General features: G+C 51.0%; 3 protein-coding genes across 3 annotated transcripts; 1 reads left to right on the top strand and 2 right to left on the bottom strand.

The window, feature by feature from the left end:
- Positions 1-1774: 1774 nt before the first annotated feature.
- Positions 1775-5698, bottom strand: LOC310923583 (uncharacterized protein; the record flags this gene model as incomplete). Its single annotated transcript, XM_083885532.1, has 2 exons — positions 1775-1788; positions 4375-5698. One exon carries the CDS (start codon positions 5696-5698, stop codon positions 4559-4561), a length of 1140 nt encoding a protein of 379 aa, XP_083741658.1. The 3' UTR covers positions 1775-1788; positions 4375-4558.
- Positions 5699-10831: 5133 nt separating this feature from the next.
- On the top strand, positions 10832-14553 carry LOC310923582 (class II histocompatibility antigen, B-L beta chain-like; the record flags this gene model as incomplete). Its single annotated transcript, XM_083885531.1, has 4 exons — positions 10832-10934; positions 11257-11526; positions 12152-12491; positions 14541-14553. Exons 1-4 carry the CDS (start codon positions 10850-10852, stop codon positions 14551-14553), a joined length of 708 nt encoding a protein of 235 aa, XP_083741657.1. The 5' UTR covers positions 10832-10849.
- LOC310923585 (uncharacterized protein) lies at positions 13784-24785 on the bottom strand. The gene is made up of 2 exons (XM_083885534.1): positions 24712-24785; positions 13784-15710 (listed from the first exon to the last, which is right to left on the bottom strand). Exon 2 carries the CDS (start codon positions 15681-15683, stop codon positions 14763-14765), a length of 921 nt encoding a protein of 306 aa, XP_083741660.1. The 5' UTR covers positions 15684-15710; positions 24712-24785; the 3' UTR covers positions 13784-14762.
- Between the last annotated feature and the right edge of the window lie 32159 nt (positions 24786-56944).

The following is a 56944-nucleotide window of genomic DNA, read 5'->3' as shown; positions in this document are numbered from 1 at the left end:
ATGATTTTGGGGGGGTCGTGTGTCCCCCCAGCCCCGCTGTCCCTGTGTCCCCGCCCGGCTGCTCCCAGTGTTCCCAATAAAGCTTCCCAGTTCACACCAGGTTCGTTTATTGGGGGGCTCTGGGGAGGGACTTGGGGGGACCCTGCAGGGGGACTGTGATTGGGGGAAGAGAGCAGAACAGGCCCCCAGATGGATCAACAGTGGGGACCCCCGTGTGTCCCCCCTGTGTCACCCCATTCAGGGGACTCCTTGGGAGACACCTGAACCCCAACACGACACCCAGTGAACCCCAAAAGGCACCAGGACTCCTCTAAGCCATCAGGGAAATTTGAGGACAGGGTGCATGGGGGGCACTGCCCCAGCCCAACCTTCCCTGCCTCTGAGGACTAGAAAGGAGGAGTGGGACCCCTCCCAATGAAATCTGGAGGTCCCAGCCCCCTCCCTCACTCTTTTGGGGTCCCACACCCCTCTCTTACCCTGCTCTTCCACCCCTTTCACACTGCCCCTCAATCCCCATCCCTCTCCCCCATACTGGGTTTTAGGTGTCCCAGGCTCCTCCTGCTCAGTCTGGGGGTCCTATCTCCCCTTTCCCTTAATTCAGGCACCTCCTGGCAGCATTTTCCTGAGAGGAATTCCTGACTTTGGGGAATTTTGGGGTGAAGTTGTTAGGGGAGACAGCTCTGTCTGGCTTTCCCCTCCCTGTTGTGGCCTCTCAGCTGCCCACGACACCCTGGGGCTGCTGGGATGTCCCTCCTGGGGACAAGGACGTTCATTCCTTTCCAGGAGCCCAATGCCCAGATGGGGGTCCAGGTCAGGAGCTCCTTGAGCAGCTGCCCCAGAACCTCCCCCAGGGTCTCCCAGCACAGCCAGAGCCGCTGGGCCTGGGGTCCCCAAAGCCCTCAGCAAGCCCCAAGGCCCTCCCAGGAACCCTCAACTCCCTCAAACCCAGCATCTCCCACAGCCCCTGCAAGTTCCCCTCATGGCACCGGCCATGGCCATGTCCCCACATGTCACTGGCCACGTCCCACCCTGTCCTCACCCATGGCTGTCTCCCCACCACATTCCCATCCCTGTCATTGTCCCCATATCTCCGTCCATGCCCCTGTCCTCCCACATCCCCATGAATGGCCACGTCCTCATCCACGTCCACGTGTCCCCATGTCTATGTCCCCCCATATCCCCACCCATGTCTTAGTTCAACGCCTTTATTTTTACCCCAGTTTCAGGTGTTCTGAAAGGATGAAAAGAAATGAAAAGCAAATCAAGGCCAAAAGAAAAGGATTCCTATGTCTGTGCTGGCTGAGGATCCACGTGCTTGAGTGGGAGGGAAGAAGCTTTTTCAGAGGGGTTTCCACCCCACTGTCTCCAAAATCTTGGTCTTTCCCCAGTCCATCACAATTTGGCTGCAGAAGAAGTCCTTGGGCCAGAGAAAATCAGAATGGAATTAGTGAGTTTGGAAAAGACCTCAAGACCATCCAGTGTTGCTTGATGCCATCAGAAGATGTGACTGAACTCAGAAGAATTTTTTGGGGTTGAAAGACAACAAATCCACTCTCCCCAATGAATTCCTGATGTCAGTTTACATCCCCATGGATATTGCTGCCCCTGCATTCATCCAGGTGCCCACAGGGAGACAGGAACCAGTGCAGCCCCCCCAGCCAGGTGTCTTCCCAACACGGATCACCAGGACCACGGATCACCAGGGCTCTGCCCAACGGGGTCACTGGGGACCATCCAACGCCGATCCTCCCATGGGGGATGGAGCTGGAGCAGCACACGACGCTCTTCCTGCACTCGGGGCACTCGCAGGGCTTCCATTATGGTGCCTCTGTTGATGTCTGGTCAAGTGAGAGCTCGTGGAGAAGCCCTTCCCACACTCAGGACACTCGTAGGGCCTCTCCCCGGTGTGGATGCGCCGGTGCACAGTGAGGTTGGAGTTGCGCTTGAAGCCCTTCCCACAGTCGGGGCAGCGGAAGGGCCTCTCCTCTGTGTGAATCCGCTGATGGATGAGGAGATGGGAGCTGACCCGAAACCTCTTCCCACACTCAGGACACTCGTAGGGCCTCTCCCCAGTGTGGACACGCTGGTGTTTTCTCAGCTGAGAGCTCCATCCAAAGCTCTTCCCACATTCCCCACACTCATAGGGCCGTTCCCCAGTATGGACTACCTGGTGGCGCATAAGGATGGTGCAGTTACTGAACCTTTTCCCACATTTCCCACACTCAAAGGGCCGTTCCCCAGTGTGGATCCTCTGGTGCTGGATCAGGTCAGAGCTGTACCTGAAGCCCTTCCCACATTCCAGGCACTTGTGGGGCTTCTCCCCTCCATGAGGCTTCTCCACCAGCTCTGAGCTCCGCCTGGATCTCCGGCCGCCCTCCTGGCACAGGGCGGCTCTTTCCTCCTCGCAGCGCCCTGGGCTGGGTTTGCAGCCCCTCCTCCTGCGGGATCTCTGGGACTTTTCCTCCTCCTTCTCCATCTGGCCAAGGCTTGGCAATGAAAAATCCTGGTTTGGGGAAAAAACAAATGGAAAGCACTTTAGGCTGGGGGTTCCTCCTTCCGCAAGTTCATCTCAGGAAGTCAGTGGGCACCTTGTGTCTGTGAAAACCTCCAAAACACCAAGATTCAGCCCAAAAGTCCTCCAAACATCGAGACACAGATAAAAAACTCCCCAAACATCAAGACTCAGGTAATTTAGGACATGGACACCCAGAGGGGCAAGAAGGGAAGTCCAGAAGGGATTTAGACAGCAGGGGATGGATGGTGTTGGTGTGCTGGGAAGGGTGAGGGGGAAGGGGAGGGTGCAGGATTACAGTTAAGGCAAGAGGCAGCAGGAGGAATCTCTGTGGTGAGAAAGAGGATGATGGAAAAGAGCAGGAAGAGAAAAATACTGAGGACTGGGACGTTTTCAAGCAGGGTGTAACGCTCAAACTCTGGGAGCTGATGCAGATGGTTTGTAGCCCCGGTTGGCAGGAGAGGCAAACAAGGAGGTCAGGATCCCAGGGGGTTTCTCTGTGCTGGGGAGCGGCAGGAGCGGGCGCAGAGGGGCGGCACCGGGAGCACGGGCTGGGGGCCTGTGGGGAGCTGCGGGGCCGGGCCGGGGCTGTGGGGCAGCCGGGGCTCAGCGCCGGGCGCTGCCTGACCCCACCACCCCCCGGGCAGGGCCGGCACTGGCCCCCGGCCCCCAGGAGGCTGCGGGACGCCCCGGCCGCTGCCCGGCCCCGTGGAGCTGCCGGCCCTGCCCGCCGGGGGAGCCGCCTTTGGACACTGCGGCACCACAGGCACCGGCTCTGGGATACGGGCTCTGCAGGGCACGGCCAGCACAAGCACCAGCGCCAAGGAAGGAAGGAAGGAAGGAAGGAAGGAAGAGCTGGGAAATGTGCATTATCCCTGCAAGGATCCAGATCATCTTTGAAGGATCTTGTTTGGGCCCTGCAGAAAGGAATGATTGTGCAGAAAGCTCAGCAGCTGTCAGAGGATGAGCACCCACAGGCACTCAGGGGGGCTGCACGAGGGGCACAAGAAGCCCCTGCAGCACTTGGGCACAAAGGCACAGCAGGTGAAGGCAAGAAGGGAGGAGGAAAAGGCCAAGCTGAAGGCAAAGGCCATGGCAGAGTTTCCACAGCCCCTGAGGGATGAAGCCCAGGGCCCAAGGGGGCCCCAGCACCGAGGGGACGGGCTCGGCCACAAGCACCTGGCACAGGCATTGCCCTCCTCGGCAGGGGAGAGAGATTTGCCACTTTGTGGAGCCACTGGAAAGATTTATTTGCAAGAAAGAACAGTGGGGGGAGAAAAATTACAATTAAACCTTTTTACCTAAAGTTCAAAGAAGGGTTTAAATCATGTCCAAAATTTATGAATATGCAATAACCTATGATATTGAAAGGAAAGATCCTTTGTTAGCCTGTGTGCCTTGGCGTGGGATGCCAGGTACCCAGACACCTGGAATCTCTTTTGCTTCATATGCCTCTTATTGTCCTATTTTTTATTATGAAACTTTTAAAATTCTAACAAAAGTGAGCAGTGTTTTTCACAATTTGGGGGCTCAGTTCAGGATGGAGATTGCAGGTTAAATACCATCAGGGGAAGGACGAGACAATAAAGCAAAAGGAAAAAAGGGAAGAAGAAACTCTGGAAGAAACCGTGGTATTTTTGCTCCATAAAAATCTTGTGCACAAAGACCTAAGAAAGAACAAAGGACTGTGAGTATTTCTTAGGGGAGCAGGTTAGGAGGGTGTGAGATGTGAGTTTGAGACGTGGACTGGGGTTCCCAGCTCTACAAAGCCAGTCTGGAGCTCCCTGAGCTGCGTGTCTGTCCTTTGGCCAGAGAGGAGCCAGGACGGAGGCGAAGCCAGAGATGAAAGGACTGAGAGAGACCCCAGGGTGGGGACGGGGCCCCAAAGAAAGGGGCTGGGCCCCTCTGAAGGAAGGGAGCTGGGGGTTTGCCAGTACAACCCACTGAGAAACAGGATAAAAAGGAGCGGGGGGGGGGGGGGCTAAATTTTTTTTTAGCCAGATTGAGGGTCTAAAAATAACCTCAAAAAACCCAAGAAATTTGAGCTTAGAAGCTGCTGAATTGGGGTTTGGGGAAAGAACCAAAATAAAACAACAAATTTGTGCTTAGAAGCTGCCAAATTGAGGGTTCGGGGAAAAAACAAAACAAAACAACAAATTTGGGCTTAAAACCTGCTGAACTGAGGGTCTGCGAAAAAAAAAAAAACAAAACCAAAACAACCAAAAAAACCAGGAAATTCGGGCTTAGAAGCTGCAGAATTAAGGGTTTGGGGGGGTAAAAAAAAAACAAAAACAAAACAAAACAAAACAAAACAAAAAAAAAACCAACAAACAACAAACAAAAAAACAAACAAAAAAAAAACAACAAAAAACAAAACAGGAACTTTGGGCCTAGAACCTGCCGAATTGAGGATTGGAGAAAAAACGTATTTAAAAAACCCAAGAAATTTGGGCTTAGAAGCCGCCCCGCCGTCCCCGGCCCCACCGCCCGCCCCAGCCCCGGTGCCGGCGGCCGCCCCGCCGTTTGTATCGGCCGCACCGGTGGCCGCTCCGCCCGGGGCTCCCCCTGCGCCGGCCCCAGCCCCGAGCGCGCAGTCTGCGATCGCTGCCCCGGACATGCCGGGGGATCTGCCCGCCCCAATCCCGGCCGCACGGCCCGCGGCAGCTCCACCACAAACCCCGCCCGGCCCGGCCCGGCCCGGCCCGTCCCGGCCGCTCGGGCCGCCCATCCCCTGACCGCTTGTCCCGGGGCTGCTCCGGCCGGCCCCGTCCCGGCCGCTCCGCCCGTGCCGGGAGCATGCGCAGAGACTCCGTGCTCAGGCTCGGCCGCCGCTCGTCCTCTCGGTGGTTCCGGCAGCAGCTCCCGCCTACGCCCCCCCACGCCTGGAGGACTCAGCTCCGGGCCAATCCCCGCCCCCGCCCCGCCCTCTCCGGCAATCCCAGCACCCCCCGCGCTGGGCACCGTTGCCTTGGGAACCGCCGCTCCCGCTGGGCGGGGCCGGTTTCCTTTGAAAGGCCAAATCCCGAGCCCGCGGAGCCACAGCTCGGCCACGGGAAGGGCCTGCGGGACGGGCAGCGCGGGCTTTGGGCAAACTTTCCCCGCTCCTCCCGGAATACAAGTTATACAATATGCGGGTGATCCCTCATTATCAGGGGAAGCTGAAGGTGAAGTTGGGGAGGCTGCCATGAAACTTCTGAATTTTCTGGGGGGAAAAGGATTCAGAGTATCAAAGGGGAAACTGCAATTTGTAGAATCTGAAGTGAAATATCTCGGGCACTTAATAAGCAAGGGCAGCCAAAAGCTGAACCCCGAGAGAACTGCAGGAATTTTATCTTTTCCCCCTCCCTCTTCAAAGAAGGAAATCAGAAATCTACTCGGATTATTGGGATATTGTAGATTATGGATTGAAGGCTATACACAGGCAGTCACATTTTTAGATGGAAAATTGACAGAGGGAGATAACATAAAGTGGAGCAAGGAAGATGATGATAAATTAGAAGGACTGAAGTCAAAACTGGCCTCAGTGCCAGCCTTGAGCTTTCCCTCATTAGAAAAACCCTTTCATCTGTTTGTGACTGTGGAAAGTGGAGCAGCTCATGGAGTTGTGGCTCAGGAGTGGGGAGGAGAGAAGAGACCAACAGCTCATTGATCAAAGGTGTTGGGCCCAGGGAGCCACGGCTGCCCAGAGTGTGTTCAAGCCACAGCAGCTGCTGCAGTTCTGGTAGAAGAGAGCCCCGAGCACTCCTGGGGGTGAACTAATTGTGTGTGCACCTCATGCAGCCCAAATGTGTTAAACCAGAGAGCTGAAAAACGGGTAACAGAGTCTGGGATGCTGAAATAGGAAGCAATCCTGATAGACAGTGAGGACTTGACATTAGAAGTAAACAAAAGTTTAAATCCAGCTCAATTTTTGTATGGAGAACCAAAAAGTAACCTAACACATAATTGTTTAGAAATTATCCAATGCCAAACCAAAATATGGGAAGATCTCAAAGAACAAACCCTCTTAGAAGGAGAAATAATATGTATGGATGGTTCTTCCAGGTGTTTTCAAGGAAAAAGGATGTCAGGGTCTGCTTTGGTGGATGGGAAAAACATGCAAACCCTGGAAAAAGGAAAATTACCTTCAAACTTGTCCACTCAAACTTGTAAACTAAAAGCTCTAAAAAGGTCACTGGAATATTTAGCCAGTGGGAAAGGAACCATATATACTGATTCAAGGTATGCTTTTGGGGTAGAACACACCTTTGGAAAAATTTGGTATGAAAGAGGATTACTTAATTCAAAGGGAAAGGGATTATTGATACATGAAGGACTCACTCTAGAGGTTTCAGAGGCATTAAAACTGCCTGAGGAGATTGCTGTAGTGCAAATTAATGGACATCAAAAGGGAATGACCTCGGAAATAAGGGGAAATAATTTGGCAGATCAAGGAGCTAAAGATGCAGCAGAGAATGGGATCCAAAGGGTTGTGTTAATTTTGACCTCAAATAAGGAAGAATTAGAAACTCCAAAGTTCAGTGAAATAGAAGAAAAGGAATTAAGTAAAACAGGAGGAAAGCCAGATGAATCTGAGAAATGGAAACTTCCTGAGAGGAGACAGTTACTTAACAAGCTGCTCAATAGGAAAATATTAGAAAACATGCATCAAAAACTCATTGGGGTATCCAAGCTTTGTGTAATCATTTTCTAAGGAATTATGGGTGTATTGGGATTTTTGGATTGGCAAAACAAGTAACTGAAAGATGTATGATCCGCCAAAAGGTAAATAAAAAGGTAACGAGGAAAACAACATTAGGAGGTGGGGAGTTAGCTCTCCGACCATTTCAAAGTGTCCAAATAGATTTTACTGACCTTCCCCAAGTACAGAGATGGAAGTTTTTATTAGTGAAAACAGACCACCTGACTCATTGGGTGGAGGCTGTTCCCACTGTCAGAGCCACAGCCTATGTGGGATGTAAAACCCTTTTGGAACAAATTATTCCCAGGGATGGAATGGTTAATAGGATAGACTCGGACAGAGGAACACATTTCATGTCAAAAATCTTACAGCAAATAACTCAAGCCTTGGGGATAAAATGGGAATTACACACCCCATGGCACCCACAGAGTTCAGGCTGGGTAGAGGCAATGAACCAAACTTTAAAGAGAACTTTAACTAAATTAATCATTGAAACCCAAATGTTGTGGGTAAAATGCCAACCTTTGGCTTTATTGAGGGTTCAGACCCAACCCAGGTCAGACCTGGGAGTGTCACCTCATGAGATGATGTTTGGGTTACCCTTTCTGACCACCCAACATAACACAGCCACCTCTGACCTCGGGGAAATGGGTGTTAAGAAATATGTCAACACAATTGCAAAAACCCCTGAAAATTTACAGTTAAAAGGGATAATCCCACAAACCACACCTTTAGACTTTAAAATTCCCAACATCCATCTAGGGGAGTGTGTACTGGTGAAAACATGGAAAGAACAATCTTTAACTCCAGGATGGGAAGGTCCTTTCCAGGCATTGCTGAGCCTGAGGCTGTGACCCGGAGCAGGGAACGAGGGGGGATCCAGCCAGCAGCACCAAAGGACCCCTGGAGGAACCAAAGGAATGGACTGTAACATCCAAACCAGGGGACACCAAATTGACTCTTCAATGGGGACTGGGGGGTGATGAACTGGGAGGACCCGAATGATCCAAGGGAGGTACAAAGAATCAAACCTAACTGGGAAATAAGGCCAAGCTTCTATCAGTGGTTTCAAGTGCAGCCTGGACAAGTTCTGAGACACCTCTGATACTCTCCTGTCAGGGTCCACAAACATATGCGGGGAACCTGATGGTTCGTTTTAAGGATCTCAGAGTGCAAAAGACACAGCAGGGGACAACTCAGTTTACTTACACAAAAATGCACCTTTATTTAGTGCCAACAAACGCAATAGTGGGGAGAGAAAATAAAGAATAGTGAGAAAGAGAGAGAAAGAGGGGAAGGGGATTATAGCTACCAACGTGGAGGGACGAGTCCTCGAGGCTCAGAGATGCCCATAGACGTGATCTTCTCTACTGGGGTGATCACAAAAGTGAGCGGGGGGTCGGCAGAGGTTTTATAGGCTGGTCAAGGTGGGGACCAAAGCGAGGGCACAGAGCTGTTGGGAAAGATGAATCAGGGAAACCTTATAAATATGATTGCTCAGCAGAAGATTCTGAAGATATGAAACCTGTAATCGAAATAGAAATGGAAGCTCACTTTGAGCTGTAGGATACCGAGCCTCAGTTACTACATCACCTGAAAACAACAGCCTGGGCAGCTGAAGGAGAATCCCTTTGGATTGAACAATCCCCTACTGCTGGCTGAGGGATCCAAAGGTCAATGTAGCAAAAGAGAAAAGTCTAAAGAGTAGTTTTAGAGTTTAAAATATAACACATGGTAATGTAGTAGTTCTCACAGGCTGTGTGTAGATTCTATAGGATTTTGTGTCTTGTATTGGTTGGTCACTGTAAATTAGAATATTCATCACAAAAGGAGATAGAATGGGTTGGAACCAGGACTTCGCTCTCTTTTCCCTGCTCTCTTCCCCCTGCACTCTGACCCTGCCCTGGCTCCCTCGCTCCCCTCTCCTCAGCCCACACCCTCTTGCTCTCTCTCCCCTCTCTCTTTGGGATTTCCCTCCAGCCCAGGCTGGTGGCTGAAGGCAAAGCCCTTTCTACCCACGACCCCTGCAATAAACCCACATAGAATTTGGGGATTTCTACTCAAAATCTCAGCAAAACTGAGGATGTCTACCCAAAATCCCAGGAAATTGGGGAATATCTACTCAAAATCCTGGGACGATTGAGGATTTCGTCTCAAAACCTGAAGAGACTGCAGATTTCTTGGTAAAATCCTGAGGAAATCAGGGATTTCTTGGCGGAATCCCGGGAAAATTGGAGATTTCTGCTCAAAATACCAGAAACTGGGGATTTCTACTTAAAAACCCAGGAAATTGGAGATTTTTACCGGACATCCTGGGAAAATCAGCGATCCTAGCTTAAAATTCTGGGAAATTGGGGATTTCTACTCAAAATCCCAGGAAACTGAGGATTTCTACTCAAAATCCTGGGGAAAATGAAGTTGGTAATACAGAGAGTCCCAAAATCCTGGGAAATTGGGATTTAGACACTCCCAGGCCACCAAAATCCCAGGATCAGGGGAGTTTGGGAGGAGCCAGAGCCCAAAATCGTGGGAAGAAAGAGGAAGTTTGAGGTCCCTGAGGTCCAAAAATTCTAGATAAAAAGGACGTAAGAATGCCCAGTTCCCCAAATTTTGGGTACAGGGGGGTTTGGGCAATGCCCAGACTCCAAAAATCCTGGAAAAATCGGGATTTAGGAACTTCCAGACTCCAAAAATCCTGGAAAATGGGAATTTGGGCACACCTGGAGCCCAAAAATCTCTTGGAAAAAAGAGCTTTGGAAATGGAGAGTTTCCCAAATTTTGGGTCCAGGGGGGGTGGGGACACGCCCCGCTTCCCAAAATCCCGGGAACAGGGTTTGGACAAGCCCCGGAAATCCTGGAATTGGAGCGTTTGGAAATTCCCAGAGCCCCAAAATTCTGGAAAAAGAGGAACTCGGCCCCACCCAACCCCCAAAATCTCGGAAAACGGGGAAAACCCCGGGATAAAAAAACAACTCAGGACAACGCCCTTCCCAAAAATACCCCTAAAATCCGCCCAAAAAAGGCAGGACGCCCTTAACCCCCTCCATCCCCACATTCCCAAAGCTCCAGGGAACCCCAAATCCCAACCCCGCGGCTCCAGGACCCCCCCAAACCCCACCTTGGACCCCCCAAATTCCGGGCAGGGTCAGGGCCAGCAGCAGCAGCAGCAGCCAGGGGAGGCTCCGCGCTCCATCCATGGCTCCTCGGGATCCCGGGAAATTGGGAAGGGCCGGTGCCGGTGCCAGAAAAGCGGCGGGAACTGGGGGGAGCGGGAGTGGGGGAGCAGCGCCCCAAAAAGCGCTCAGCCAATGGGAGCGCGGCGTCGCTGCGGGTCGGGACTTGCCGGCAAGAGCCCGAAAAAAACAGAGCCTGGAGAAATTCCAGCCAATCAGAGTGCGTAATGCTTGTGACTCATTAGTTGCTGGGTAGAGCTTCTGAAAAAGGGCCAAAAACTGAACCGGCCAATCTGAGCGCGCAATAAACACCTCCAGCCAATCGTGACTCACACAGAAACAAGCCCAGCCAATGAAACGGCGTCGAAAAACCACGCCCGACCAATCAGGGAGCGCGTGGCTGATGACCCCGCGCTGCTCCGCGTTATTACTCTCAGTTCAGCTCTGCTGCTTTGGGGCTGGCGGCCCCTCCCGGCGCTGGCCATGGGGCGAGGGGCGGCAGCCGGGGCCGTACTGGGGGCACTGGTGGTGCTGGGAGCGGCCCCGGCTGCGGGCGCGGAGCTCTCGGGTGAGCGGGGGGGGCGGGAGGCGGTGGGGCAGGGGGGCAGAAGGGGAACAAGGAGGAGGGTGGGACCCCAAAACTGAGGCGGATTGGGGAGATTGCGGGAAAAGGGTGAGAGCGGTGAAAAAGGGGGGAGTGGGACCCCAAAAGTGAATTTGGGTGCGGCTGGAGGTGGGAGGGGAGCGGATGTGTAAAGGGGAAATGGGGGGAAGGGTAAAAGAAGGAAGCGGCCGTGGGGCACAGGGGGTGCGGGGTGGGGATTCGGGGTGGCCCCGGAGCTCTGGGGGTGCTGGGGGGGCACCCCCTGACGTGTGTCCTGCACACCCAGGGATATTCCACTTTCTGGCTAAGTTCGAGTGTCACTTCATTAACGGCACGGAGAAGGTGAGGTTCGTGCTGAGGTACATCTACAACCGAGAGCTGTACGCGACGCTCGACAGTGACGTGGGGCACTACGTGGGGTACACGCCCTACGGGGAGAAACAGGCCCGGTACTGGAACAGCAAACCAGATATCATGGAGAGAAGGCGGACTGAGGTGGATTTGTTCTGCCGGCGCAACTACAAGGTTTTCACCCCGTTGCTCGTGGAGCGCCGAGGTGAGCGTGGGGCAGAGTGTGTCCCCTCGGGCCCTGCCTTGGGAATGACCCTGGAGCGCCTCAAAACCTCCCTGGGAATCACCGAAGACCCCTCAGCCCTCCTTGGGCCCATCCCCGGGGCCTCCTGTCCCTCCATGGACTCCTGTTCTCTCCCAGTCCATCCCAGTCTCTCCCGGCGTGTCCATCCCGGCCAAGCGTGGAGCTGACGCCTCACAGCCAATCAGAGCGCGCGTGTCTCTGATGACTCATCTGTTGCCAGGCAGACCCGCAGTGCCCAGTGCCCCGCGCTGGACTCGCCTCCCAGTGCCGCGCGCTTCATTCCCAGTTCATCCCAGTCCATTCCCAGTCCCTCCTAGTCCAACAGCAGTTCTTCCTAGTCCTTCCCAGTTTATTTCCTGTTAATTCCCAGTACACTGCCAGACGTTGACCCCCTCTCCCAGTGCCCCCCATCCCCTCCCATCTCTGTCATTGCCACCCCAGTGTCCCCCAGTCTCTCCCTGTCTATTCCCAATCCACTCCTTGTCCCTCCCAGTCCATTCCCAGCCCCTCCCAAGCCCACAGCGCCCCTCCCCTCTCTCTCCCAGCGGCCCCCAGCTGATCCCAGTGTGTCCTCGCTCTCTCCCAGTGCCCCCCAGCGTTTCCATCTCGCTGCTGCCCTCCAGCTCGCAGGGCGGCAGTGCCAGAGGCCTGCTGTGCTCCGTGATGGATTTCTACCCCGGCCACATCCAGGTGAGGTGGTTCGAGGGCCAGCAGGAGCTGTCGGGCCAGGTGGTGGCCACTGACGTGGTCCCCAACGGGGACTGGAGCCACCAGCTGCTGGTGCTGCTGGAAACGCCGCCCCGGCGCGGGCTCAGCTACACGTGCCAGGTGGAGCACGTCAGCCTGGAGCAGCCCCTGAGGCGCCACTGGGGTACGGGGGAGCCACTGGCCGGGCTGGCAGAGGCACTGGCGTGTGCTGGGAGCGAGTGGGAGGGAACTGGAGAGATCCTGGTTGAACCTGGGAGAGGGGCCGGGGGCTGTGGAAGGGCTGAGCAGGAGTCGGGAGGATGCTGGGGAGGGGGGTGTGGGGTCCCGGGGGTGCTGGTGGGCGGCGGGAGGGAGTTTGGGGGCGGCGGGTGGAAGTGGGAGGGATTGGAGTGAGGCCGGAGGGGCTGGGAGGAGCTGGGGGATGGGCAAGCGGGGCTGGGGCTGAGGTCGGTTGTGCTGGGAAGAGACTGGGAGGGGTGTGGGGGAGCGGTGGAGGGGCTGGGAAGGGACTGGGAGAGGGTTTGGGGGGGTCGTGGGGTGGTGCGGGGCGAGCGGTTTGGGGCTGTGGGCTGATGAGAGGGGCCAGAAGGGGCTTTGGTGGGCGGTGGGGAGGGCGGGCAGGGATTGGGAGGAGGTCGGAGGGGCCTGTGGGTGGTGTGGGGGAGAGCGGGAGGGAGGCTGGAGGGGCTCGGGGTGCGGGTGAGAGGTTTTGGGGGGTCCTGACCCCTCTGGACCCCCCAGAGATGCCGCCGGACGCCGCCCGCAGCAAGATGCTGACGGGGATCGGGGGCTTGGTGTTGGGCTCGGTGTTCCTGGCGCTGCGGCTGGGCCTCTGCCTGTGCAAGAAGGTGAGGGGGGGTCCCGGGGGTCGTGTCCCCCCTCCCCCAGAGCGTGTGTGCCCCCCCGGGGCCCCCAGCCCGGTGTCACCCCCTTTTCTCTGCCCACAGAGCTCCTGAGCCGCCGGCGGCCGCAGCCCCTCCCCATGGCCTCGGGCCCGGCCGGGACCCCCCGCTCCGTCCCCGAGATGATTTTGGGGGCCTCGTGTGTCCCCCCAGCCCCACTGTCACTCTGTCCCCGCCCGGCTGCTCCCAGTGTTCCCAATAAAGCTTTGAAGTTTGCCCTGGTCTCAGGGAGCAGCTGCCCCAGAACCTCCCCCAGGGTCTCCCAGCACAGCCAGAGCCGCTGGGCCTGGGGTCCCCAAAGCCCTCAGCAAGCCCCATGTCCTTCCCAGGAACCCTCAGCTCCCTCAAACCCAGCATCCCCCACAGCCCCTGCAAGTTCCCCCCATGGCACCGGCCATGGCCATGTCCCCACATGTCACTGGCCGTGTCCTACCCTGTCCTCACCCGTGGCTGTCTCCCCACAATGTTTCCATCCCTGTCATTGTCCCCCACGTCCTCATCTGTACCCGTGTTCCCCCTGTGTCCCCATGAATGACCATGTACCCCCCAAATATCCATGTGTCCCCATGTCACTCTCCATGTCTATGTCCCCTGTCATCCCAACCATGTCTTAGTTCGATGTCTTTATTTTTACCACAGTGCTGGATATTTTAAATGAAGAGAAATGAAAAGCAAATGAAGGCCAAAAGAAAAGGATTTCCCTGTCTGGGCCAGCTGAGGATCCACATGCTTAGATGGGAGGGAAATACCATTTTTGGAGGGGTTTCCACCACAATCTCCAAAATCTTGGTCTTTGCCCCAGATCATCACCATTTGGCTGTGGAAGACACTCTTGGGCAATAGGAAATCAAAATCATGGAATGCCTGAGGTTGGAAAACATCTCCAAGACTATCCAGTATTTATTGATGCCCCCATGTTGGAGTTGAGACGGCCATGAACTCAGAGTGCTCCAACAAAATTTCAGAGGCCTTCAAGTATCAGCACCTTGTTATCTAGAAGTTCTTCATACCTTTTCTATGTAGCAATCCTCCAGGCAGCTCCACACAGCTCAGGCTCTTTTTCTCCTTCTTCTCTCTTTCTTTGGCAGTTCCAGCTCACTGCTTCCTGTCCCTAGAAAAGCCACTGAACCCTGTCTGTCCCTCATGCAGTGGCTCACCTTATCTGTCCCTTGCCCAGCCTCCTGTCCCTTCCTCCTCACAGCACGGCCAGCAGATGCCAACTGACTCTCTACCAACTAACTCACTTTTGTATCACACCCACAGCTGTGAGGGCAAGGCTGTTCTCACTCTTCAGTAATTAACACAGCTGCAATATATAGGGGCAGGATTGCCCTTAGCACTACATCTGTCTCCCCATACCCCCAGAAGACAGAATTGAACACAAAAGACTTTCTGGGGTTGAAAGACAACAAGTCTGCTCCCCCCAAGGAATTCCCAATGTCCGTCTGTGTCCCAATGGATGTTCCTGCCCCCGTGTTCATCCAGGTGCCCACAGGGAGACAGGAACCAGTGGATCCCCCCCCAGCCAGGTGTCTTCCCAACACGGATCACCAGGACCACGGATCACCAGGGCTCTGCCCAACGGGGTCACTGGGGATCATCCAACGCCGATCCTCCCATGGGGGATGGAGCTGGAGCAGCGCACGAAGCTCTTCCCGCACTCGGGGCACTCGTGGGGCTTCCCTTATGGTGCCTCTGTTGGTGTTTGGTCAAGTTAGAGCTCCTGGAGAAGCCCTTCCCACACTCAGGACACTCGTAGGGCCTCTCCCCGGTGTGGATGTGCCAGTGCCTGATGAGGTTGGAGTTTTGCTTGAAGCCCTTCCCACAGTCGGGGCAGCGGAAGGGCCTCTCCTCTGTGTGAATCCGCTGGTGGATGAGGAGACTGGAGCTGACCCGAAACCTCTTCCCACACTCAGGACACTCGTAGGGCCTCTCCCCGGTGTGAATCCGCTGATGTTTGAGGAGATCAGAGCTGGTCTGAAACCTCTTCCCACACTCAGGACACTCGTAGGGCCTCTCCCCGGTGTGGACACGCTGGTGATTTCTCAGGTCGGAGCTCCATCCAAAGCTCTTCCCACATTCCCCACACTCATAGGGCCGTTCACCAGTATGGACTACCTGGTGGCGCATAAGGATGGTGCAGTCTCTGAACCTCTTCCCACATTTCCCACACTCATAGGGCCGTTCCCCAGTGTGGATCTTCTGGTGCCGGATCAGGTCAGAGCTGTAGCTGAAACCCTTCCCACATTCCCCACACTCAAAGGGCCGTTCCCCAGTGTGGATCACCTGGTGCCGGATCAGGAAGGAGCTCCGGGTGAAACCCTTCCCACATTCCAGGCACTTGTGGGGCTTCTCCCCTCCATGAGGCTTCTCCACCAGCTCTGAGCTCCGCCTGGATCTCCGGCCGCCCTCCTGGCACAGGGCGGCTCTTTCCTCCTCGCAGCTCCCTGGGCTGGGTTTGCAGCCCCTCCTCCTGCGGGATCTCTGGGGCTTTTCCTCCTTCTCCATGTGGGCACTCCTTGGCAATGAAAAATCCTGGTTTGGGGAAAAAACAAATGGAAAGCACTTTAGGCTGGGGGTTCCTCCTTCCCCAAGTTATTCTCAAGAAGTCAATGGGCACCTTGTGTCTGTGAAAACCTCCAAAACACCAGGATTCAGCCCAAAAGTCCCCCAAACACCAAGACACAGATAATAAACTCCCCAAACACCAAGACTCAGCCAAAACTGCTTCTAAAATATAAACATTCAGCCCCTTGCAAAAAACCAAAGCATCAACATTTAGCCCAATAATGCTGAGAAACATCAAGATTCACCCCCACGAAAATCGTGGATCCTCCTCCTGGTCACCTGCTGCATGTGGGGGGGCAACACTCCTGGGGCTGGGGGGAGGCTGCAGATACAGGGAGGGGTGGAACCTTCTGCTGCCTCCTCCTCCTGCTCCTCCTCCTCCTGTGTCCCTACTCCTTCTAACACTCCATTTCCTCCTACTATTCCTCTTTCTCCTGCACAATCCCACCTTCTCCTCCCATGAGCATCCTTTGAACATTTTGTTTTTCAACCCTGCTTCTCCTTCCCTTCCCCTCCTGCCCCAGGCCCAGCACCCACTGCCGGCTCCCTCTTCCCCCCAAACCCACAGCATCCCACCGGAGGGGCACGGATGGAGCTGGGGCAGCTCGGGCTGGGGCAGCGCTGGGCTCTCGGCCGCTCCCGCCCGCACTCGCTCCCCACTGCAGCCGCTCCCGCCACGACAGCACGGGGGGACTGAAGAGAGAAACAACAAGGATGACACCTCACCACCTGAGCCTGGGGCTGGACAACTGGGCTCCAACATGCAAATGGACCAAAACAGCAAAGTTTAGGACCTCGTGACCAGTCGTCCATGAGGAGACCATTTCAAGTCCACCTTGAGTGTAGCCCTGGTCAGGCTCCTGCCCTGCCCAAGGTCTGCCCTAAAGAGCTTTCAATAAATATCTGCTTTATTCTCTAGCTCTGTCCAGTCTCTGTTTCAGGCCAGCCTTCCCAAGGCATCATTCTCCCAGAGGTAATTAAGGACATGGACACCCAGAGGTGCAAGAAGGGAAGTCCAGAAGGGATTTAGACAGCAGGGGATGGATGGTGTTGGTGTGCTGGGAAGGGTGAGGGGGAAGGGGAGGGTGCAGGATTACAGTTAAGGCAAGAGGCAGCAGGAGGAATCTCTGTGGTGAGAAAGAGGATGATGGAAAAGAGCAGGAAGAGAAAAATACTGAGCAATGGGACGTTTTCAAGCAGGGTGTAATGCTCAAACTCTGGGAGCTGATGCAGACGGTTTGTAGCCCCGGTTGGCAGGAGAGGCAAACAAGGAGGTCAGGATCCCAGGGGGTTTCTCTGTGCTGGGGAGCGGCAGGAGCGGGCGCAGAGGGGCGGCACCGGGAGCACGGGCTGGGGGCCTGTGGGGAGCTGCGGGGCCGGGCCGGGGCTGTGGGGCAGCCGGGGCTCAGCGCCGGGCGCTGCCTGACCCCACCACCCCCCGGGCAGGGCCGGCACTGGCCCCCGGCCCCCAGGAGGCTGCGGGACGCCCCGGCCGCTGCCCGGCCCCGTGGAGCTGCCGGCCCTGCCCGCCGGGGGAGCCGCCTTTGGACACTGCGGCACCACAGGCACCGGCTCTGGGATACGGGCTCTGCAGGGCACGGCCAGCACAAGCACCAGCGCCAAGGAAGGAAGGAAGGAAGGAAGGAAGGAAGGAAGGAAGGAAGGAAGGAAGGAAGGAAGGAAGGAAGGAAGGAAGGAAGGAAGGAAGGAAGGAAGGAAGGAAGGAAGGAAGGAAGGAAGGAAGGAAGGAAGGAAGGAAGGAAGGAAGGAAGGAAGGAAGGAAGGAAGGAAGGAAGGAAGGAAGGAAGGAAGGAAGGAAGGAAGGAAGGAAGGAAGGAAGGAAGGAAGGAAGGAAGGAAGGAAGGAAGGAAGGAAGGAAGGAAGGAAGGAAGGAAGGAAGGAAGGAAGGAAGGAAGGAAGGAAGGAAGGAAGGAAGGAAGGAAGGAAGGAAGGAAGGAAGGAAGGAAGGAAGGAAGGAAGGAAGGAAGGAAGGAAGGAAGGAAGGAAGGAAGGAAGGAAGGAAGGAAGGAAGGAAGGAAGGAAGGAAGGAAGGAAGGAAGGAAGGAAGGAAGGAAGGAAGGAAGGAAGGAAGGAAGGAAGGAAGGAAGGAAGGAAGGAAGGAAGGAAGGAAGGAAGGAAGGAAGGAAGGAAGGAAGGAGCAGCTGGGAAATGTGCATTATCCCGGGAAGGATCCAGATCATCTTTGAAGGATCTTGTTTGGGCCCTGCAGAAAGGAATGATTGTGCAGAAAGCTCAGCAGCTGTCAGAGGATGAGCACCCACAGGCACTCAGGGGGGCTGCACGAGGGGCACAAGAAGCCCCTGCAGCACTTGGGCACAAAGGCACAGCAGGTGAAGGCAAGAAGGGAGCAGGAAAAGGCCAAGCTGAAGGCAAAGGCCATGGCAGAGTTTCCACAGCCCCTGAGGGATGAAGCCCAGGGCCCAAGGGGGCCCCAGCACCGAGGGGACGGGCTCGGCCACAAGCACCTGGCACAGGCATTGCCCTCCTCGGCAGGGGAGAGCCCACCCAAACAGCCCCTGCCAAGGAAGCAGGGATCCATCTGCAGCCCACAGGGACACTGCAAGCACACACAGCAGCACCCTCAGCAGGAGCAAGTCCAGCCCTGCACGGACATGGATTCCTAGGGCTGCCACAGCTCCCATTACACCAGGGACCCACCACACTGGAGCCCTTGACAACATTCAGCCTGGGGCTGCATCCACACGAGGCCTTTCCTCATACACACAGGGGCCTCTCCACCCACTCTCAATCTTACACCTAAGGGGGGAAAAGGCCAAAAATGTCTTTGATTATCCAGGGGACAAGTGGGAAAGATGAGGGGGGGTGTTTTATTCAACCACTATTAGCAGATGTGGGGAATGGGTTTGAAATGCAGGAAGTTTTATTTGCTCCTCATTGTCATTGTAATTTACTGGGAAGGCCTTTGATGGCTAAATTGGGAATGCAAATTAATATTGTAAAAGGTGATACAGAGGCCAGTTCTCTTGTACCTCTGTGTCAAAAGTCTGGCAAGGCCTGTGCTGAAGTGAACCCACAAGTGTGGGCAGCCCCAGGGAAAGGGGGAAAATTAGATTCCCAGCCTCTCCAAATTACTCTGAAGCAACCAGCACTGTTGGGAAAGATGGGACAGGAAGGACTTATGGATATGATTGTCTGGCAAGAAATACTGCAGATGAAAAACCTGTGAGTGCAATAGAAATGAAAGCCAGCTTTGACATGTAGGCATGGGAGGCAGGAAAACGGTGATTAGCTGGAGATGGGTTGAAGGGCAGAAACAAAAGGACTCAGGAATGCAGCCTTTCCACTTTGCAAGGGATCAGGGAAAAAGCAGATAAGAAAAGTAGTCTTTAGAGTTTAGAATATAAAATGACATGGTAATATAGTAGTTCTCATAGGCTGCATGCAAAGTTTGTAGGTTTTGGATCTTGCACCGGTTGGCCACTGTGAATTAGAATATTCAACACAAAAAGAGAGAGAATGGATTGTAACAAGGTGCCCTCTCTCTTGCTCTTGCTCTCTTGCTCTTTCCCCCCACGCTCTTGCCCCCTCTCTCTTATCCCTGCTGTCTTATCCCTTCCCCCACTCTTACCTCACTTCTACCCCTGAGCTCTCTTCTACCCTCTCTCTCCCCTCTCTCTCTCGGGGCTTCCCTCCAGCCCAGGCTGGTGGCTGAAGGCAAAGCCCTCTTTACCCACCACCCTTGTAAGAAAGCCACGTGTTTCTAGAATATCTCAGCTCTGCAGAGTTCCTTGTCCCTGCCGTCCACGGATGTCACTACACAGCACGAGTGGTGTCTAAAAGCAAAACCCTATTGCAAGGGAGGGAAGGAAGGGCTTTGTAATCTCAGAAATGTTATCCAAAACTAAAAAGCAGCTGTGATGATTCTGAGGATTAATAGGGAACTGCAGGACCTGGATTGAGGATTCTCTGTTCTAGCTAGAGCACTGGATGACTTTTTAACCCCACACAGCCTCAATGTTATGGTTTGGACATGAGAAAGAGAACAAAACTTGAAAAAATGAAAAAAACCAAAATTATTGATGCCCCAGCAATGGCTCCTCCAGACTCAGAAAATGAACTGGAATTGTATGTGAGTGTTAAACAGGGCCAGGCCAAAGGAATTGTTGTGCTAAAATGTTTAACCCAGTGGCCAGAGTGGCCCCACTGTCTGCAGAATTGTGCAGCCACAGCTTGAATGGGACCTAAGGCCTGAAAACTGACAGCACAAGGATCTCCTGTTGTCCAAGTCTGGCATCAAGTTCAGGCTTTGAGAACCAAAAGAGCAGGGCTGGGTTATTCCAGCAGGAAACTTGTTCAGTGGCACAGGAGGATTTAGAAGTGAGGACAGGGGAAGGGTTTAACCCAGCCTCCTGTTGGAACAGCCTGCACAGGGGCTGGGGAGAAACCCATGACTGCACTGAGGTGACAGAGCTCCAGAGCCAGGCTGGGAGAGATTGATGAGACATTCCCTGGCCTCAGGGAGAAAAGGTGTTTCTGGATGGGGCTCCAAGGGCAGCAGAAGGGAAAAGAGTTACAAGACACGCTGTTATTTAGGAAAGGGAATCAGACAAAGCACAGGTTACCCCCCACATGGTCAGCTCAACCGGCAGAGCTGTGTGTGCCTGTGAGAGCCTGGGACTGAAATGCCCTGAGCAGGAAGGCTGAAATATCTCCTGCTGACACCATGTCACCAACAAGGGGGGCCAAAAGCAATTCTGACTTCTGCAGTAATCACTGGATCACTTAGAAAGGTATTTCTGAAACAAATAATTCCAAGAGAAAGGATTGTGGAAGCAATAAACTACAATAAGGGAACTCATTTTACAGGAAAGATCCTTCAGGGGGTTCTGGCAGCTTTAGGAACACAATGGGACCTCCACAACCCCTGGCACCCCCAGAGCTCAGGTCAGGTAGAGAGAATGAATGGGGAAATAAAGAAACACCTTTGGAAGCTGCTGACAGAAACCAAGAGGCCACAGGTGGGGCTTTTGCCATTGGCTCTGGCAAGAATAAGAGCCAGATCCAGGGCAGATATTCAATTATCTCCCTTGGAATTGATCTTTGGAATTCCTTCCCCTGGCAATTCTCCACCTAGTGCAGGCTGGAGATAAGGGATGTGTATTTAAAGCAGCCTGTGGCCAGAATCCTGTCTCCTGTGAAATCTCTCCCACTGGAAGCTGGGCTGGCACAGACCCTGCCTTGGGACTTTGCTGTTCACACCATCCAACCAGGACATGGGGCCCTGCCTGAGGAGTGGGAAGAAGCACCACTGGGGGCCAAGTGGCCCATCCCAAGTGTCCCTGAGCACAGAAACAGCCCCAGCACAGCTCAGCACGGGGGGACCCCTCACCCTGGGCTCAAGGGCTCGCAAGGCCCAAAGGAGATTTGGACTTCCCGGCTGCAGGAGGAGGATGGGAGGCTGCTGATATGAGAAATGTACATGCACATGAAAATTCAGAATTTTGGCAACATAAAATGTGCTTCAACAGGTGAATGGGAGAACAGAAATAGTTACAGCTTATTTAGCAGTTTTGTACAAGTAGAGAAACAACTTGTGCCAGAACACACAGGAGTGTAACTTGTAAGGAAGGACCAATTAACAAAATACACAGGAATTTAGTTTCTAGGTTAAAGCCATGGAGATAAGATGTATATTGTTAAAACTCAGTAAAGAGGGACTTAGGTATTGTGAAGACCCAATAAAACAGAACAAGTTGATTAAGAAACCAGCAAGAACCAGGCTCCTGATTTTGGCCAGGACAAACTGTCCCGGGAATTAGCATTACCTGACAGGGCAATACATCCTCCAAACCGGGGGGTATCTCCTGCAAACCCTGTGCACCTGCTCAAGACAAGTCCAGGTTTAAATACACGTTGATCCCACAAATCCACACCTCACCTGCCCATTCCCTGCCTTCTCTCATTCGTGCTCTAATTAGAGCCCACCCGTCCTGGTGGTTGTGAGCTGGGGCCTTGGGAGGAAGGCTGAGTCTTCCTCAGGCTGATCTTTGCTTCAGGGCAGGTGCAGTGGAGGTTTGGCTGTTTGTCAGGTCACTTTGCTCTTGCCAAAGATTAGGAGCTAGATTTTGCTGGATTCAAGCCACAAACTCTGTTTTATCGATTTTTGACAAATACCTACTTGTGAGTTTCAATATTATACATCTTACCTGTAAGACTTCTACCTTTAACTACCTAACAAGCAAGTTTAATAGCTAATCTTCTCAGTACAAGCTGCTTCTCTACTTCCACAAAATTACCAAATGATAATTCGAAAATTCTGTATTTTTATATTCATAAACATTCTCCATACCAGTTAAAACAAAACAAAACAAAACAAAGCAGATTGTGGGGGGGCACATGTGAGTCATTCAGTGGCTGCTCTGGAAGAGAAGCTCCATTCCAGGCAGCCAGGAGAGGAGCTTTAGAAATGCAAATTAACACTGCTGGGGAAAAGTGGGGACAGTGCACCAGGCTCTTCTTGCCTGCGGGAGGAATTGGGCTGATTCCCTCTGCCCCTCAGCCCAAGCTCTGCCTGCTTGCACAGATGGAATTGGCACAGCCAAAGGCAGAGCCCACAGGGAGGAGATCTGACTCTGCAACACAAATTGCTTCAGCTGCAAAGGGAAACAGCCAGTGGAGAATGGTGTGAAAACTTCACTACAACAAGTGGGGGGAATCATCCCTCTCCCCACTCCAACATGTGCTGGCACTGTCTGTGTCACACAGGGAGCATCAGACCACTGGGCTGTTTGTGCTACCACAGGCTCAGAGAAATCACTTGGGAATCCAAGTCTGGGATGATTTAATTAGAGAAAAGAGATCAATTGATGCAGCCCTGGCTGGAGGGAGCGCCCAAAAATGGGAAAAAGATGAACGGCCACCACAACAAATCCTACAACACCCTGGACCAGCCCCTGGGAACCCAAACCAATTCACATCAGGAGCCAGAGAACACATTGATCATTCCAATGGCACAATTAGATTACAAGATGTCCACAAAATAATAACCAACCAGACAGATCCAGCTCCTCAGTCTGGCCCACCAATCCACTCAAACCAAGAACACAACATTTCACCACGGGCTGGGATCAGATTATCTGTGAGCAGAAGGAGGAGGACAGGGTGGGAAATTAAATGACTCAAGATGCTGTTGGCAAAGAGATGACAACAGAAAAGTGGGGAAACAGAAAACAAAGGAAATAAGAAAGCAGCTCATGCTCCGGTCCAAACGTGGAAAGGATGGGAATGGGACACGGTTTGGTGGTTCCCTGGCACAGCAGGGGTTAAACGAATGCTCTTTCTTCTCTGTTGTGCTACAGCAACTCTCATCTTTGGGCCCTGCACCACACCTTGCTGAGGGCAGCTCATTCACAGCTGAGCAAGGGGATGCAGGTGGCAGCCAGGCCTCCTGAGCCACACACGGCTACAAAAGGACAGGAACTGTTAAAAATGACCCGATAATATTGGCTTTCACATTTGTGCATTAGTCTTTATATGTGGTTATTGATTTCAAGTGCAGTGGAATTTATAATCCCTTTTAGCTGCTTGTTAATAAAACTTATTTCTCATTTTAGTATGCACAGTAAAGCCCATGGAAATAGTAGTGTGATGAGTGTTATGTTGATATATTCACCTTACAGGTTATAGAAATAATTATGTGATGAATGTATTGTACCACAGGCCTTAGCAAAATATAAAATGTTAAAATACTTCTTGTAACCGAGAGAACTGTGTAAAGCAATTAGGTTGTTTCCCACATCTGCTGACTGACCTCTCCAAGTGATAAGGGTGACACCAACCAGAGCACGGGAGAAGAATTAGAGAAGAATTTGTTACCTGTTCAGTATCTGGGAAGTGTGAAACAACAGGATGAAGCCACAAGAAGAAATAAAATATATTGACCTGATCCACAGGATGTTATTTAGATAAGCCAGAACAGAAACCCCAAATAAAGCAAAGTTTCTATAACAATGAAAGCTACCAAGAATATTTGAATAATGCATGAAACTCATGAACATGTATGTGCCTTAGTAAAGTAACAGTACAGAGATAACACTGTCTTAACGCACCCACGGGTCCCTTGGCTGATCGCCAGGAACACCCAGCGCTGGACATGGAACTGGTTTTTCCCTTATTGAACTTTTGAAAAATATTCTAAGACTGAATATTCGTTTTCCTCAGAATTGAGGTCACTGACAATAATCCCAAAACCAGAGAGGACCCAGCAAGAAAAAACAGAGTCAACGAGTGAATCTGCTTGGAGACAGGGCCGGGGACTGGGAGATAAGGGAGCAACGGGAGAATCCATCAGTTTCAGAAAATGTTCCTCATTGACACGGACTGTGCTCAGCCAAGGCCCTGCGAAATTCCTGAACACGGAGAAGAAGAACAAAGAGTGAGCAGAGCCGTGAATATCGGATGTTCTACAAAAGGGGGGCGCATATTAACGAGGACATGCAGGAGGCGGATCGGGAAGTCGGAACTTTCCAAGGACCTTCGCCACGGGGCAAAGGGACAGGGAGATGCAGGAGGGAAAATCAGGAGAAAAAGGAGGCCGCGTCCTACAACAATTGGAGAGAGCCCCCGGCAAAGGCCGCACGGCCTCTCCCTTTGTTCAGGAATAAAGTCACTTTTACAGGACTCCTCGGGCTCCTGTGGGGACACAAACCTCTGGCCACCTCTGGGAATTTTCCCGCACAGCCCCCCCCGGGGACAGGGCGGCCACCTCCGTCCTCCCCACAGGAACCGGGACGAGCCGGCGCTGCTCCGGCAGCGGCTCCTGCCGAGGCAGCGGCGGGAAGGAGAGCGCGGGCAGCCGCTCCCGCAGCGCCCTCAGGCCACGGGCAACACGGCGCCGACACGGCACAAGGAACCCGCCGGAGCCCCCTGCCGCCCCCTCCGCCCGCAGCCAGCCCCGAGCCCCGGCAGAACCGAGCGCGGCTCCCACCTGCGCTGGGGCCGCCTCCGAGCTCCGCCAGTGCCGCCTCACCGGGCTCCGGCCGCTGCCGCCGCTCCCGGGCCCGCACACGCGCCCCCACAATGGCGCCTCTGCCCAGCCACGGGCGCCCGGGGGGCGGCCCCGGCAACGGCCTTGGCCCCGCTCCGCCCAATCAGCGCGCGAGATCCCGCACTGACGGCAGAAGCAGCCAATGGCGGCGGGCGCGGGGCGGGCTGTGCACACGGCACCGAACCGCCTCCCTTTCCCTGCACTCGGCACCGCTCGGAAACCTCGGCTGAGGAGCGGCCCCGGCTCTGGGCCCGGCCCGGGCAGGAGGCCAAGGAACCGCTGCTGCCCCGAACCGCCGGGAGCTCGGGGGGAGCGGGGCCTGAGGGCGCGGGGAGCTGCGGCTGAGGCCGGGCCGGGAACGGGAGCTCTTACTGGGCTCCTGCTGCTGGGTATCGTTAATGCTGTGGCTGGTGTTTGTTTGCCTGGTTATACACACCAGTAAAGAACTGTTATTCCTATCCCCACACCTTTGCCTGAGAGCCCCTTAGTTTTCAAATATTTTATAATAATTCGGAGGGAGGGGATTTGAATTCTCCATTCCAAGGGAGGCTCCGGCTTTCCCTGGCACACACCTGTCTCTTTCAAACTTGGACAACACCATTCTCTGAGTTAGTTATAATGTAAAAATTAGTTATAATATAAAAGTTAGTTCTAATAGTTATAATATAAAACTATTTCAGCATTGCGCAGTCTCTATTTTAATATTTTGCTAAGGCCAAGGATATAAAATCGATTTATTGCAGTGCCATTTCTGTAGACTACATGTGCACACATAAACTGATAGATTATGTTATACCAAAAAGCAGCTGAAAGGAATTATAAATTGTACCATATCAAAATCATTTTGATCAGCAACAACGTGCAAAAGCTGACACATGAATGCAAAAGCCAATATTGTATTGTCATTTCTATGGTTATTTATAACCCAGGTCTGCTGCGTCTCCTGCAGGGACTGAGGGGGCTCATTCACCCCCTGCCCCGCATCCCTGAGCGCTCCTGAGCATCCTCCGTGCCCTGAGTGTCCCCGGTGATGTCACCCCAGGAATTCCCATCAGGATTTGGGACTGTGTCAATGAAAATTTCCTGAAAATTCCCCAAATTTGTCTCAAATCCCATGTGGTGAGGGGAGGGGACAAGGGACACCAGCGATATTTTCAGTGATGTCACCACCCTGATGATGTCACATTGGTGACATCACTGTCCCCCCAGCAGCCTCGGGATGTCCTCAATGGCTCTTTAGCACCGCTCGGCCACTGTGCGGCCACCAGGGCCACCAGGGCCACCAGAGCCACCACAGGGACTCGAGAGGAGCCTCTGGATGTCCCTGATTGTCCCCAGCAGGTGACGCCTGGCCAGGCAGGCACTGGCCTCACACAGCCACTCAAACTCGGCCGCATCGGCCACCAAGTGCTCGAGGTCATCCCAGAACAGCTGCTCTGTCCCCTCCCAGGTGTCCTCGATGTACCTGAGCCATTGGTGCAGGTCCCAGGGGAACCAGGGCCAGGCTTCCTCACACGTGTGTATCAAGTGCCCCAGCAGCTCCCGGGTCTCGTGCACCCGCTGTCCCCTCCTGGTGGCCGCCCCCACCTGCCCTGTGGCCACGGGGACATCGTGTGTGGCCACTGCCGAGGGCAGGGCCACTGATGGCTGCAGGGCCACGGCCACCAGGTTGTCCCCAGCTGTCCCCAGGCCAGGGGGGGTCTCATCCCACAGGTCCCCAGCCAGGCCAGTGGTGGTGGCCTCGGCAGGGTCCTCGTTGGTGGCCTCAGTTGTGTCCTCGCTGTCCAAGGAGTTGAAGATCTCCTTGGCCTCCCTGTACACCTGGTCCCAGCTCTCCTCGAGCGCATCCACCGACTCCCTCCAGGCTCTGGCCGTGGCTCTCACATCGGCCTGGGGAGCCCCCGGGGTGGCCTTGAGGGCGGCCATGGCCTGGCGCAGGGAGGTGACACCAAGCTGGCGCAGAGTGTTCCGGAGGGTCCAGGTGAATTTCCACAGGGCTGTGTGCAGGGACTCTGGTACAGGAGCGGCTGCATGTCCCTGCGTGGTGCAGTCACAGTGGCCACCAGCTCGCCCAGGGTGGCCACCACGGCCACCTGCGCCTCCAGACCCTGGGAAACATACAGGGGAGGTGACAGGGACCTCGTGGCACTTGTGGCCTCCTGGGGTGGCCCCTGTGCCTCTTCCAGGGTCTCCCTTGTCCCCTCCCTGGAGGGCTCAGCTGTCCTCTCTGTCCCTTTGTCACCCCTCGCCCCCTCTGCCACCCCCCGCTATTGCCCCCCGCCCGCCACCCTCGGTCCCCTCCACCCCTCTGTCACCTCCTCCCTTCCCCCCACTCCCTCCTGTCCCCTTTGGGACCCCCCTGTCTCCTACCTGCACCCAATATCGAAATCGTCGCACCTCCCAGGGCTCCATGGCCGCAGGGGACACTCTGGGGACACTCTGGGGACACTCCGGGGACACTCCGGGGGCGAACAGGACCCGGTGACAGTCGCGGACATGCGGGGATGTGGCGCGGCCGGGAGCAAACAGGAAGAGGTGACGTCACCGACATGGCCCCGCCCCCCGCCCGCGGGGCCACGGCGAGGGTCCCCAATGTCACCCTGAGTGTCCCCAATGTCACCCTGAGCGTCCCCAACGGGACCCCGATGTCCCCCCATGTCCCCATCAAGTCCCAAGTGCCCCCCCCATGTCCTGTTGGGGACACTGCGGGGACATCCCGCGACTCCATTCGTTGCCCCCCAGGCCACGCCCCCTTTTCCCGCGCTCCGGTTCCCGCGCCATTCCCAGTCCCCGCCCCCCGCCCCGCTCTGGAGCGCCCCCTGCCGGTGTCACTGTGATAAACGACGTTCACTTTTTGGTAAATTTTAAGACATATGTTTAATAAAATAATTAAGACAATTAGGAGATAAAAAAAGCCAAATGCATTCAGCCAAGTCCACACTTTGCTATCTTAGAGACATTTTTTAAATACCCTTCTTATCACAACAGTTTATGAATATTCATAAAATTCCATAAACTGTTTTGCATATTCCAGGAACTGTTTTGCATGGCCCCTCCTTGGGTCCGCCTTTTTAGAGCATGCGTGTTTCGTGGCTGTGTCCTTTTTATCGCGTCCAGCTTGGGCCTTGGTCCGTGCTTTCTGCAGGTGGGAGATGCTGATAGTTGGTGTATCAATAGCAGGGTCCTCTTTACATGTTCACTGGATGTTATCCCAACCAAACAGACAGTTTAAGCATAATATATCAACTACTCCCACTATGCCTAATCTTCTTTTACCAATAGCAGAAATAAACTTATATCCTATATCCTTACTATGTTATTAATCATAAGCACACATCTTCCGAAAAGCCAATTTTATAATACACGTTTATAGCAAACATAAAGCCCCGAAATTCAGCTAAAACCCCCCGAAACGCAGCTTAAAAATCCCCAAATTCAGCCTGGAGACCCCTCAGGGGCTCGCCCGAATCAAGCAGCGCAGCCACCCCCTTCCCGCGGCAAATCTCGCGAGATCACACATGAAACCCCCGCCGCCATTTTGGTCTCGGGCACCTCCGCCCGCTCCACGGAGATCTTCTCGGGCTGGCGGGGCACGGAGGCTTCAAATCCAGCCCGGAAACCCCAAATTCCATATAAAGCTCAGAAATTCACCCTAAAAATCCCGAAATTGAGCTTAAAGCCCCAAATCCAGCCTGGAGACCCCTCAGGGGCTCGCCCGAAACATCCGGCACAATCAGTGGCAATGCTCGCGAGATCACACATGAATCCCCGCCGCCATTTTCTTCTCGGGCACTTCCGCCCTTTTCCCGGGGCCCTCCCTCACACTGGCGGGGCAAACAGGTTTCAAATTCAGTCTGGAGTGCCCAGATCTTCCCAAGAGCTTCCAAACCCACTTCCAAGGGCACAAATTCACCTTAAAAACCCCTCGGCAGCCTCAGGGGTCTGTCTGGTCCGGCCGTGCCGGTGCTTCCCTCTCGTCCGCAGGATCTCGCGAGATCGCACGAGATGAGGCTTCGTCGCCATCTTTGTTATGGGCAGTTCCGCCCTTCCCTTGGCCCCGAACCGTCCCTTTAAAATCTCCAAATTGCCCCCAAATTCCCCCCAAATCCTCATAACATTCCACCGGAATCCACCCAAAATTCCACCAGAAATGCCCCCGAAATTCCCTGAAATTCTCTTATCGTCCATTCCAAAAAAATCCCGCTCAAATTCCCTCAGATCCCCCACAGGATTCCTCCCCCTCCAGAATTCCCGCCCCAAATCCCCTCAAAAATCCCTTTAAATTCCTCAAAAATCCCCTCAAAATCCCCTTAAAACCCACCCGAAATTTCCCCGTAAGACCATTCACAAATCTCCTCCAAATTCCCTTAAAATTCCGCCAAAATTCCACCAATTTCCCCCCTAAAACCCTTCCCAAATCCAGTCAAAATTCGCTTTAAATTCCACCAAAATCCCCTTAAAATCCACCCGTAATTCCCCTTAAAAACCTCCTCAAATCCCCTCAAAATTCCCTTAAATATCCACCAAAATCCCCTTAATGTTCAAATAAAATCCCCTCGAAATTCCCTTAAAATTCCACCAAAAATTCCACCAAAATCCTCCCTAAAATCCTCCCCAAATTCCCTCAAAATTCCCTTAAAATTCACCTGAAATTTCCCCTAAAATCCCCCCGAAATTCCCCCTTAAAATTTCACCAAAATCCACCCAAATTTCCCCCCTAAAATACTCCCCCAAACCCCTCAAAATTCTTTTTAAATTCCAACTGAAATTCCCCCTTAAAATCCTCTTAAAATCCCCATCAAATTCAACTAAAATCCCCTCAAAATTCTGTTAAAATCCCACCAAAATCCCCTCAAAACTCCCTTAAAAACAGTTTAAAAGTTAATAACAGTCAATTCCAGGAGTCACAATGTAAAATCAGTTGTAAGAATTACAAAATAAAAGTTAATTATGATATAAAAGTTAATTATGATATAAAAGTTAATTATGATATAAAAGTGAATTTGAAGAGCTCCAATATTAAAGTTAATTACAGGAGAGCTGGGAGATAAAAGTCAGTCGCGAGAATTAAAGTACGAAAATTAGTGACAGTAATTAAAAGTTAATTATAGTAGTTTAATGTGGAATTTGGAATAGTTACAATATAAAAGTCAGTTATAATTTAAAAGTTAATTACTGTCTAGGTTTGGATAGAGAGGGATCTGCCAAGGATAATTGGAGTTTCCTTTGGAATGTAACCCCTCTCTCTTCTTTTCCAAATTATTATAAATTTGCAATTAAAATCCTCTCAGGCAAAGATTTTTGGGAATAACTATTGCAGTTCTTTACTAGAGGATATTAAAAATATTTACAGGGACATTAAAAATATTTACAGGGATATTAAAAATAGAAATGCTGTAACACAAAAGAATAAACGAAACAAATAAAAAAAGGAATCCCAGACAACCCTGACAGTCAGAAATACAAAAAGGTCCCTGGATGGGTCTCATTGTCACCTTCATTATCACCTTCATTGTCACTTCCATTGTCACCTTCATTGTCACCTTCATTATCACCTTCTACCACTCTGCCTAATTTTCTTTTACTATTAGCAGAAATAAAAAACTTATATCCCATATCCTTAAAGTTATTAATCAGACAGCACACCTCTTGCCAAAAGCCGATTTTGTAATCCATATTTATAACACTCCCCCCTTTGCCTTTTCTCATCACTTCCTGATTAATTTCCTGGCAAATGGGGCGTCTTCCTGTAATTGATTTGGCCAAATTGTACATTTCTACACATAAATGCTCTCCCAGGAAATGATCGCAGAGCCCCTGGGTTAATGCATGTGTCTCTTCCAATAATTTCTGTGCCAATGCTTTGTTTAAAAATTTCCTCCCTTGTTGTAATTCCAGATCTTTTATAGCTTTTTGCTCCATCTGATCATAAACTGGTTTCTCTGTCTCATCAGTGTTACTGAGAGTGAAAACTTTTACTGGATCCTCAGAGTTTTGAGGAATTTTGCTGCCTGATCTGCAGCTTGGTGACCTCTTATTTCTAAAGAATTTCCTCTTTGGTGCCCCTTCATCTGCACCACAGATATTTCTTTTTTGGTTTCGTCAGGGATTCCAGCGCTAAATTGATTAATTCTTTATGGATCAGATTTTTTCCCCTTTTGAATTTAGATACCCCCTTTTTTCCCTAAATTTTATTCAAATTTTTGCACAACCACAAAAGCATATTTAGAGTCTGTGAATATTGATATTGTCATTGATACTGTCATTGATACTGCCATCGATATTGCCATTGATATTGTCATTGATATTGTTGTTCATATTGTCATTGATATTGCCATTGATATTGCCATTGATACTGTCATTGATATTGTCATTGATACTGTCATTGATATTGCTATTGATATTGCCATTGATATTGTCATTGATATTGTTGTTCATATTGCCATTGATACTGTCATTGATATTGCCATTGATATTGCCATTGATATTGTCATTGATACTGTCATTGATATTGCTATTGATATTGTCATTGATATTGTTGTCCATATTGCCATTGATATTGTCATTGATACTGCCATTGATATTGTCATTGATATTGTCATTGATACTGCCATTGATATTGCCATTGATACTGTCATTGATACTGTCATTGATATACCAGAGATTGATCTTTCCCTGTACAGTTAAATTTGGCACGAAAAATAATCACGTTTACAGAACCAAAGGTCTCCAATTCTTCAGGTTCACAAGATGCCTTGGGAAGGTGAGGAACCCACCAGTTCCATGTGCCTACTGGGGACCAAAAATCCATCCCTGTCCAACATAGATCCATCAGTGCTGATCCACCACCATCATCATCACCATCATCATCCATCCCTCCATGATCCATCTCTTCCCACCGTTGATCCATCAACGCTGATCCATCATCCTCATCATTGTCATCATCATCATCCATCCCTCCATGATCCATCCGTTTCCACCATGGATCCATCATCAGTGATCCATCATCATCATCATCCTCGTCGTCATCATCATCATCCATCCCTTTCCACCATCAATCCATCATCATTGATCCATCACCATCATCATCATCATCATCATCATCATCATCATCACATCATCCATCCCTTTCCACCATCAATCCGTCATCGTTGATACCTCATCATTGTCACTGTCATCATCATCCATCCATCATTATCATCCCTCCATGATCCATCCCTGTCCAAAATCGATCCATCATCATCGATCATTGATCCATCATCATTGTCATTGTCATCATCATCCATCTATCCATCATCATCATGGATCCATCCATCACATCATCCATCCTTCCATGATCCATCCCTTTCCACCACTGAATCATCATCATCATCATCATCATCATCATCATCCATCCCTCCATGATCCATCCCTGTCCAACATCAATCCATCATCGCTGATCCACCATCATCATCATCATCATCATCATCATCATCCATCCATCCATCATGGATGGTCCCAGGTGGGATTTGGGGGGTCATGTGGGAATTTGGGGGGTCCAGGTGGCGTTTGGAAGTCTCACCTGGGACCCCAAACCCCACCTGGGACCCCCCCAAACCTCCCCAGGACCCCCCAAACGCTCCCCAGACCCTTCCAACCACACCTGGGACCCCCCAAACTTGTCTTTCCGCATCTCAGAATCCCTCCAAAATTCTCCCTAAAATTCCCTCCAAATTCCCTTAAAATTCCACCAAAATCCCTTCAAAATCCCCTTAAAATCCACCCAAAACCCACCCTAAAATCTTCCCCAAGTTCCCTCAATAATTCTCTTAAAAATCCACCAAACTCACGTCAGAATTCCCTTAAAATCTGCCCGAAATTACTCCTCAAATCCTCACCAAATTCCCCCAAAATTCCCTTAACATTCCACCAAAATCCCCTCAAAACCGTCTTAAAATCCACCCCAAATTCCCCCTAAAATCCTCCTCAAATTCCCTCAATATTTACCTTAAAATTCCACCAAACTCACCTCACGGTTCCCTTAAAATCAGCCCAAAATTCCTCCTTAAATCCTCACCAAATCCCCTCAAAATTCCCTTAAAATTCCACCAAAATTCCCCCTAAAGTCCTCCCCAAGTTTGCTCAAAAATTCCCTTAAAATTCCACCACCAAGTTCCCTCAAAATTCCCTTAAAATTCCACCAAAATCCCCTCAAAATTCTGTTAAAATCCACCCAAAATTCCCTTAAAATTCCACCAAAATTCTCCCTAAAATCCTTCCCAATAGTTACAATACAAAAGTTAATTATCAGTCACAAAGTAAAAAGTCACTTGTAAAATTTACAATATGAAGAGTCAGTTGCAATAGAAAAATGAGTTACAATAATTGCAAAATAAAAGTGACTTGTCATAGTTTATTATAAAATTTGGCACAGTTCCAATATAAAAGTCCGTTCCAATATAAAAGTTCATTTTAACAATTTAATATAAATTCTTTTACAGTTCCAATATAAAACTCAACTGCAAGAGTTAAAATACAAAACTTATAAGTTCCAATATAAAAGTTAGTTATAACAATCATCATATAACAGTTAGTTGCAATAATTTATAATATAAAAGCATTTTGGCATTGGGCAGTTTGTATTTTAATATTTCCTTAAGGCCTGGAATACAATATTGATTTTATAATATTATTACTATAAATAACATTATTATAGATAATTTATATTAAAATGTCAAAATAACATAATAATAAAAGCAAATTATAATATCATTAAATTAAAGATTTTAATTCTATAATCTCGCATAATATTGATTTTGTATTCTGCCATTTCTGTCACCTGCACAGTGCGCACACAAAGTGATGATGATGTCACAGCAAAACGCAGCTGAATTACAAATTGTACCAAAAATGGAATCAAAAACTGAGCCAAAAAAGGAATTATAAGTTGTGCCCCATTGAAATTGCTGTGATCAATAACAACGTGCAAAAGCTGATACGGGAATGCAAAAGCCAATAGTGCCTTGGAAATTATATTTTCATTGTCATTGGTGTTGTCATTGATGTAATTTCTATTGTAATTTCTATTGTAATGTCTCTTGTCATTGATGTAATTTCTGTTGTCATTCTTATTGTCATTGATATAATTTCTGTTGTCATTCTTATTGTCACTGGTGGTGTCATTTCTAACCCGGGTCTGCTGCCCCTCCTGCAGGCACTGGGGGGGCTCATCCACCTCCTGCCCCTGTGTCCCCAAGTGTCCCCAAAGTGTTCCCAAGTGTCCCCAGAGTGACCCTGTGTGTCTCCCAAGTGTCCGTGAGTGTCCCCAGAGTGACCCTGTGTGTCTCCCAAGTGTCCCCAGAGTGACCCTGTGTGTCTCCCAAGTGTCCGTGAGTGTCCCCAGAGTGACCCTGTGTGTCTCCCAAGTGTCCCCAGAGTGACCCTGTGTGTCTCCCAAGTGTCCCCAAGTGTCCCCAAGTGTCCCTGAGTCATCCCAGAGTGTCCCTTTGTGCCCCTGAATGTCCCCAAGTGTCCCCAGCAACGTCACCCCAGGAATTCCCATCAGGGTTTGGGACAGCCTCAATCAAAATTCCCAGAAAATTCCCCAAATTCATCTCTAATCCCACTTGGGGAGGTGACAAGCGGCACCAGTGATGTCCCCAGTGACGTCACCGCCCCCCAATGACGTCATGGTCTCCCCAGCAGGTTCCGGATGTCCTCCTTGGCTCTTTGGGACCAGTCGGCCACTTTGGGGCCACCAGAGCCACCAGGGCCACCAGAGAGGAGTCTCTCGATGTCCCCGAGTGTCCCCAGCAGGTGACACGTGGCCAGGTGGGCAGTGGCCTCCCACAGCTGCTCAAACTCGGTCACCGCAGCCACCACAAACTCGATGTCACCCAGAGACGCCCTCTCTGTCCCCTCCTGGGTGGCCTGGGCACGGAACCACCTTTCCAGGCCCCAGGGGGACACCTTGGCTCCCTCACAGGTGCGTTCCAAGCGCTTCAGCAGATCCAGGGCCTCGAACCCCCCCTGTCCCCACCTGGTGGCCACCCCCACCTGGCCGTCCTCGTCACTGTCCTGGTCCCTGAAGGGGCTGTACATCCCCTTGGCCCCAGAGCACACCTGGTCCCAGCTCTCCGAGAGCCCCGAGAGCGACTCCAGCCAGGGTGTGACCACTTTTGTCACCTGCGCCCAGGTGACACCCGGGGTGTCCTTGAGAGCGGCCACAGCCTTGCCCAGGGAGGTGACACTATGGGAGTTCCGGGTGACGACACCGACCTGGTGCAGGGAGGCGATGCTGAGGTGGCCCAGGGAGGTGGCACTGCGGTGGCCCAGGGAGGCGGCACTGTAGTGGCGCCTCAGGGTGTCCTGCAGGGCCCTGGTGAATCCCAACAGGTGACGGCTCAGGGACTGAGGACACTCATCCCCGCAGGGCCCGGTCACGATGGCCGACAGCTTGTCCACGATGTCCACCACGTCCACCAGCGCCTCCAGCACCTGGGGAGGGGACAGGGCAGGTGACGGGGACCTCGTGGCCTCTGTGCCCTCCCCGGGGACTCCTCTGTCCCCTCCCTGGAGGGCTCAGCTGTCCCCTGGGTCCTGTTGTCACCTCCTCGTCCCATCTGTCGTCCCCCCACGCTGTGTCCCTTGTCACCAAACCCCTGCAGGAGCCCCCAAACCCCACTCGGGACCCCCCAAACCCCTCCAGGATCCCACAAACGCCACCTGAGACCTCCCCCAGTCCCCCCCAGGAGCCCCCAACCCTGCCAGGACCCACCAAACCCCACCTGGGGCCCCCTAAACCCCACCTGGGAACCCTCAAACGCCCCAGGACCACCAAACCCTCCCCGCCCCCTCATCCCCACCGTGCCCTCACCGTCGTCATGCGCCGCACTCTTTCATTTCGGGAGTAAGATCCTCGGGACTCGCCGGGGCAGAACCTGGGAGGCTCCGAGAGGGCGAACATGGTCGGTGAGAGCTCGGAGGGGACACGGGCGGCAGGAGAAGGAGCCCGGAGCGGGATTCGCTGAGAGAGAGAGAAAAAAAGGAAACGAACGGCGCCGAGTCCCGGAGCAAAGATGGCGGCGCCGCCCTGAGGGTTTTCCCGCCCTGAGGGGAAGAACACGCCCACAGTGGGCGGGGCCAGAGGGGCGTCACCGCCGGGGACGGGGCCGGGCTTCCGGTGTCCCCTCCCCGTGTCCCCTCCGGTGTCCCCTCCCCGTGTCCCCTCCCCGTGTCCCCTCCTGGTGTCCCCTCCCGGTTTTTTGAGGGAATTTTGAGGGAATTTGGGGAGGATTTTAGAGGGAAATCCGGGTGGTTTTTAAGGGGATTTTGAGGGAATTTGGGGTGGATTTTAGGGGGAATTTCAGGTGGATTTGAGGGAATCGTGAGGGGATTTTGGTGGAATTTTTGAGGGAATTTCTGGTGGACTGTGACGTCATCGGGGCAGTGACGTCACTGGGGAGACTGTGGACACTGGAGTGTCACCAGCTCCTCGAGTGTCACCAGGAGCCCCTCGAGTGTCACCAGCTCCTCGTGTCACCAGGAGCCCCTCGAGTGCCACCAGCTCCTCGTGTCACCAGGAGCCCCTCGAGTGTCACCAGGAGCCCCTCAAGTGCCACCGGGACCGGCCCCGCCCCGTGTGAGGGTCCCCGGTGTCCCCGGGGTCTCTCTGTGTGTCACACGCCGCCCTCAGGCACCCACCGGGGACCCCCCGAGCACCGGGACCAGCCCCTCCTTCAAACACCAGGACCTTTGACCAGAATCACCATCATCATCATCACTGATCCATCATCATCATCATCATCATCATCCATCCCATTCCGTCATCAATCCATCATCGTTGATACATCATCATTGTCATTGTCATCATCATCCATCATTATCCATCCCTCCATGATTCATGCCTTTCCAACATTGATCCATCATCATCATCATCGATCACTGATCCATCATCATCCATCCATCATCATCATGGATCCATCCATCATCATCATCCACCCCATCCCCACCTCACAGAAGACTTCATCATCATCATTATCACATCATCCATCCATCATCATCATCACATATCAATCCCTCCATGATCCATCCCTTTCCATCATTGATTGATCATTAGTGATCCACCATCATCATTGTCACCATCATCCATCATCCATCCATGTTGGAGAAGGGAGACGCGACACCATATGGTCATCAGCAGAACTCAGTTTATTTAAGTACAATCTTGAGTTATATACTTTGCTTAATTAACTCATACATATTGCAAAAGCTAAGCTCCTAATTGGTAGTGACTATACAATAGTTTACTTCATGTTATATCAGCATATTGCAACAGTTTATATCACCTTGTAGCATTTAACTCCTCTTTCTCATGATCTCAGTTCCTCTCCCTCATCCTCATGCTGGCCTTGTCCTAGCTTCTAGTTCTGAGAGCTATTGTGTCTTTTCTGAAAGCTATTGTGTCCTTTATCTTTTTCCCATTTCTCAGCCAGCTTCTCAACCTCTCCACAATTCCCCCTTTTTCTTTTAAGGATTACCAGCATTAAAGACTAACTACGCATAGAATGACAATTAAAATTATAAACAAAAATCATAGAACATCATTGGTTATTAGCTATTATCATCATAGGCACTGTTGGAAGCCAAACTTTTACATTTTTGTGGTTAACACATAACTGTCTGTTCCACTCACATTGCAAGTGTTCTCAAATTCAGTTCGGAAGTTTCCTGATCACCGACCTGCAGATTTCAGGAGACGAGTTCTGAGCTCTTGGAACTCGTCCGTCCGAGGTGAATTTGCAAACAGCTGCCGTCTCAGCATCTTGTTCTTAGGCTTACCTTAAACTTACATCGCTATTAAATCTATTCGACTGTGGCCTTTTCCTTTTAACCACTCCTCAATCAAATCTTCCATATTTTTCCCATTTTCTTTTTGTGCCAACAGTGTGTTATGCCACATTTTAGTCATTGTCTGTTTCATCACTTGTTGTATACACGAACAAAAACATGGAATGCAGACAACTATCATTATAAGCATAGCTAAACACAACAGTCCAAACATGAGTAATGAACGCAACCATCCTGACAATCCTAAGCCTTTTAACCAATCTAAAATATCCCATCCATTGCTAACTTGTAGATGTTGTGTCAATTCCCGAAGCTTTTGAATTTGTTTATGAATTGATTGTGAGTGATCAGACAAATTCATACAACACATACCTTCAAAGTCTTCACACCCATGTCCTTGAGCCAATAGTAAAAAATCGATAGCCGCCCTGTTTTGCAAAGTGGCATGACGTACAGAATCAACATCTTGTAATAAGTCAGCTAAGGCCATAGAAGTAGCATTAGTTTGTTTTGCAAGCCAACACCCTAGTTTCCGCAAACTGGCCAAAGCATGAGCAGTACCAATCCCTGATACCAAAGAACCAAAAACAGTCTGAGTTGGATTCCAGAATTCCACCTTATCACTACAGTCACTAGTAAAAGCATGTGTCATCCGTTTAACCCTATGATGTTGTTGATACCTTGTATAAATCATTGTCATGTTTGGGGTTAACAGTGTCAGTCTCCCCAAAGTACAGGGACCTCCCTCTAATTTGGATGGTATACCTGCCCATGCCCGATCTCCACAGATCAAAAACACCCCCCGTGGCAGTGTGATGGGTGTATTAGACGAACGTGACACATTTACAGAGGTGTAGTTACACCATTGTGAACTATTACGGTATATTGGTTGAGTGGCGTTGACCACTATGGGCAGGGATTGATTATACCCAGTTCCTCTAAAAACACTTGTCCAATTAAAATAAAAACATGCATCTGCTTTGATTGAACCCAATATTTCCAGCTCTTGGGGCTCCAATCCAGCTCCTGGGAAGTAAGGGACCACTTGATCCCACCGATTAGTATAGTTACGTGGTTGTGAAGAAGGGCACGACAAAGGCTGCAAATTGGGACATGGCCATTCCTCCAAAGGCACTCCCACCAAACAAGTAGAGAAAGGATTACCTGGAGAACTTAAAGATAAACAAATTGCATCCTGACCTGTTTGATTTGCTAAAGTTACCCATACATTTTGTTTTGGCTGTGGAGGAACATAAAAACAATAACCTATGCAAATATAACCAAATGCTCCCAATAACTCCAAAGGTTTCATCATTTTTTCTTATAATGTGTCCCAATAGATAATCGTCTCAAATTATCAATCTGATTTTGTAATACTTCCTCCGGGTCTTGGCCTTGTCTGATAGGCCCAATCCACCTTGCATCCCTCAGTGGTACCTTACTGCAACACTTTGCTTTTACAACATGAGAATTTGTCAATATGTGTCGCTTCCAAAGCAAAAACCTAAATTCCCATCTCATCCATGCTAAGATTATTTGTTCAGGGGAATCATAAACCTCTTGCCAACGATCTATTGATATCCCAGATTCCTTTTCAAAAGCGTCAGCCCAATCTCTTCGTCTCAGGACTTCCGATAGACACCTACGACACAGCAATTCAACAATAAGCAATTGATTAGCCCAAAATATCCTATTACATAAACCACATTTAAAAGCTATCCATGCACTACATAAACGATTATTGCATGCTGCACAATCCTGTTGATTCCAACAACAAAATTGCTGTGCTGCTGATTGGAACCAACTTAACCAGTCCAGAGGAGGATTCAGTAAGGCTGATTGCGCGTCTTTATCTGTCGTCGCCAAGATGTCCAAATACGGTCGCAAGACAAACGTCAGCTTCTGTTGAATCCTGTTCTGATCCTCTAGAGATAGACGTCTCCACAGGTTGTACATTTAGGGCTGGTTTGATCCACTTAGCTGGAACCCACAGTGTACCTGCTGAAGTAAGCACACAAACATAACCTCTTCCCCAATATATGACTTCTGCAGGGCCAGACCATAAACCTGTCTTTGGATCTTTGTAATGGACCCACACAGAACATTGTTTCTGTTTCTTGTCAGGCGTTTCAAAATGTTGTATTGCGGGTGGTTCTTGGCCCTCTCCAAACACACATAAGTAATTTAAAACATAAAGCACCTTAGAAAGTCTCTCTTGTGGATCTGCTATCCCTTTATGTTTTGCTAAGTATTGTTTCAATGTACCATTGGCACGCTCTACAATCGCTTGTCCTGTGGGAGAGTGAGGAATACCTGTGATGTGCTTAATTCCCCAATCTTCTAGAAATCGCCCTATTTTTCTGCTAACATATGCAGGTCCATTGTCTGTCTTGATTTCCTTGGGCAATCCCATTACAGCAAAACAGCTTGTTAAATGTCTAATCACATGTATTGCTTTTTCCCCAGCTTGTGCAGTTGCCCAAATAAATTTACTATATGTATCAATGGTGACATGTACATATTTGAGCCTTCCAAATTCTGCAAAGTGAGTTACATCCATTTGCCACAATGCATTACTTTTTAAACCCCGGGGGTTTACACCACAACCTAAACCCACTCCTGTATTGTGAAAACTGCAAGTTGGGCATGCCCGCACTATTGCTTTAGCATCCTGTATTGTGATTTTAAACTCTCGAACCAACCCCTTAGCATTCTGATGCATCCTATCATGAGATATTCTTGCTTGCAATAATTGATTTTCTGTGCTGTGCATCACCAGTTTATCTGCCCTGGCATTGCCTTCTCCTAATCCACTGTCCCACTTATGACTCCTAATATGGATGACACAATATGGCTGACTTCTCTGAGCTATTGTCCTTCTCAATTGTAAAAGCAACATATAAAGTCTCTGATTTTGTACTTCCCTTATTGATGCATCTTCTATCCTTGTAGTGACTCCTGCAACATAAAGAGAGTCTGTTACCACATTTAATGGGTCTTCCAAATTGCCTAAAGTCCAAATTACAGCAACCAGTTCCAATGTCTGTAAACTGTCTTGTGGAGTAGCGTCTATCAGTTGATGCCTCCATTTGAGTCCATCTTTCCACGTCACAGCTGCTTTTCGAGATTTCTTTCCTGCGTCTGTGAAGGCTGTAAGTCCATTTGCTATGGGAGTGTCTGAATGCAATGGTGTGACTATCCAGTCCCAGTCTTTTAACCATTGCAATTGGCGGGGAGCAACCGAACCTGTTAGTATTTGTGCTCCAGACCCCAATAATGCTACTTGCAATTGTTCTGAGTTAAGTAAATACCAGTCTAAAGTCTCCTGTTTCATCGGGAGATATATTTTGTCTGGTTCTACTCCCAAGAGTTCAATTACTCTCATGCGGCCTTTTTCAATAAGTTTTGCCATCTGCTCTATTTTTGTACTAATTGTTCGGTGAGTTTGCAATGGTGGGGAGAGCCACTCTAAGACCCTCAGTTCCTCAGTTTTTGGTTGCAATTGGACTAAAGCTCCCAATAAATGATGCAACGTGGACCACAGAATAAGTCCAACTGGCTGGTCCGGAATGCGACGCGAGACAAACCCTTTTTGAACACAGTCTATGATGCTCTGAAGCGCTTGACCTTGTGTCTTTGTAACAGTGATAGGAGTAGCAGGGTCGGTACCTTTTAACAATGGGCGCAACACCTCCAACAAGGAGTTAGGTATGCCTACCACAGGTTTCAACCACTGTAAATCTCCTAAAAGTTTCTGTGCATCCGTTAAGGTAGAAAGTTTAGTATGCAGTTGCAATTTCTGAGGTCGAATAACCTGTTCTGTAATTGACCAACCTAAATATTTCCAAGGGGCTGTATGTTGAATTTTTTCATCTGCAATTATCAGAGAAGCTCTAGCTAGTGTCTCTCTGATCATCTGTACATGTTGTGGGGAAAAAGGAGTGGGCTGCGAGAATAAAATATCATCCATATAGTGATAAATAATTACCTCAGGCCACTGCTGTCGTAATGGCTGTATCGCAGCATCAACATATAATTGACAAAGTGTGGGGGAGTTCCGCATTCCCTGTGGAAGAACCTTCCATTCAAAACGTTTATCTGGTTCCCCACGATTAATTGCAGGTAAAGTAAAAGCAAATCGCTTGGTGTCCTGAGGGTGCAAATTAATAGTAAAAAAGCAATCTTTTAAATCCACCACCAAAAGAGACCAGTCTTGTGGGAGCATAGCTGGATTAGGTAAACCTGGTTGCAAGGCTCCCATAGCTTCCATTTGAGCATTCACTGCACGTAAATCATGTAACAGTCTATATTTTCCAGATTTCTTTTTAATAACAAAAATGGGAGTATTCCATGGACTAGTGGACAGCTGGAGATGACCCTGACAATATTGTTCCTCCACTAATTGATGGGCATGGATTAAACTTTCCCTTTTTAAAGGCCATTGCTTAACCATCACTGGGGTATCACTTGTCCAGGTGAGTGGAATTGGGAAAGTCCAAGCAATGGCGATTACCCTAAAGGGTGCTGGTTTGACAGTACAACTCCAAGTTGTGACAAGATGTCCCTTCCGATTAACAATTGTACTGTCGGGGGCAAAGGCACCACAGTCAATACTGTAACTAATGTTTGTCCATCAATTGTTACTGAGACCAGGGGAGTTTTCTTGGCTAAAGTAAACCCCCCGACCCCTGTGACTGTATCTGTGGTATTCTTTATGGGCCAATCAGAGGGCCAATTCTCAGGGGAGACAATACTAGTATCTGCTCCAGTATCCAAAAGTCCCCAGAAGTCTACTGACTTCCTGACATAAGTGATTGTGACTTTAGTCTTTGGCCTAGTGCTTAAATCCAGTGTGAGCATTGCTACCCCTGACGAACCAAATCCCTTTTCTCCTCGCAACTCTTTTTGTTTTGGCATTAATCCTGTTGTAATTTGTGGCAAAGGTATAAATTGAGCAAGACGTTGACCTGCTTCAATAGCAAGAGGAGGATATAGGGTGTAAGCCATTATTTGAATTTCTCCTGTATAATCAGCATCAATAACTCCTGTTAACACAGTCAGTCCCAAAAGTGTCGTTGAAGATCGCCCCAAAATCAGCCCCCCATAATTTATTCCTTGTATTTGTATAGGTCCAAACACGCCCGTTGGAATTTTAGTGGGCCTTGTGGTCATTAACGTAACCTTTATTGCTGCTGCCAAGTCGAGTCCCAGGCTCCCTGCTGTGACTGGCTGAAGGCAGGAGGTGGCGGTAGAGCGGGAACGGACGGTGTTGCTATGGCGGCAATTTGTGTCTTTGCGCGGCTGCCTGAGTTCGCGCTCCGCCTGAAGTTTCCCGATCGTTGGCGGCATGCAGAGGAGTTATGAGAATCACTCTGACAGGATTGACACCAAACTTTAGTTGCTCTGCAATTTCTTCGCATATGCCCACTGCCTCCACATCGGTAACATCGTATGGAAGGTGGCTTGTGATTTGTAGAAACCACAGGAGCTGCTGCTGAGGCACGGAGAGGAGCAAGAGCTGCAAGGACTTGAGCCTGATTTGACTCTGACTGTTTTTGTAACCCTTTTCCAATTTCCTTTCCTAATTCCTTAATTGCCTCAACTATAAAAACCTGTGACCCTGCAGGCTGTAGTGACATTCTTTCTATAGCCTCTTCAATAGTCCAATTTGCACCCAATGTAGCTAACACTCTTTTCGTATGATCATTACTATTCTGCAACGCACATTGCTTAAGCAATGCTCCATGCATATATTCTGGAACACCTGCTCTCTGGATTGCAGAAGCAACTTTATCCACAAAATTTCCAAAAGATTCATCTCTTCCTTGTTTGATTCCCATATACATAGGTATCCCAGAACTATCCTTTACAGCATCCAAAGCTGCCCTCACCAATCTCATAGCCTCTCTTATTTTATCCGGACCCATAATCATCTGAGCTTCTGTTCTCTGATAAGGTCCCAATCCCATCAGTTCATCTATTGTTATCCCATGCAACGGATCTCCTGCCCCTCTTTGTACTGCAACAGATTCATTAACCTGTGCTTGCCAATGTGCATTAAAAACCAATTGTTGATGCTGTGTGAGTATCAGCTTTACCACACTTCGCAAATCAGTAGGAATCAACAGCTGAGTGTTAAAAATATAATCTAGCATCTGTCGAGCGGGCTCACTCTTAAAGCCAAATTGACTAACAGTCTGTCGCAATTGAACCAACAATTTCCAATCTAACGGAGTATATTCTCCTACTTGAATCGGATTACCTTGTGCATCTACACCTTGCGTATAAGCCACTGGGAAAGCCCATAGCTTTCCTGCATCAACCTGCGCTTCATCTCCCTGTTCAAAGCCATGTTTTGCTACTGCATTCCATGCCTCTTTGCGCTGTCTTACCCTCTCCTCCCACAAGCTACTTTGTAATTTAGGGACAAGGGATAATTGTGGTGCCTGTGGCTCACTAGACACATGCGATGACTGTATAGATATTTCAGGCAGAGACGCAGAGGGTTCTACCGAACTACTTGTGGCTCCCGATGTTCCCGGCAAGGGTATCAGCACTTTTGTTACAGCTGGGGCTTTTGGCTCCTCAGTAGCTGTATACTGTTCATTCCTAGTTTGTGCCTTTAAGGCTTCTTTAGCAGCCCGCTTTTCAGCCTCTTGTTGCAACAAAGTATTTTGAACAATTTGCCATGTCTTAGCTAGCTTTTTTGCTGTTTTATCCTCCCCCAAAACTAAAGTAAATAACTCATCACCTAACTTTTTCCACTCGGTGAGCTCATGCACCGAATGTGGATTAACAAAATAACCTTTAGCATATCCCCATTCTAACAACCCCGGGAGGTCTTTCCTTATCTCCTTAACCCCCCGTTTCTCTAACCCTGTCATAAATAAATCATATGCTGCTTGCCTGTCCATTATGTCGTCAGCGCTGTTGCAACTCTCCGGCTTCGGCAGCACGTATGGCTCAGGACCACCTATATGGCTCCTGAGGGCGTTATCCCTTCCTCGTTTAACGCCGACCCGGTTGCATCAGGTCCCAACCCTACTTCTCCAACCGTGGCAGACGTGCACCAGGGCGCGGAAGCTTTTCTTTCTTCTTTCGCCAGGTGCAGGCAGACGTGCTCCCCCTTTTTCTTTTAGTCGAGACGAGAGGCAGCTTCAGATTCAGGTCTCTGTTCGGGTCCCTGTTCGGGCGCCATTTGTTGGAGAAGGGAGACGCGACACCATATGGTCATCAGCAGAACTCAGTTTATTTAAGTACAATCTTGAGTTATATACTTTGCTTAATTAACTCATACATATTGCAAAAGCTAAGCTCCTAATTGGTAGTGACTATACAATAGTTTACTTCATGTTATATCAGCATATTGCAACAGTTTATATCACCTTGTAGCATTTAACTCCTCTTTCTCATGATCTCAGTTCCTCTCCCTCATCCTCATGCTGGCCTTGTCCTAGCTTCTAGTTCTGAGAGCTATTGTGTCTTTTCTGAAAGCTATTGTGTCCTTTATCTTTTTCCCATTTCTCAGCCAGCTTCTCAACCTCTCCACACATCCATCCATCCATCATCATCACATCATTATCACATCATCCATCCATCCCTCCATCATCATCCATCATCATCCATCATCATCCAGCCATCATCATCATCACATCATCCATCCATCCATCATCATCACATCATCCATCCCTCCATGATCCGTCCCTTTCCACCATTGATCCATCATCATCATTATCACATCATCCATCCCTCCATGATCCATCCCTTTCCATTGATGATCCATCATCATCATCGTCATCATCCATCCATCCATCCATCCATCCATCCATCCATCATCATCAGCAGCAGCAGCATCATCATCCATCCCTCCATGATCTGTCCCTTTCCAACATCAATCCATCATCATCCCTCCATCATCATTATCATCATCGTCCTCATCACCATCCTCATCACCTCAGGAGTGGAATTCACTGGACCTCTGCTATGAGATGGAACGGAGTCACTCACAGTAAATAAATATAAATATAAATATAAATATAAATATAAATATAAATATAAATATAAATATAAATATAAATACGGTGCTTTTCAAGGCGTGGTCTCGTGTGGAAGCCAAGCCCACCCAGCCGTTTAATCAATATTTTCATTTATTTCTCTGTCTCCTGATTGTCTTTTCATTCAACCGCTCAAATTTCCCCAGGAAAGCCGAACCTCGTTGTGTCACAACCCTTTGATTTGCCTCCATTCCCCATCAATAGATTTTATTTTTCCCTTTGCTCTCTGATAACACTCTCTGATAAGGGAAGGATCAATAAATTCTTCCTCTGGGGGTTTTCTGGTGTCTGTCACCGTTATCTCCATCCAGATAATCCAAATTATTTTCCTGATTATCTTCCCCATTCCCCGAGTTACATTTTAACATAATAATTTCCATCCTAATGCTAATTACATTAATTCCATTCTAATTTCTTTTCAGATTTTAACATCACGTAATTTCCATCCTAACGCTAATTAAATTAATTTCATTCTAATTTCCATTCAGACTTTAACAACATAATTAATTTCCATTCTAATGCTAATTAGAATTATTCCATTCTAATTTCCATTCAGATTTTAACAACTGAATTTTCCATTCAATTCTAATTTCCATTCTAATTTTTTAACATCATGTAATTTCCATTCTGACACTAATTAGACTAATTCCGTTCCAATTTCCATTCAAATTTTAACAATTGAATTTTCCCATTCAATTCTAATTTTAACAATGTAATTTCCATTCTAGCACTAATTAGAATTATTCCATTCTAATTCCCATTCAGATTTTAACAACAGAATTTTCCATTCAATTCTAATTTCCATTCTGATTTTAAGAACATAATAATTTCCATTCTAATGTTAACTAGATTAATTCCATTCTAATTTCCATTCTGATTTTAACAATGGAATTTTCCATTCAATTCTAATTTCAATTCTAATTTTAACAACATAATTAATTTCCATTCTGACACTAATTACATTAATTCCGTTCTAATTCTCATTCAAAATTTAACGATTGAATTTTCCATTCAATTCTAATTTTAACATAATTTAATTTCCATTCTAACACTAATTACATTAATTCCATTCTAATTTCTATTTAAATTTTAACAATCAAATTTTTCCATTCAATTCTAATTTCCATTCAGATTTTAACAACTGAATTTTCCATTCAATTCTTATTTTAACAACATAATTTCCATTCTAGCACTAATTACATTAATTCTGTTCTAAATTCCCTTCTGATTTGAACAATGGAATTTTCCCATTCAATTCTAATTTCCATTCTGATTTTAACATAATTTTATTTCCATTCTGACACTAATTAGATTAATTCCAGTCTAATTTCCATTCAAATTTTAACAATGGAATTTTCCATTCAATTCTAATTTCCATTCTGATTTTAACAACATAATTATTTTTCCATTTTAACACTAATTACATTAATTCCATTCTAATTTCCATTCTAATTTTAACAATTAAATTTTCCATTCTAATTTCCATTCTAATTTTAACAACATAATTAATTTCCATTCTAATGCTAACTAGATTAATTCCATTCTAATTTCCATTCATATTTTAATTATTAAATTTCCATTCAATTCTTATTTTAACAACATAATTTCCATTCTAACACTAATTACATTAATTCAGTTCTAAATTCCCTTCTGATTTGAACAATGGAATTTTCCCATTCAATTCTAATTTCCAGTCTGATTTTAACAACATAATTAATTTCCATTCTAACACTAATTACATTAATTCCATTCTAATTCCCATTCAGATTTTAACAATTGAATTTTTCCATTCAATGTCCCCAAATGTCTCCAATCATCACACGGGACACACGGGTTTGGTTGGGAGGTGTCACCCTCCTGTTTAATTTGGGGACTTTGGGGAGGTTTGGGGACATTTGGGGACTTTGGGACATTTGGGGACTTTGGGGACATTGGAACCGTCACATGAAGAGCTGCCCTGGACTGAGAGAGGAGAGGAGGGGACACTGGGGACACTTGGGGACACTTGGGGACACTTAGGGACAGTGGGGACACTTGGGGACACTGGGGACAATTGGGGACAGTGGGGACATTGGGGACACTGGTGTCACCTCCCCTCCGGGGGCCAGAGGCACAGGCAGAGCCCCCCGATGACAAAGGCCACCAGGGCCACCCCTGCCATCTCCTCCACGCTGGGGCCGGTGACACCTGTGGGGACATTGGGGACACGTCACCGACGCCCCCGGGTGGCACCAACGCCGTCCTGGTGTCACCAACCCTGTCCCAGGTGTCCCCAACTCTGCTCCAGGTGTCCCCAACCCCGTCCTGGTGTCCCCAACCCCATCCTGGTGTCCCCAACCCTGTCCCTCATGTCTCTTGGACACTCCCAACCCCATCCCAGGTGTCCCCAGCCCTGTCCCTGATGTCCCCAAGTGTCCTCAACCTTGCCCCTGATGTCCCCAAACCTGTCCCCAATGTCCCCAACCCTGTCCTTGGTGTCCCCAAGCCCATCCCAGGTATCCCCAACCCCATCTTTGATGTCCCCAGGTGTCCCCAACCCTGTTTCCCATGTCCCCAACTCCATCCCAGATGTCTCCAGGTATCCCCAACCCTGTCCCTGTTGTCCCCAACTCCATCCCAGGTGTCCCCAAGCCCATTCTTGCTGTTCCCAAACCCATCCCAGGTGTCCCCAACCCTGTCCCTGATGTCTCCAGGTGTCCCCGACTCCATCCCAGGTGTCCCCAACTCCATCCCAAGTGTCCCCAACCTTGTCCTTGGTGTCCCCAACTCCAATCCTGGTGTCCTAAGACTCTCCAAAGCCTGGCCCTGGTGTCCCCAGCCTTGTTCTGGTATCCCCAACCCCATCCTCAATGTCCCCAGGTGTTCCCAACCCTGCTCCTGATATTCCCAACTCCATCCCTGATGTCCCCAGCCCTGTCCCTGATGTCTCCAATGTCCCTAAACTTGCTCCTGATGTCCCCAGCTCCATCCCAGGTGTCCTCAACCCTGACCCTGATGTCCCCAGTGTCTGGCCGTGACCCCCAGGAGTGTCCCCAGGGCTCGGAGTGTCCCCAGGGCTGGCGGTGACCCCCGGGTGACCCCCCGGGCCCGGCGCTCCCAGCGGATCCCGACGTCCAGCGGGAAAAAGCCGACGGCGTCACAGCGGAGCTCAGCCAGGACCCCGGGGACAGCACCGGGGGCACCAGGGACACCTGCGGAGGGGCTGGGGACACGGGGACGGGTCAGACGGGGACTGGGAGGGACTGGGATGAAACTGGGAGGGAACTTGGAGAGACTGGGAGGGAACTGGGAGGGCCTGGGTTATACTGGGAAGGACTGGGATGAAACTCAGAGGGACTGGGAGGAAACTGGGATGGACTGGGAGGGAACTGGAGAGACTGGGATGGAACTGGGAGGGACTGGGAGGGGACTGGGAGAGATTGGGATGGAACTGGGAAGGAACTGGGAGGGACTGGGGGGGAACTGGGAGGGACTGGGGGGGAACTGGGAGGGAACTGGGAGGGACTGGGAGGGACTGGGAGGGAACTGGGAGGGACTGGGAGCTCTGGCACCTCCCACCCATCCCCAGCCCCGCCCCCAGCACTGACCAATGACGATGACCCGCAGCACCTGCTGCAGCTGCCCGAGGGGCGTGGCCACGGAGCAGACGAAGGAACCGTCGTCGGACACCGAGAGCGGCGGCAGCTGCAGAGACAACTCCAGGGCGCCCCCCGGCGGCTGGGAGGACCCAGGGAAGGGTGGGTGTTAATGGCGCCCCCCAGGGGCTGGGAAGACCATGGAGGTTCCATGGCTGCAGCGCCCCCTTGTGGCTGGGAGGACTGAGCCCATTCCAGGCCTGCAGAGCCCCCTGGTGGCCGGGAGGACCAAGGTGGTCCAGTGCCAGTGGTGCCCCCTCGTGGCCAGTGTCAGGGCCCACAAACACATGCGGGGAACCTGATGGTTCGTTTTAAGGATCTCAGAGTGCAAAAGACACAGCGGGGGACAACTCAGTTTACTTAAACAAAAATGCACCTTTATTTAGTGCCAACAAATGCAATAGTGGGGAGAGAAAATAAAGAATAGTGAGAAAGATAGAGAAAGAGGGGAAGGGGATTATAGCTACCAACGTGGAGGGACGAGTCCTCGAGGCCCAGAGATGCCCATAGACGTGATCTTCTCCAGTGGGGTGATCACAAAAGTGAGCGGGGTCTGCAGAGGTTTTATAGGTTGGTCAAGGCGGGGACCAAAGTGAGGGCACAGAGCTGTTGGGAAAGATGAATCAGGGAAACCTGATAAATATGATTGCTTAGCAAAAGATTCTGAAAATATGAAACCTATCATCAAAATAGAACTGGAAGCTCACTTTGAGCTGTAGGATACCGAGCCTCAGTTACTATATCACCTGAAAACAACAGCCTGGGCAGCTGAAGGAGAATCCCTTTGGATTGAACAATCCCCTACTGCTGGCTGAGGGATCCAAAGGTCAATGCAGCAAAACAGAAAAGTCTAAAGAGTAGTTTTAGAGTTTAAAATATAACACATGGTAATGTAGTAGTTCTCACAGGCTGTGTGTAGATTCTATAGGATTTTGTGTCTTGTATTGGTTGGTCACTGTAAATTAGAATATTCATCACAAAAGGAGATAGAATGGATTGGAACCAGGACTTCGCTCTCTTTTCCCTGTTCTCTTCCCCCTGCACTCTGACCCTGCCCTGACTCCCTCGCTCCCCTCTCCTCAGCCCACACCCTCTTGCTCTCCTCTCCCCTCTCCCTCTGGGACTTCCCTCCAGCCCAGGCCGGTGGCTGAAGGCAAAGCCCTTTCTACCCACGGCCCCTGCAATAAACCCACATAGAAATTGGGGATTTCTGCTCAAAATCTCAGCAAAACTGAGGATGTCTACCCAAAATCCCAGGAAATTGGGGAATATCTACTCAAAATCCTGGGACGATTGAGGATTTCGTCTCAAAACCTGAAGAGACTGCAGATTTCGTGGTAAAATCCTGGGGAAATCAGGGATTTCTTGGCGGAATCCCGGGAAAGTTGGAGATTTCTGCTCAAAACCCAGAAACTGGGGATTTCTATATAAAATCCCAGGAAAATGAGAAATTTTTACTCAAAATCCTGGGAAGATTGGGGATTTCTTCTCAAAATCTGAGGAAACCACAGATTTCTTCTTAAAATCCAGTGGAAGTCAGGGATTTCTGCTAAAATTTTGGGAAAATTGGAGATTTCTGCTCAAAATCCTAGGAAACAGAATTAATATTTTAAATCCTAAGAAATCAGAGATTTCTACTTAAAATCCTGGGAAAATTGGGGATTTCTGCTTAGAGTCCTTTAAAATTTTGGGATTTCTACTCAAAATCCCAGGGAATTGGGGATTTCTACTCAAAATCCCAAGAAAATTGGGGATTTCAATTCAAAATCCTGGGGAAAATGAGGTTGGTGACACAGAGAGTCACAAAATCCTGGGAAATTGGGGTTTAGACACTCCCAGACCTCCAAAACCCCGGGACTGGGGGAATTTGGGAAGAGCCAGACACCAAAATCGTGGGAAGAAAGAGGAAGTGTGAGCTCCCTGAGCTCCAAAAATTCTAGATAAAAAGGACGTAAGAATGCCCAATTCCCCAAATTTTGGGTACAGGGGGGTTTGGGCAATGCCCAGACTCCAATAATCCTGGAAAACAGGGATTTAGGAACTTCCAGACTCCAAAAATCCAGGAAAATGGGAATTTGGGCACACCTGGAGCCCAAAAATCTCTTGGAAAAAAGAGCTTTGGAAATGGACAGTTTCCCAAATTTTGGGTCCAGGGGGTGGGGACACGCCCCGCTTCCCAAAATCCCGGGAACAGGGTTTGGACAAGCCCCGGAAATCCTTGGAATTGGAGCGTTTGGAAATTCCCAGAGCCCCAAAATTCTGGAAAAAGAGGAACTCGGCCCCACCCAACCCCCAAAATCTCGGCAAACGGGGAAAACCCCGGGATGAAAAAACAACTCGGGACAACGCCCTTCCCAAAAATACCCCTAAAATCACTCCAAAAAAGGGCAGGACCCCCTTAACCCTCCCCACCCCACATTCCCAAAGCTCCAGGGAACCCCAAATCCCAACCCCGCGGCTCCAGGACCCCCCAAACCCCACCTTGGACCCCCCAAATTCCGGGCAGGGTCAGGGCCAGCAGCAGCAGCAGCAGCCAGGGGAGGCTCCGCGCTCCATCCATGGCTCCTCGGGATCCCGGGAAATTGGGAAGGGCCGGTGCCGGTGCCAGAAAAGCGGCGGGAACTGGGGGGAGCGGGAGTGGGGGAGCAGCGCCCCAAAAAGCGCTCAGCCAATGGGAGCGCGGCGTCGCTGCGGGTCGGGACTTGCCGGGGAAAAAAAAAAAAAAAAAAAAAAAAAAAAAAAAAAAAGAAAAAGTCGCCCTGAAAAACTCCAGCCAATCAGAGTTCTTATTGCTGGTGACTCACCAGTTGCTGGGAAGAGCTTCTGAAAAACGGGTCGTAAACAGAACCGGCCAATCGGAGCGCGCAATAAACACCTCCAGCCAATCGCGACTCACACAGAAACAAGCCCAGCCAATGAAACGGCGTCGAAAAACCACGCCCGACCAATCAGGGAGCGCGTGGCTGATGACCCCGCGCTGCTCCGCGTTATTACTCTCAGTTCAGCTCTGCTGCTTTGGGGCTGGCGGCCCCTCCCGGCGCTGGCCATGGGGCGAGGGGCGGCAGCCGGGGCCGTACTGGGGGCACTGGTGGTGCTGGGAGCGGCCCCGGCTGCGGGCGCGGAGCTCTCGGGTGAGCGGGGGGCGGTGGGGCAGGGGGGGAGAAGGGGGCAAAGGGGGGAGGCCGGAATGGAAGCGGGGGAGGAGGAGGAGGGGAGCCCCGAAAGGAAGAGCGGCGGGGGCTGAGGGTCGGGGGAAGGTGAGGGAGGGGTGGGAGAGGGTGGAAAAGGGGGGAAAGTGGGGAAAAAGGGAGGGTGGGACATCAAAACTGAGCGGGGGAGGCGATGGGAATTAGAGAATTATTTTTAAAAGGTTGGGAAGTGTGGAAAAGGGGGGAATGGGACCCCAAAAGTGAATTTGGGTGCGGCTGGAGGTGGGAGGGGAGCGGATGTGTAAAGGGGAAATGGGGGGAAGGGTAAAAGAAGGAAGCGGCCGTGGGGCACAGGGGGTGCGGGGTGGGGATCCGGGGTGGCCTCGGAGCTCTGGGGGTGCTGGGGGGGGCACCCCCTGACCTGTGTCCTGCACACCCAGGGGTGTTCCAGCAGATGTATAAGTACGAGTGTCACTTCATTAACGGTACGGAGAAGGTGAGGTACGTGGCGAGGAGCATCTACAACCGGGAGCAGGACGTGGTGTTCGACAGCGACGTGGGGCACTTTGTGGGGCTCACTCCGGATGGAGAGAAACAGGCCCGGCACAGGAACAGCGACCCGGAAAAAATTGAGTATTTTCGGAGTGAAGTGGACAGGTACTGCCGGCACAACTACAAGACTGATGCCCCGTTCACTGTGGAGCGCAGGGGTGAGCGTGGGGCAGAGCGTGTCCCCTCGGGCCCTGCCCTGGCAGTGACCCTGGAGCCCCTCAAACCCTCCCTGGGAATGACCCCAGAGCCCTCAGCCCTCCTTGGGCCCATCCCCGGGGCCTCCTGTCCCTCACCGGGACCCCCGAGATTATCCCAGTCCATCTCAGTCCGTCCAAGTCCATGCCCAGACTCCTCCAGTCCATTCCCAATCCATCCGACCTTATCCCAGTCCCTCCTAGTCCATTCCCAGTCCATTCCCAGTCACTCCCAGTCAATTCCCAGTCAATCTGAGTCTTTCCCAGACCATCCCAGTTCCTCCCAGTCCATTCCCAGCCCCTCCCAAGCCCACACCGCCCCTCCCCTCTCTCTCCCAGTGCCCCCAGCTGATCCCAGTGTGTCCCCGCTCTCTCCCAGTGCCCCCCAGCGTTTCCATCTCGCTGCTGCCCTCCAGCTCCCAGGCCGGCAGTGCCAGAGGCCTGCTGTGCTCCGTGATGGATTTCTACCCCGCCCACATCCAGGTGAGGTGGTTCGAGGGCCAGCAGGAGCTGTCGGGCCGGGTGGTGGCCACCGACGTGGTCCCCAACGGGGACTGGAGCCACCAGCTGCTGGTGCTGCTGGAAACGCCGCCCCGGCGCGGGCTGAGCTACACGTGCCAGGTGGAGCGCGTCAGCCTGGAGCAGCCCCTGAGGCGCCACTGGGGTACGGGGGAGCCACTGGCCGGGCTGGCAGAGGCACTGGCGTGTGCTGGGAGCGAGTGGGAGGGAACTGGAGAGATCCTGGTTGAACCTGGGAGAGGGGCTGGGGGCTGTGGAAGGGTTGAGCAGGAGTCGGGAGGATGCTGGGGAGGGGGGTGTGGGGTCCCGGGGGTGCTGGTGGGCGCCGGGAGGGAGTTTGGGGGCGGCGGGTGGAAGTGGGAGGGATTGGAGTGAGGCTGGAGGGGCTGGGAGGAGCTGGGGGAGGGGCAAGCGGGGCTGGGGCTGAGGTCGGTTGTGCTGGGAAGAGACTGGGAGGGGTGTGGGGGAGCGGTGGAGGGGCTGGGAAGGGACTGGGAGAGGGTTTGGGGGGCTTTGGTGGGGCTTTGGTGGGGGACGAGCGGTTTGGGGCTGTGGGCTGGTGAGAGGGGCCAGGAGGGGCTTTGGTGGGCGGTGGGGAGGGCGGGCAGGGATTGGGAGGTTTCGAGGGCTCCTGGGTGTGCTGGGGGAGACTGAGAGGGAGTTTGGAGGGGCTTGGGATGTCTGTGAGAGGTTTTGGGGGGTCCTGACCCCTCTGGACCCCCCAGAGATGCCGCCGGACGCCGCCCGCAGCAAGATGCTGACGGGGATCGGGGGCTTCGTGTTGGGCTCGGTGTTCCTGGCGCTGGGGCTGGGCCTCTGCCTGTGCAAGAAGGTCAGGGGGGGTCCCGGGGGTCGTGTCCCCCCTCCCCCAGAGCGTGTGTGCCCCCCCGGGGCCCCCCAGCCCGGTGTCACCCCCTTTTCTCTGCCCACAGAGCTCCTGAGCCGCCGGCGGCCGCAGCCCCTCCCCGTGGCCTCGGGCCCGGCCGGGACCCCCCGCTCTGTCCCCGAGATGATTTTGGGGGCCTCGTGTGTCCACCCAGCCCCGCTGTCACTGTGTCCCCGCCCGGCTGCTCCCAGTGTTCCCAATAAAGCTTTGAAGTTTGCCCTGATCTCGGGGAGCAGCTGCCCCAGAACCTCCCCCAGGGTCTCTCAGCGCAGCCAGAGCCGCTGGGCCTGGGCTCCCCAAAGCCCTCAGCAAGCCCCATGTCGTTCCCAGGAACCCTCAACTCCCTCAAACCCAGCATCCCCCACAGCCCCTAAAAGTTCCCCTCATGGCACCGGCCATGGCCATGTCCCCACATGTCACTGGCCGTGTCCCACCCTGTCCTCACCCGTGGCTGTCTCCCCACAACGTTTCCATCCCTGTCATTGTCCCCCACGGCCTCATCTGTACCCGTGTTCCCCCCGTGTCCCCATGAATGACCATGTACCCCCCAAATATCCATGTGTCCCCATGTCACTCTCCATGTCTATGTCCCCTGTCATCCCAACCATGTCTTAGTTCCATGTCTTTATTTTTACCACAGTGTTGGATATTTTAAATGAAGAGAAATGAAAAGCAAATGAAGGCCAAAAGAAAAGGATTTCCCTGTCTGTGCCAGCTGAGGATCCACATGCTTAGATGGGAGGGAAGTACCATTTTTGGAGGGGTTTCCACCGCAATCTCCAAAATCTTGGTCTTTGCCCCAGATCATCACCATTTGGCTGTGGAAGACACTCTTGGGCAATAGGAAATCAAAATCATGGAATCCCTGAGGTTGGAAAACACCTCCAAGACTATCCAGTATTTACTGATGCCCCCATGTTGGAGTTGAGACGGCCATGAACTCAGAGTGCTTCAACAAAAACTTGAGAGGCCTTCAAGTATCAGCACCTTGTTATCTAGAAGTTCTTCATACCTTTTCTATGTAGCAATCCTCCAGGCAGCTCCACACAGCTCAGGCTCTTTCTCTCCTTCTTCCCTCTTTCTTTGGCAGTTCCAGCTCACTGCTTCCTGTCCCTAGAAAAGCCACTGAACCCTGTCTGTCCCTCATGCAGTGGCTCACCTTATCTGTCCCTTGCCCAGCCTCCTGTCCCTTCCTCCTCACAGCACGGCCAGCAGATGCCAACTGACTCTCTACCAACTAACTCACTTTTGTATCACACCCATAGCTGTGAGGGCAAGGCTGTTCTCACTCTTCAGTAATTAACACAGCTGCAATATATAGGGGCAGGATTGCCCTTAGCACTACATCTGTCTCCCCATACCCCCAGAAGACAGAATTGAACACAAAAGATTTTCTGGGGTTGAAAGACAACAAGTCTGCTCCCCCCAAGGAATTCCCAATGTCCGTCTGTGTCCCAATGGATGTTCCTGCCCCTGTGTTCATCCAGGTGCCCACAGGGAGACAGGAACCAGTGCAGCCCCCCCAGCCAGGTGTCTTCCCAACACGGATCACCAGGACCACGGATCACCAGGGCTCTGCCCAACGGGGTCACTGGGGATCATCCAACGCCGATCCTCCCATGGGGGATGGAGCTGGAGCAGCGCACGAAGCTCTTCCCACACTCGGGGCACTCGCGGGGCTTCCCTTATGGTGCCTCTGTTGGTGTCTGGTCAAGTGAGAGCTCGTGGAGAAGCTCTTCCCATACTCAGGACACTCGTAGGGCCTCTCCCTGGTGTGGATGCGTCGGTGCACAGTGAGGTGTGAGTTGAGCTTGAAGCCCTTCCCACAGTCGGGGCAGCGGAAGGGCCTCTCCTCCGTGTGAATCCGCTGATGTTTGAGGACCTCAGAGCTGGTCTGAAACCTCTTCCCACACTCAGGACACTCGTAGGGCCTCTCCCCGGTGTGGTCACGCTGGTGATTTCTCAGCTCAGAGCTCCATCCAAAGCTCTTCCCACATTCCCCACACTCATAGGGCCGTTCCCCAGTATGGACTACCTGGTGGCGCATAAGGCTGGTGCAGTCTGTGAACCTCTTCCCACATTTCCCACACTCAAAGGGCCGTTCACCAGTGTGGATCCTCTGGTGCCGGATCAGGACGGAGCTGTAGCTGAAACACTTCCCACATTCCCCACACTTGTAGGGCCTCTCCCCAGTGTGGATCCTCTGGTGCTGGATCAGGTCAGATCTCCACCTGAAACCCTTCCCACATTCCAGGCACTTGTGGGGCTTCTCCCCTCCATGAGGCTTCTCCACCAGCTCTGAGCTCCACCTGGATCTCTGGCCGCCCTCCTGGCACAGGGCGGCTCTTTCCTCCTC

This window comes from Zosterops lateralis (genome assembly GCF_965231275.1).
Source record: "Zosterops lateralis genome assembly, contig: HAP1_HAP1_SCAFFOLD_116, whole genome shotgun sequence".
Taxonomy (NCBI): domain Eukaryota; kingdom Metazoa; phylum Chordata; class Aves; order Passeriformes; family Zosteropidae; genus Zosterops; species Zosterops lateralis.
Note: the sequence above shows the minus strand (reverse complement) of the source record. Positions and strands in the feature narration are given on the sequence as shown.

Coding starts and splice junctions, on each gene's coding strand:
- LOC310923585 (XM_083885534.1), bottom strand. CDS start 15,683: ATGGAGAAGGAGGAAAAGCCCCAGAGATCCCGCAGGAGGAGGGGCTGC.